The 72,089-nt window shown below is 37.1% G+C and overlaps 2 protein-coding genes and 1 long non-coding RNA gene across 18 annotated transcripts; 1 reads left to right on the forward strand and 2 right to left on the reverse strand.

Annotated features, from left to right (window-relative positions):
- Nucleotides 1-20,674: 20,674 nt before the first annotated feature.
- LOC147482371 (uncharacterized) lies at nucleotides 20,675-38,944 on the reverse strand. 16 transcript variants are annotated; one of them, XR_015204159.1, is made up of 11 exons: nucleotides 37,924-38,944; nucleotides 32,976-33,059; nucleotides 27,395-32,874; nucleotides 27,224-27,292; nucleotides 26,982-27,024; nucleotides 23,656-23,717; nucleotides 22,668-22,783; nucleotides 22,433-22,515; nucleotides 22,068-22,264; nucleotides 20,940-21,341; nucleotides 20,675-20,846 (listed from the first exon to the last, which is right to left on the reverse strand). It is a non-coding gene; the product is annotated as an uncharacterized LOC147482371 (long non-coding RNA). The 16 variants fall into 16 exon arrangements; XR_015204167.1 differs by lacking the exon at nucleotides 22,433-22,515 and having other exon boundaries at nucleotides 20,940-21,066; nucleotides 21,247-21,341; nucleotides 22,076-22,264; nucleotides 37,924-38,943; XR_015204164.1 differs by lacking the exon at nucleotides 22,433-22,515 and having other exon boundaries at nucleotides 20,940-21,070; nucleotides 21,247-21,341; nucleotides 22,076-22,264; nucleotides 37,924-38,943.
- Nucleotides 38,945-39,935: 991 nt separating this feature from the next.
- Nucleotides 39,936-44,419, reverse strand: U11/U12-31K (RNA recognition motif and CCHC-type zinc finger domains containing protein). Its single transcript, XM_086580631.1, has 2 exons — nucleotides 43,583-44,419; nucleotides 39,936-40,374 (listed from the first exon to the last, which is right to left on the reverse strand). Exon 1 carries the CDS (start codon nucleotides 44,382-44,384, stop codon nucleotides 43,614-43,616), a length of 771 nt encoding a protein of 256 aa, XP_086436757.1. The 5' UTR covers nucleotides 44,385-44,419; the 3' UTR covers nucleotides 39,936-40,374; nucleotides 43,583-43,613.
- A 10,166-nt stretch (nucleotides 44,420-54,585) lies between these two features.
- On the forward strand, nucleotides 54,586-55,932 carry LOC147482373 (zinc finger BED domain-containing protein RICESLEEPER 2-like). Its single transcript, XM_086579298.1, has 2 exons — nucleotides 54,586-55,161; nucleotides 55,834-55,932. The coding sequence occupies exons 1-2, from the start codon at nucleotides 54,586-54,588 to the stop codon at nucleotides 55,930-55,932; spliced, it is 675 nt and encodes a 224-aa protein (XP_086435424.1).
- The last annotated feature ends 16,157 nt before the right edge of the window (nucleotides 55,933-72,089 follow it).

A 72,089-nucleotide genomic window follows, 5' to 3' on the forward strand; every position in this document is an offset into this window, starting at 1 on the left:
GGTGATGTCCTTAGTGTATGAGTCAACATCAAATTCTGAAACACTAAAAGAAAGAAATTGGTGAACTTCATCGTTAAGAAATAGTTTGTTAAATACCTTTGTGCGAGACTATCAACCATGCTAATCTCACTATCAATGTTAGCATTTGGAATTTGTTTCATTAACTTGAAAACATTGACCTCGACAGAAAAAATTCTGAAAGACATGGTCGTGGAACCATCCCAGCAGTTTATGAGGGCATTTGTAGTTGCAAGGAAAGGACACCCTAAGATGATCGGAATGGAGTCACATGCAACTTCTGTATCCAAAATGACAAAATCGACGGGATAGTAAAAGTCTTGGACTTAAACGAGGACATTTTCCACAATGCCTTTGGGATACTTGATGGAGCGATCGGCTAACTGCAAAGTCATGTTGGTAGGTTTAAGCTCATGGAGACCTCAGTTATTTGAACAGGTAATATGGAAGTAAGTTCACACTTGTGTCTAGGTTTAGTAATGCAGTAGCAGTATATTTGTCTCCCAATATGCATGGAACGGTAGGTCTGCCTTGGTCTTTGTATTTTAATACCATTGTTTTCAGTGATAGAAGGGAACTGTTCGGTGAGAAACGCTTGTTGAGGAACATTTGTTCTCCTTTTGGTGGTGCACATATCTTTTAGAAACTTTGCATGTTTTGGCAATTGTTTGAGGGCCTCGAGAAATGGTAAGTTGATGGTCAAATTTTTGAATGTTTCTCGAATCTCATCAAAATTTTCATCAGGTTTGTTCTTTGCCAAACGTGCAGGAAACGATGCCTTTGGTCAAAATTTGGCATACGGATCAACTTGCTCATTTCCTGGTGTGGTGGATGATGACTTGGTTGGAAGTGGTGCTTCCCGTGTAGGTTCAACATCAGAAACAGGCACATTGGGAGAGCCAGCTGTATTTGGGTGATCATCTAGCATACGTATTTGATTATCTATGGTTTTGCCAGAACGAAGAGTAGTGATGGCATTCACCTCACCTTGGTTTGGATTACTTGTACCTAGTGCATTGTTTAGTTCAAAGGCAGTGTTTGTTGGCTTAGGGTTTGGAACTGCTTGTCCAGGAAACACGCCCTTTTGACTCTTATCCTGAGCTAAAAGTTGAAGAGATTGCTGGATACACGTCAGGATTTGAGATTGTTAATTCATGTATGCCAGGAAAGTTTCAGTCGTCTTATTAGTAGAAGGTTGCACAGGTGGTGCAACAGGAGCTAATTCACGGTTATTGTTAGTGGACTAAGGATGATATCCGTAACTTTGATTTACTAGAACAAGGTTGTCATTGTTTTGGTAGGTAAGATTTGAATTGCTTGGAACCTGATTGTGACCTTGTTAGTACTGCGGATTATTCCCTTGATAGTAGGGAATATAGTTGGTGGATGGTTGAACAGGCAGATTAGTGAAACTTGGCGGAGCCATCTGCTGTGTATTTGGTTGCCAAGCGAGATTCAGATGTTGTCTCCATGGTGCATTAGGGATGTTGAATGCACAAACTTTTTCAGATGTTTGGGCAGTGGAGTCATATAACAAGGGACAATATGTATCAGGATGGTCAGGACTTAGGCAAAGAAAACATGGGGAAGTGTTAACGTTCATGACCTGTTTTGGTTTTTGATCATTCACTTGAACTGCGAGAGCATCTACCTTCTTAGTTAGGGACTCAATCAAAGTTTTTAATTCTAGATCAGGTTTGAACTCAAACATAGATGTAACTTTAGAAGTAGTATCTTGAGATAATTTTGAAGTATAAGTGTTACCCTAGTGGGTACCTCTCGAAGCTTGTTTTTCAAAAAAATTGTATGCCTCAGTAGCCCCTTTGTCCATGAAATAACCGTCATTCATAATATCAAGCGTTTCTTTTTAATGATTGGAAAGACCATTAAAGAATGAACGGACGAGGACAGCGGTGTCAAGGTGATGATGGGGACATTCCAAAAGAAGATCGGTAAATCGACTCCAAGCTTCGGTAAACGATTTATGAGAATGTTGGCGAAAGATTTGGATTTTCTGAAGCATTTTAGTAGTTTTCTTCTGAGTGTAGACTTTGACCATGAAAGATTGCACAAGTTTGTTCCATGTGTTGATGGATTGTGGCGGTTGACTTGCTAGCCAAACTAAAGCTTTATTAGCTAAAGTGAAAGGAAACAACCTTAGTAAGACTTGTTTGTTGGAGACTGATGGATGTTAGAAAGTGGTGGCTACTTGCTGAATCTTACGAAGATGATTGTACGGTTTCTCATGGTCTAAACCATGATAAATAGGTAACAATCCGAATACGTTGGGCAGGATTCGAAAATCACCCGCAATATCTTCGAGTTTGATGCAGGAAGAAGGTCCTTCTTGTAAAGCAGTATTTAAGTCCGAAAGGGGCTTCTCAGCTGGTGGATTTGTTTTGTCGGCCATAACGAATGGAGTTAATGGTGACAAAGGAGTTTGATGATTTCTAGTAACAGATGAAGAACTTTGTGGAGGTGAGAACTTACGCAAACGCTTATCGTATTTTCACCTACGATAAGTATATTCAAATTATTTATTATTACCAGACCTTAATCTCATGCAAGCATCAAATTAAATATGATGCACAAGAAGAACTTATTTTTATATGAATTTTATCATTTTCGTAAAAATTAGAAGTGAACAACGTAGGCCTACGCTTTTGCTAATATAGTAGTGAAGCGAGGAATACGTGTGTAGAAACCAACAGCTAGGTCACATGAGAGAGGTTTTCCGTGCAAGCACGCTTATTAATTAGAGAACCTCAATCTTTCAAGTTTCCTAAACACTGTTGGAATATGATTATGATTTATGATTTTTTTTAATACAAATTATGCATAAGATAAAAGCACAAAATATTAATTATTATTATTATTATTAGTTTTTAATTTTTAATTTTTTTTTAATTTTTTTTTTTTTTTTTTTTTTTTTTTTAGTATAAGTTACTAAATATGCATATAAAATCTAATCATGCAAACATAGTTCATTCATACGTAGCTATAGACGTTAGTATGTGAAGAGATTTTACTCATTCGTATATATATATACTAATAGGCAAAACTGTATCATCGATATATATTCCTATATTAACAGGTAAATATACATCAGTAATACGTATATGGAGGCTAATAGACAAATATATATTACGTATACATATATCTGCGCTAATAGGCAGATTGAAACCACTCATACATATATATACACTAATAGGCAAAGATGGATCACATACATAAAAACTAAACAAGCAATATTAACTAATATACTACTCTAAACAACACATATTTTGCATAATAATTTGATTTTGTCAATACTTAATGGGATTGCAAATATCATATAGAGAGCAGCTTCACCCCGAAGGGCTTAGAAACAACTTACCCAACTCAGATTTTAACCCTCGTTGGAATATTCTCCTCTATTATGACAAAATCAAATTATTGAACAAAACAATGCACTCATATATAGATAGATGTTAAGTATGCAACAACGTCCGCTAATACGTATATATATCGTAAACATGCAAACAAATTCCACACATGTGTATATATAAGCTATCATGCAAATAAGAATATACAACGTGGTAATATTAAGAAACGGGAGTGTTAGGAGGTGAAACCTGGAAATGCCCGTGCTACGCTTATAAATAACATCTTCAACAGCCTTGAAGCACGTTCCTATGCTACTGGAACACGATACGAGTACTGTCCCAGGTCCGAGAATTGAATTGGATAGTTGATCAGCCCCAAAATGTGTATTTTATTACCTTTACAATACTTCAATTATGCCCTTATTATGCTTAATGAACAAACAACTTATAGCTTTTGCTATCGTTTGCAGGATACATACCATTTATGACGCATATTCCTAATACGTGCATTTTAGTGCAAAAAGGATTACTATTTACGCTGCTTGGGAAGATTCCAGCTTAGGAGCAAAAGTGTCGGAAAGTCAAAGTCAACTGTCAAAGACTCAAGGACTCAAAGCTGAAAGCTATGGACTCAGGGACTTAAAGCCAAAATCCAGAATTCTATTGCATGGGCTTAGGTCAAAAGCCCACAAGGTTGTTTATAGAAGGAAGGGCATAGATATAATTGGTGTCCTATATAAACCAAAATTGTAGAGAAAGAATATTACCCTATAGCTAATATTTGGTCATTAGGAGTAGATAAATGTTTTAATTTAATAGTGTACTTTGTTATTTCCTTATTTTCAATTTTTATGTTCTTCAAGCTTTAGTGTAAACCAAGTTCTTAATCTTTTCAATACAACTTTTCATTACATCTTTTCAATACAAGTTTTCATTATATCTTTCAATACAAGTTTTCATTACTTATCTCTCATTTGATTCAATCCCACAAACATAAGTCAAATGAGTATAACTTTGTGAGCAAGATAATCATCCAATCCATTTTCATATATGTTTCTCTATTAAATCCATAAGTGTTTAAGATTCCAAACTATTCTAGATAAGAACTAGTGTTTCCACCATTAAACTTAGGAACAAAAGAGTAAGAGAGACTAGAAAATAGTAGAGAGAGTTTTTTCCATCCATCAAACCATTTCTCCCACCAAAAGGATTTAAGATGAACAACACCCTCAACACCACTAATTCTGCTTAATTAAATAGCGTCGCCGTTATGGATTCAAATGGGAAAAGGAAGATGGAGAAAAACAACACTCATTGAACCCTTCTTCTCAATCTTAATCTTAATTTTTTTTAGTTTTTTTTCTTGATTTCATTACTGATGTTTCATTTTCGTATGTTTCCAGCACACTTCTGCACAAACGAAGCCCGAGACGAATCACTAGAACTTGCTGTCAAAAAATGAGCGCAAACGGAGAAAAAGAACTCGTGCCGCTCCTGTCACACGCGCGCCCGCACACGAAATGTGACCGCACATGTCAGACACGCACCTGTGAACCGTTCACCCGTGTCGGCATTTGACACGAGACCGCGCCTCCTTTTTCTCAGACGAAGATTCCGTTGGCTCAAAATCTTCGTGTGTAAGTCTACTTTAATTCCCCCTGGTCTTTTTAATTCAACTATTAGTAGATAAAAAGTAGATAAATTTGCAAAGTTTTGAGTTTTCAAAACTAAAAATTCAATTAAAAAAGTAATTTAAAAATTAAAAGTTTTTATTAATTAAAATTAGTAATCCATCAGCAAGGTTAAATATTAAAATTAGTTTATTAGTAGCATGTTTAGATTTTAGTTTTTATTAATTGTTGTTTATGCGTGATTAGATTAAGATAAAATCATATATTTAAGTCAAAATACAAAAAAATTAATTAGGGTAAATACAAAATAGTTTAAGTTTTAGAAGTTTAGTCTTTTGGTTTAAGTTTACTTACCAAGAGTTGGGGATTCATCCAACTTGGACCGGTTGGATGTGCAAGGCATGAAAGAGTAGTACCACGCTCGCACATCACAACCCAACTTGGGGTTTGAAGTTCCAATCTTTGACGAACACTTTCTAAACTTTTACGTATTTTGTTTAATTAATCATTAGTGAATAGTTAATTAGCTAAACGTAGTTAAATTTTCGTGTTTACCGCTTTCATAGTTTTAAGCCCACGAAGGCAAATTTGTTTTAGGCCCACGAAGGCAACAAATTGTAACTTATTGGCTTTGACAACATTTCAACCTGACTTGTGGGTCTTAGTTAGATTAAACTTGTAACCATAAGGAAAAGCTCGAATGGTGAGTTGATACGCAAGACACTAAACACTTCGTCAACCCAACCACGTCACCTTCACCCCAAGGGTCGTGTACGCACACCTTGGGCGGTAATTTCTAAACATCCTCACTACAAAGTGTAAGAGGATACTTGTGTGTAACTAAACCCGATCGAGCCTTAAAAGAACAAAAAGTGGGTTTAAGCCCTACTTTAGAACGGACGTTGGGTGAAATGTTTGTTACATCGACCAAACTAAAAAGATAAAATCAATCAAGCAGAGCCAATCTAGTTATGTCCATCAGGACAAACATCTAGCACGAACAAAGAGAGTAGTAAACTACCAGATTCTAGTGGACCAACCACCTTCCTCACTCCCCTCCCTCAGAAATACCGTGGGTGAGATTCTTGGTGGCGCACCATCTAGTGAAGTAGTGATCTTCTCCCTCGATGCGGGTAGTTTCCAAAACCCAGTTTCGCGCCCACTGTTAAATTCAAACAGGGCATAGTTTCTAATCTATAGACATTGCATGCAAACTTTTCAAAAACTTCAAAGCTACAAACTAATTTTGCTGTTTGAGCATCCAATACATTTGTGTGTGCATATAAGTAGATTCTAAATAGTATTGCAATCATGCATGAGACTACGCTCAGGCTATACAAAGTTTAGCGTGTTTAAAACTTACCCACGTAGGAGAGCACGTCGATCTCGACACACTCCTATTTCTCATCCCCCAACTACTAGGATGGCAGATGAAGTAGTTCAAGCTGAAGAGCCTTTCTCTAGTTTCTATACACCGTTACAAGATGGACCTCCATCTTGTATACGACTTACACAGCTCATTAGTGATTTTCGCATCCCACTGAACGTGTTCAATATTTTACCCATCTTTCACAGTCTCGAACACGAGTTACCATACGAACACCTATGCCGGATACATGAGGTCTGTAGTACGTTCAATCATTCGAGCGTTTCGATGTTCAGGTTAAAATGAGAGTGTTTACCTTCACTCTAGCTGGCAATAGCCACGTATGGCTTCTATCGTAGAAGCCCGATTCTTTCGATACATGGGAAAAGGTAGTGCTCTCCTTCATGAAGAAGTATTTTCCACCGAAGGAAATAGAGGAGATAGTAAACAAGATACAATTCTTCAGACAGAGTCCGATTGAGATATTTTCCGAAGCATGGGATAGATTCTCTAACCTGCTCCATTCATGTCCTCACCATAAACTAGAAAAATCCACTCTTGTCCAATGTTTTTTCAAAGGTCTTCTCTAAGAACACAAAGTCACACTGGATATCATGAGTAATGGAAACTTTTTAGATAAAGGTGCTACAGAAGTCTAACCTTTCTAGAAGACCAAGCATAAAAGAGTACTCATTGTGGCGACACAAACAATTCCAGAACATCCCAGCCTAGTATTTCCAAAGCCAATGGTATCTTTGAGGTAAAATCTAATCCATAGATGAAAACACTAATCGAAACCCTCACAAGAAAGATAGATGCCCTTGCAACCAAACAAAAAGGCCATACTCCCCCAACCAGTCATGAACATCGATATAGCACCACGCACTTTCTGTCTAGATCTAAATCACGTATCTACCCATTGTCCCTTGCTCAATAACATAGCATCACTTCAACCAGAAGAAGTATGTGCTTTCATCAATATACCAAATGCACCATGGAGGCAACACCCAAATTTTCAATGGAATACTAATCAACAAACTCAACCACCTCCAGGGTTCACAAATCATGTCAAACCACAAAATATATCCAATCAGTTTAGATAAGGACAAGGTACCTACAATAATCAGAATAGAGCAATGGTTCCATCCAACTTTAACCAGAACTATCAAAATCCACCAATCAACAACCAAAAAGACTTAGTTCTAGTTGCCCAACCTACTAATGTCCCATTAGACAAAACATCCGAGATGATGCTATCCTTGATGCATCAGCAATCTCAAATCTTAGTGTCCATACAACAATCTCTAAGCCCACCTAACCCAAGAGAAAGCCCAGAAAGGTGTGTTCCCAGGACAAGCAGTTCCTAATCCTAAACAAGCGAACTCAGCCTTGGAAGCTACAAGCGCCTAAATCCTCTGTTCCGTGATGTATTTACAATCCTTTCATTCCCTTACATATGTTTTTATGGAGTACATCAAAAAAGGTAACCAGACCACTCCACTTGGAGTGTGTGGTTGTAAGTGTCAGAGCCTTGAGTCCACGAATACTTGTATATTCCTTGTTAGCACTTTTACTCATAGTTGGAGTAGTGTACCTCTTTGGAGCAAGTATATAATTTTCTTTTTCTTTATTTTTCACTCTTTTTGTTAAGAATAGCTTTTCCTTGTTGTTTTTATAAAAGTTCTTGGTTTTTCCAGTTTTTATAATAGAGGATTCTCGACACAACACTAGTCATGTGTTTTTGTTTCAAAATGGGCAATGGATTCTACACGGACCAATCCCTAGAAAATTGCAATCTATGGGCGGTTTGAGATCAGTTTTGTTTATTAAGGGTTGTCTATATCACCACGCTATTCGCACGGGTCAAGACATTCCATGTCTTGCGCCCAACTCGTATAACTGAAGCTCTGTCTATCTGGATTGGGTTCAATCGAACCGACATGAAAGTTGCCTAAGACAATCTGTTATGGTATGTTTTTATCACTACTTTTGTAAGAGTCCTTTGTATATATCTCTACATAATTTTCAAAAACTTGAAGATATAAAAATTTAAAATCTTACGTCCCAGAGTAACCAAAATGAGACTGGATAAACGTATGATTTTATCTTCTTGAAAAAACCTTCTATCTTGTTAGAGATATCTTTTAAGAAAAACAAGAACCAAAAAAAAAAAAACTCGACGAGGCATCGAATTCTAAAATTAAAAAAAATGGTGTAACCCAAAGTGAAACCATGATTTGTTTAATTCTATCATGCACCTCTCTATTATTGTCTCGAAAATCTGACGTTAAAAGACTCATTTTGTACAAAAATTTCACATTCTTTTCTAAAAAGTATACAAAATTTCCAGTTGCCAAAATTTTTAAAAACTTCTTTTCTCCCCCTTCTACAAACCTTTCAAAATGTCTAACAACAGTTCTTCTCCACCGAGCAAGGTTCAATAGAGACATGTACCCACTGATTCTGAAGTTCTTGCTTCTCTTCCGATTGATATTAAACATTATATCTGGAAGAGAATTCACACCATCACACATGGTGCAGGAAAAAGTTCCTACGCACGCAGATGGTGTGCAGTCAGGGAGAATTGGTGTTTAAGATGTCAAACACCAGACTGCCTTGGGCTTCAGCCGATAAGCAAAGGCTCAGTATTTATAGTCTACATGTGTCTTACACCAAAGCACAGAGCCCAGCTTCATAGAGTAATCAAACCATCTGGTTGGGATTGACTCGAGTCTTGGGGATCTGACTAAAAACGACCCACATTTTTACAGTTTTTCAAAAATATAATCCAAAAAAATTAATTAGTCTTTAATTTCAATTTTGTATATTCTTTCCACCATCCGTTCCCTTTGCTCTCGTGACACTCTTTTTTATTCATTCCGCTATTCGTGTTTTGTTTTCAAGTTGGCATACTATATTCTTTTTAGAGCTCATTCGTGTATACAGCTTATGTCATCTTCACGCTTTAAGGCGCATCTATCATCTTGTGTGTCATACAACCTTGGATCAAAGCATGTGATATACCGTTAGATAGGATTCTTTGCGTTGATCATTTAGACAGTTAATTTGTCAGAATCAGACCGGTAACGAAGTGGGGATTTGCATTTTACGAGTTATGAGATGGAACGGGACCTTTTCGGTATTCCTGCATTTCATATAGGCTTGGGTCAAAAATTTCAAAACCTAAAAACCCAACAACCGATGGTCGTACACTGGTTTAAAATCCAACCACGCGACCGCCCGATGTACCGTCTTCTCCACAAAAAACCCTAGCTCACAAAATCAAAGTCGACACGCGCCCGCGCCTACCCAAACCCGCGACGCCTCATTTTTCTCCAAATCCAAAACAGTTCTTGCTGCCACTCGAAAACCTTCATCCCACCTCATATCCACTTTCAATTTAACCAAAACACCCTCTCATGGCTGCCAATCGAAAGATTGTACCTGAAATGAATTTTTCAAATCTATTTGATTCGGGGGTTTTTGATGTTTTCTTCAAGGGACAAATCCTTAGAAGAGGTTGGAGGCCACTCATACTAGAACCCACTGCCCATTACTCCCTTTCTCTTATTCAAGCTTTCTATCGCGGCTTAGCTCGCAATAACGAAGACTTGGTTACCATTTCGTTTAGGGGTCGCTCTCATATGTTCACTAGGCAGGCAGTTGGGTCTGTTTTGGGCATCGAAGCACGACACGAGGTACCTGAGAGTCAGCAGTTCCATGGCACAGTGTTCGATTTGATGTATGCAACTGTGTGGCGAGTACGTCAATGGTTCCACCTGTGCGAGGCAGACTTCTTTGAGGAAGAACTAGTTGGTAGTGGCAACGTGGATTGCACACAACCTTGTGGGGACGACGAAACCTTCGAATATAAGTAAGTCGATCCTTCACATTCTTTGGATTTTACATACTCGGAATAATGGGTTATGTATTTCTTCTTTCCTGTGGAACCAACTTTCTCAATCTAGACGGAGTACTGCTCCCCTTCCTACCCTTGTAACTAAGCTCATACTTAGTTGGGGAGTAGCAGTTCCGAGTGACTTTGTGGTAGTAAAGTCCACCACATTCACTCCTGTCTATCTGCATTGCGTTCAACACGACTAGTCCCCAATCGCTATACAAGAGATCAAGCACGGTCTCGATGATGACGAAACTCCACCTCCACCTCCTGTCGACTACTTTGCTCTAGGAGCTCTGTCTCAGTTCAAGCGTCCCTTGGATGATTTGCGCTTCATGCATGAAGGTCAACGTCAACTACATTAGCAGTTGAGTTCAATTCAGCACGAGCAACACACCTTTCAGGCCAGCACTCTCCAGATGCTTCAGGAGCTACGCGACGAGTTAGTTCCACAGGCTTCTACGCTGAGAGAGCCCAGTGAGAGATAAGAGACATGAGTAGCTCGAGTTCGTATCGACGTCGTTAGTACCCCGCCCGGAATCTGATTAGGTAACTCCCTAGTGTCCGCATAGTTATATGTAATTTTTTTTCACTTTCTGCACTTCTAGTTTTTCTTCGTATTATCTGTTATGTTTGTCTGTGGAATGTATAAGGATTTGTGGTATATGAGAAGAAGAAAATACAAATACATCATGCCCAAATTTTCTTATTTTCTAAACTATGCATGTTTTTACAAATAAAATTCAAAAAAGCCAAAAATTCATGTTAGAATAATTACGTTTTTTACCTTTTAGATAAACCATGTATTTCTCGTTCTATTTCTATCAACCCACGCTCCAAACTTGTTTGGGGGTGGTATATTTTCATAATGAAGAACAGAGTACAGGTTACTGCCGTTTTTGCTCATGTTCCTATGATAATCTCTTTCATTTTCTTCATACTTTGAGGACAAAGCATATTTCTGTTTGGGGTGGTATAGTAACATTCTGCAAAAACTAGGCATTTATTATATAGTATTTCTTATATTAGATAGAATTTCCATATTTCTTTTTTTCTTAAAATATTTTGAAAAGACCAAAAATATTTTTCTATTTAGTACCAAAAGTCTTGTTTTCCTTTTTCTATGATGAATAAATGGTTTAGAAGTCTCATTATAGCAATAGAGTAAATATTCGTTCTTCGAACTTAGACTAATATACATACAATAGTTTCTGCACATTTTCATGAATGGCATGCATCAGCATTTGATTATATATAGCAGTGAGTTTCCGAGACCAATGTTAGAACAGTTAAGTTCCATATCCTGTGAGAATCTAGCCAAAAACCTCATATGAATGATTATTGAGTGATGACATAAGGATGTCTGGATAGAAAGATAACACGTCCACTTGCTTAATCACCACACCACATCCTAGAAGAGAATTTAAGTCTTTTTTGGATTGATATAGCCAAATAAACGTTAAAAACCCAAAAAGAAAATTTGTCTTCTAGTTACCCCCCTTGAGCCTTCACTAATTTCTAAAAGCCTTTTTATTTCTTCGCCATCAATCCCTAAACCAGTTACTACACATACAATAAAAAGTGTACCCAGCTGACGAGTTGAGAATTGTATGAACAATAAAAAGAGAAGAGAAGGCCTTGTACAAAAACAGAATAGTTAGAAGCTTCAAAAGAAACACAAAGAAAGAAAAGAAAGAAAATATTCAAAGATCGAAATCTCCCAAAAGTTCAAAATCAAAAGGAGTCGATTTCAAAAGACACAAAAGCAAAGTTAGAACTCCCAAAATTCAAAATCATATGGAGTCACAAAGCCAAAGGGCTAACGAATGAATCACAAATTCGGAAGCAAAAGGAACAAAACGAGGTTCTTCTTTAGTTACAAATATATTGAAAACCCAATTTCTCAACTTATCAGAGTTTGTTTTCCCTTCCTTTTATTTCTAAACCACTACCTTAGCTCCATAATTCCTAATAAAATACCTCTAGCTCAACTAGAAATAGGATGGTGTGATAGTAAGTGGATATTGTGATCAATCGACCTCGATTTCCTTGGACGTCATTCGAGTATGTGAGGAATATAAAGTGCCCTTTGCACTTGAGAAAACGAAACTTGAATGAATCTATAAGAGAGTTATGATTGCAACACACCCCTGTGAGATCCCAACTTAAGGACTCTCTCCAAAAGTTTTGGAAACGACTCTGCTTTTGCATTTCACCGCTCATGTTTTGCATGTTTATCTTTAGATGATTAAACTATTGTATATATATTATTCTGAGTTCAAAGGTGCTTTTCTTTATTCCCCCGCTAATGAGATGTATAAACCTCTTAGAATAAATAAGGAAACGAGACCCTGTGTACTAAATAGAGGAAGTTTGTGAGTACCTTATCTGGAAAACTCTCATGAGGTTTAAGTTCGTCCACTAAGGAAGTCCTAGTGGTTTAAGGCCTTGTTGCATATGGTCAATGTAATCGCACTCCGCGAAACGAGACTAGTATAATAAATCACACATTTGTGATCTTAGTTTTTTCCCTCTCATCTTTGCTTGAGGACAAGCAAAATATTGTTTGGAAGTAGCTGATCAGCCCCCAAATGTGCGTTTTATTATCTTTACAATACTTCAATTATGCCCTTCTTATGCTTAATAAACAGACAACTTATAGCTTTTGCTACTGATTGCAGGATACAGGCCATTTAGGATGCATATTCCTAATACGTGCATTTTAGCTCAAAAAGGATTGTTATTTATGCTGCTTGGGAAGATTCCAGCTTAGGAGCAAAAATGTCAGAAAGTCAAAGTCAACTGTCAAGACTCAAGGACTCAAAGCTGAAAGCTATGGACTCAAGGATTTAAAGCCAAAATCAAGAATTCTATTGCATGGGCTTAGGTCAAAAGCCCACAAGGTTGTTTCTAGAAAGAAGGGCATATATGTAATTGGTGTCCTATATAAACCAAAGTCGTAGAGAAAGAACATTACCCTAGAGCTAATCTTTGGTCATTAGGAATAGATAAAATGTTTTAATTTAATAGTGTAATTTGTTATTTCCTTGTTTTCCATTTTTATGTTTTTCAAGCTTTAGTGTAAACCAAGTTCTTAATCTTTTCAATACAAGTTTTCATTACATCTTTCAATACAAGTTTTCATTACTTATCTCTCATTTGATTCAATCCCACAAACACAAGTCAAACTCATTTGACAAGTTCAAATAAGTATAACTTTGTGAGCAAGATAATCATCCAATCCATTTTCATATATGTTTCTCTATTAAATTTATAAGTGTTTAAGATTCCAAACTATTCTAGATAAGAACTACTGTTTCCACCATTAAACTCTGGAACAAAAAAGTAAGAGAGGCTAGAAAATAGTAGAGATAGTTTTTTCCATCCATCAAACCATTCCTCCCACCAAAAGGATCTAAGATGAACAACACCCTCAACACCACTAATTCTACTCAATCAAAAGTCCCCAAAAAAATTCAACCTGTTCAATATTTCATGGAGCACAGGGCATGCTTGGTACTTTTGGTATTAGGGCAGAAATTATTATTATTATTATTATTATTATTATTATTTTATGGGTAGACTTGTTACTGCATCACAAGCGCGAGGCGCGCTCTGAAATAGGCCAACTAAGGCGTGGTGCGCACTCTACACTATTTGCATTTAGCTGGAATTTTTCCAGTGATTTCCCAGTGGTTCAAGTAGATGGCTTTTCAACTCGTATGCAACCTAGAAGTGAGAAAAAAAAATTACAGTACTGAATCAGTAAGAAAACACGAAGAAATTTCGATCGAAAAACAAAGCAAAAAATGAAAGAGATGAAAGGGTAGGACGGAGTTGGGTGTTCCCGTGGAGATATTCCAGCTTGTATCACAGCTCCCTTGATTCTTTAGGATGGCATTGGCGCCAATTGATAATCACCCTTTTGCACGTGTAAAAATCTATGACTCTCACACGCACTCGAGTACAGTTGATCAAATACCTAACTCACGTGTATGTTGTAATAATACACTTCGAGTAAGGGAATCGTTCCACCTAAAGTCTAGAGGATTTGTTTGTAGATACTTCACTAGAATTTCTACCTAGGGAATTCATGAGAAGGATGTGTGGTTGATTAATTAAACTACTCTACGGTGTTTGGCATTCAAATTACAAAAACCTTTGAAAGTTTTAACCGATTTTCTTATGATCCTTAGATTCTACAAATTACAACAACTTAACTTCATTGTAAAAAAAATAATAACAAATAAAATTTATATTTATTACTTAGAAAGGATTTTAAATTAACTACATAGATTTGAAAACATTATAAGAAACTTGACTTAACAAAACCAAATATTACAAAACATGGAAACCTTCTACTCCGAACTAAACTTAACTAATGGAACAAAAGTTATTTCTTGCTCATGAAGACATCTTTTTATAGAAAATGAGAGTGCTCATTTTCTTTACATCCACGTGAATTCTAACATCCAACTGCATCCATAAATGAAAAATCTTGATTTTTTTTTCTAATCAAGACATTAAGCCACCTAATTAAGCCACCAATCAGGACTTTTGTGTCAAAATCAAATAAATTTGTTTGCCACCTAATCATGCCACCAATTAGGATTTTTTTTTCACTTAATTAAGCCACCTAATCGTGCCACCAATTAGAACTTTTGTGCTAAAGTTATGCACAAAAGTATTTCATGGTTTTATTGCAGCTTGATTTGTGTAGAAGCTTGACGTGTGAGCTTGGTTGCCAAATTCTGTGGGTCTGCACAGTAGGTCTCTCATGCCTCGACCAATGGCGGGTCCAAAAAGTTGACTTTTTACAAAGTCACGCCTATGTGTAGAGCTCGCCACACTGATCTTTCTGATGGTTCATTTTCGACCATTGGAATCCAAGTTCAGCAAATACGGTCTTCGAAAGTTTGATGATTTTCTGGCGCTTTGATCCTGTTCTGACTTTGAACTGTCCTGTTTGATTCCCTGGGCATTAGTCGGGATTCATTGAGCTTCACGTGGGCTAAATCAAAATACTTCATGGAGACACACTATTTCGTGCTTAAATATTGGCTTTTATCCTCATTTTCACGTTGATTGCTCAATCCTGTAAAAGCACGAAAATATCATTAATTTATTATTATTAAACACATAATTAACCAAAATGTTATGTCTCTATGGGGTTTTATATTGCAGTTTTTGGTGCTTATCAGGTATGATCTTCTTCCTCTATTGTTTTTTTATTTCGATTTAATTTCAGTTTCTTAGGATATTTAGAAGCCCAATTTTTTCGCCCAATATATTTTGTATGAATTTAGTTTGTTTCTATATGTTTTAATTTACGACAATGTAGATTGATTGTTTTTATTGATTGATTATTTTGCCCGCTTAATTTATATCCGACCAATTGAGCATTTGCTTTAGACTTTAGTTAATTCATCTAACCCATGCTGTTTGAGATTCAGATAGTTGGTATAAAGAACCAATTAGTTAGAAGTTATTGTTGTATGGTTTTCATGTAGATTTCACCACCCCTTATTAAACTATGTTTGGTTTGAGGTTGGTGAAATTAGTTTAACGGCATATATGTTATATTAGTTTGAGTGCAAGGACTTCTTGTTTACTTCTCTTATATGATTTACTTGGTTCTCTTACTCGCAATTGGGAATGTCTATAATAGTAGGGAACCAGATTAAATATTTGGCATCTGTTATAGCTTTAGTTTAAATATTGCATACTTGTTTAGAATTATGAGAACCCTTTACCAGTGATTGCCTAGCCTGCTGCCCTGATTTCGAGCGTAATCTTATCATAGTTAGAGTTAGTGTTGGGTCAGGACAAACTACATAAAAAAGATAGTAATTTGCGTCTATTTTCTTATTAATCATGTTTCATTATTGCATTTGGACATCAGAGTTAGAAGCTATGCTTGGTAGAAAATGGGCTAGTCAAACTGTTTTTTTTTAATAGTGAATTATGGTGTATCGTGTGGAAGTCGCATTGATATTAAAAGATGAATACTATATTGATATTTTTCTAAGATCAAGTGATCTATGTCTACTTAATTGTCAGCGCATCATTAGTAATTTGTTCTAAGAGTATCTACTTATAAAATTTTATAATATTCCTTTAATTGTTGCATTGATTAGGTGATGATGCCTACCTTTAATGAAGATGATGAGTGGGTTAGAAATGTTCGTCTTGATGCATGCACTGACGAGGAAAGTAATTGTTCTGACACTAAAACAATATTTGTGTGGAGTCAATCATTGTAAACTTAGAAGACATACATATATACATCGGATGGCGAAAGTGAAGGAGAAGATGAATATTTTAAAGAAGGGGATAAAAATGAAAGAGAAGAGGTAGGTGGATGTGATAAAGAGGATATGAATTCTTTTAATCAGCCCGATGCAAGGGAAAATGGAGAAGGTACAGGTTGTGAATACGAGAATGCAATCATATTCTCTATGCGTTTTAAAACTAGTGGCGAGGCTTATGACTTCTACAATGAGTATGCCAAATTTGTTGGATTTAGTGTTCGCAGGGGTATCCGTAGAATTAATAAAGATATTGAGTGCGAATATTTATGTGCTCGTGTCAAGGTAAGAGAGATAAGAAATATTTTGTCCTAACCCCACGCAAAAACAAAAACCACGGAGGGAGACTCGATGTGGATGCTTTGCTCATTTTGAAGTGATTTTAGATGTTAAATCAAAATGTGGGTTGTTCGTGGTTTTTTTGGAGAACTCACTCATCCGCTTGTGTCCTATCCAAGCTCAATGTTTGGCCGATCACATAGAAATGTGGGTAATCAGGATGCAGTGAGCTACGAATCAAAGAAATGTGGGCATAAGAACATGTCAAGTGATGGATTTTTTTTTGTGACTAAGGCTGGCACTTTTTGGAAAGTTGGATATATAAGAAAAAACCTTATAATCGGATCGATAGAATGAGGAGAATTCAGTATTTTAATGGGGATGCCAGCACACTTCTTACCAGCATGAAGAACAAGTCGAAGATTGATTCATCATTTTTCTACGATCACGAGATAAATGTGCATGGTCAGTTGGTTAGATTGTTTTGGCCTGATTTGACGTGTCGCTCAGATTATTATTGCTTTGGCATTGTGTCATTGTTGGATTTGACATACTGGACAAATCATTACAAAATGCCAATTGTTATGTTTGCTGGAGTGAATAACCATATGCAAACTATAGTTTTTGGTTTTGCATCAGTTATGACAAGTGAGTTAAAGGAGTCTTACATCTGGGCTTTAAAGTGCTTTCTACAAGCTATGGGCAGTAAGCCACCAAAGTTGGTCATAATTGATGGTGACCACACAATTCACAAGGCTATCAAAGTTTGCTTACCTAGTGCCAAACATCGCTTATGTGCGTGACATATTCTCAAAAATTCTATTAGCAATTAATGTCCGTGTCTTTGGGTTTCAAAAAGAATTTTGTTCGCTCATGTTCATCAAATGTTATCAAGAAGTGTTTGAGCAAAAATGGAAGGATTTGTTAGAAGCACACAATGTCAATGACCACGAGTGGGTGAAGAAGATATATAGGAAAAAGATGAGGTGGGCAGAGGCATATCTCCATGACACGTTCTTTGGTGGTTGTAGAACCAACCAACGTTATGAAAGCATTAACTCTGTTATACGGCGCCACGTGAAGCCCGGTATGAGAATGGTTGAACTCTATAATAAATTGGAATTGGCACTTTAAAAGATTCGTCACCATGAGCTCGAAGAGGAAGTGAATACTTTGACAACCAAGCCAGTAATTAAGACCCACTTGATTGGGTATTTAAATCAGGTAGAATCACTCTACACATGGGCGGCTTTTTGATATGTTTAATAAGCAATTGCAGCAAGAGGCGATGTACATTGTAGATTCAAAAATGGATCTAGGTGACAATATTCTTTCCTACACTTTGCATCATCATTTGAGTACGGGCCGCAAGTCCATTGTGCATTACAATGTTGTTGATCAAAGTGCCAAATGTTCTTGTGGACTATTTGAATCTTGGGGGTTTCCTTGCAGACACATCATCTCTGTTTTCAAAAATGAAGATGTCCGCAAAATGCCCTCTAGTTGCATATTAAGGAGGTGAACGCAACATGTGAATCGGCTATTCCAGTTGTTCTTCCTAATATTGTGCACAGGGAAGCTGCTTATGCTATGCGCTACAGTGAGCTTATGGGGATTTGCAAGAACATATGTATGGGGCTGCTGAATTTGAAAGAGATTTCCTATCTGCTTATATTATGTCAAAGGAGACCCCATTAAGTGGTGAAAGAAACACTCAAGTTCCCATTAAGGAGCCATTAGATACTCGGGGGATACCACCCAGTTTGAGCTGATTCAGGATCCACCCCATGTAGCACCCAAGGGTCGACAGAATAAAAGACTTAAAGCCCACAATGAGACAACAAAGAACACTTGTGGTCTTTGTGGTGTTAAAGGGCATACAAGGCTCACATGCCCAGATGTTGGAGGTAAACATCGTATTAAGTTTTTCAATACTAGTATTGATATATTCAAGAACTCTAGCAGTAAATGTGTTGCACTCATAGTAATTCTTGATTTTATTAACTACAATTTTATTTGTGTGTTTGTACAGGTCCAAGTACAAACTTAGACCATTTGGGGAAATGTGCTTGATCGGCCGATTTGAGTGAAGAAGAGGAGATACATTCCACGAGTGGTAAGTACTGCTTTTTGCTCAATTTTGGTTTCCACTCCTTGATATAGTTTTCAAATTTTGTTCTAATATAGGCGCATGTGGTTTTGTTGCTACAGAGAATTCGGATAAAAGGAAAGGATGAGCTCGAATCAACAGGTGTGGAAATTGTCGTGGACCAGGGAATACGAAGCCTATGTGTCCATGGCCTAAACCTCAATCACAAGGTTGTGCCCATGCTCTTTCTTTCTACTATTCTAGTGTCACATTTCTCCCATGACACTTTTCATATTTCAAATTATGAAACTTAGCATCAACACAAGAACCCACACCCACAGTATTGTGTTTAATTTGTAGGCATTGCAGCAAAAATCATTTTGGTATTCAATTTTTGTCTATTTATTTATGGTTCTCGTTATATGGATCATGCAGTTAAACGGTTGAAGCTATATCTTGGTTAGTACCAATTTGTTGCAAATAGCTTTGAAAAGTAGGTACTGTATGGAGTGTTATATAGAAGGAACATGCACTGAGGTGGTTACAGCATATTGAGTACATAGTTATATTTGGAAGGTTGTAATATCCTGAACTATGTATATACTTCTTTGATATTAGTATTTTCAAAACCTTAGTATTTTATTATCTAATTTATTGCATGAATTCTTTTCAAACAACTTTTTCTAAAGTTCCAACAGCTCCACCTTCTTAGGTAATTGCATTTATATTTATATTCTACCCTGTAGGATCCATGAAATCTGTTTTTTTTATCTGTTGTCTTGTGTTTGTTAAAATCTTTGTTAAACATTGGAGTACATAAAAATGTTGATGATGTATCGTAATTGTTTATCAATTGCTTTTTGGCACGTAAACATAATATGATGTATAAGACTTGCGCATTATTCAATATTTGTGAGTGTATGCATTTCACATTTACTAGGTTTAAAAGGTTGTTGTGTGGATGTTAAACGCAAAGGCAGTACCAAGGTGGTGCCTCTGATCCCAAGATTGTGGGTGCAAGGTGTATTTCGAGATTGTGGGCACAATGTATCATAATTTCAGTTCGGTTAAGAAATTCAGATTCAATTTTGCCAGACGCCACCTTAGATATACCCCCAGCAGCTGATAGCCAAACGAGTGCAAACCGCATCATGCTTTTACGAAGCAACAATAAAATAGAAACTAACCACTACACCATAACAGTCTATTTGTGACGGATACCATCCGTTACAAAAAAAAATATTAATAACTATTGTTAGAAAATTTACTAACGGTTATAAAGTATTACTGAAATTAACAGATACGTATCCGTTAGAATGTATTAGTAGCAGTTACCAAAAAAAATGTATCCTCCATTAGTAACGGATATAAGTGTCACTATAATTTATAATAAGGGATTTTGTCCATTAGTGTTAGATTGTTTCTGACTATTACATATCTGTTACTAATGATTTATTGTTTTAAAAAAAACATACATTTCCTATCAGTATTTTGCCGGCACACCACCTATTGTACCTAAACCTTCACATTCACTCCACAATGTGTCACCAAATTCTTCTATTTATCCATTAATCTATCAATCTCTACCCCCAACACCATTTCCAACATACACAAATACATTACACGCCAAGATGCTAATAACCGGCATAATATTTATAAAAAAAAAAAAGCAAGAATAAAACATACTAGATCATATCTATCTTAATTAATACATTTGAACTACTAAGAATTGGCAATTTCTATTGAAGAAGTTCATAAACTAACTTCATAAAATACAAGATGACAACATAAATTTAATGGTAGATTTACATACTAATTAGCCACCAATTACAAATGAATCATACATTGGAATATAAGAATCACCACTCATGTTGTAGTTCCACATCTACTTCCTATAAAAGAAACAAAAACCAAAATATTACACTACAAAAAAAACAAAAAGGCCTTGATATTGGAAGATTAAGATCAGGTTTAAACACTCTTACTCTATTAATCCTCTTTTGTTGACTACATAAGGATAAAGTGCAACTCCAACTATATTCCAATTAATATCACTTGATGCTCTTCGATTTTGTCCCGTTTCTAGCCCGGTCTTTCTACGCATTCGCAAACCTCCCTCATAGCATACAAAATATCAAAAACCCATGTTCTTAATTAGGCTTACAACTAAAATTAATATAATCAAGACCAAGTCTCAAAATTAGATAAAACTTTTCTACCCCGAGTCATAAATTTACTAACAAGAGACTACAAAGATTTTAATCACAAAGCAAGTACTATGGAAATTAATACCAATCTATTTGAGTTCTTGTTGATTCAGCAAATACATAGTGAAGTGTATGTGTTGCAAAGATCAGGATCTCTTGTTCCATCGTCACACTTCATGACTATCACTTGATGGAAACAACAGTTAAAAGAACACAAACTCCAAGACTATAATAAGAAAATAAAATAGCGATAATGATTACCATGCCAAACAAAACGAATAGGCAGGAAACATGTAACACTTCCAAATCCAACTCATATCTCGAGGACTTACTCATATCCAAATCCAACTCATATCCCGCTAATAAACTTGTGCGTTGATTACTAACTAAGAAACTAGCTTTTAAAGTTCCTATGGTTCCAAACAATAATTCTAGAATGGTACAAAATACCCAAGCTTCATACTTCATACAATTTCAAGTCTTAGGATGTTATAGGCCATCTGTTGGACTGCTGCAGGCCGCCCCAGGCCAGTTTTAGGCTCTGACAGGTCACTGCAGGCCATTCTTTTTTGGCTTCTTTGACATGCCATTCACTAAGTATGCATATTACTTCCTTCAGAAACCAAAAATCAGCACCACACCATCCACACAATTATCCTCTATTTCTACCTACACATCAATCAAGCATATACAAGTACTCACAAACCACCACAACCCTTATCTCATCTAAAGATTCCTGATTCACTTCAACTCAATATCATAAAGGAACATGTCAGAAATTCTCTGATTGGGAAGTTCAAATATCCCAACTGATTTGATTGAAACTAAGCAAAAAAGTATAAAGAACTAAGTATATATTGAGTTTTCAATGACACAAAGAAGAACTAAAGTCAAGAGAGTTCTTACCTACTCACCAATTGATGATAGATATTTCAAGAATGTTGCTGGAAATTTCTGCCCAACCAACACTGCAAAAACCTCATCAATATGACCAGGTCCTACATACTTCTGCAACTACCAAAACAGTGTGACAGACTGTTCTCAATGGATATCAGGTAATGAATGCTTTGGAACACCTCTCCCCAATATTTTTCCTTCATTACCTAAACATTGGAAGAGTGATGTATAAGAATTAGAAGCCAAGCTAGGCTAAACACATGAACCAACAACCAACAATGTGCCAAGTGATAGAATTTTACATAAACACACTACTGGCTACATGAAGAAGAAAAATAATTATTAATAAAAGGAATGACAGCTTTTTTTAGAACCTAATTTACTTCCAAGGCAAGAGTTTCTATATGGGGAGAGCTCTTTAACAAGTTCTGAATAGAACTGCTGCAACAACTGAAACCTAAACGGACGCAACACGAGCTTGACTGGCAACTTACAAGTAGTCTTCTATGAATGCTCAATGTACGAAACAAAAAACTAATAGATAAGGCTTCTCATATTTTAATTGAGTGAGATATTTGTACAAAGTGTATCTTATAAAGCCAATAATACCTCAGTAAGCACTACAATCACCAGTAAATGTTGAAAGCCTATCAAAAAGATGATCAATGATAATGTAGCTAAACCCAAATAAAGCCTCAGCATATTCACCGGCGCCTCAGATCTCGCTAAGAAGAACAAAAAGAAACGTATAGAAACTTGTCAGGGGAAAAAAAATCACTGTTCACCGAAAACATTATTTCCACACAAAAAACTTATATGTTGCGAGTCTTAGTAAGTTTGTGCATTTTCTAGACACGTTGGTGGCTCACGGCACACCAAACGATCAACTAACTTTTAACCATTAAAATAAATAAAACACGCATGAAATAAGTAGGCTATAGACTGGTGGTGTAAGTTCCTACCTTCACACGCTTCCTTATAGTCACGTGTTCCTAAAGAACTATAACCAACGTCGACTCCTATAGATACCACATATATACGTGTAAGCTCATTATCATAATTCATAATTCGTAGAAAATTAATGAACTAATAAGTTCTTCTAACTGGAGTCTGTATAACTCGATAAGAACTCGTGTTTTTATCACTAAAACACGTGTAACTAGCTTACAAGGTATGGCTTTAGGTGTATTTTTATAAAGTCCACACTGCAAGCCACTCTAGGCTACTGCATGACACACTACATGTCACTACAGGACACTGACAGGCCGCTGCATACCATGGCCATCACCAAGCCACTGAAACTCGGCACATATATTTTTTTTCTAAACTCCAATATGTAACTACGTAACCTGTACTTAAGCACGCTTAATGCATCTAATGATAATAGGCAGCAACAACAATTATTCATTCACGGTATAGCTAACGTCAAATTTTGTGTTTCTGCATTACTGCGGTTTCGCGGATTAACTCGTCAGACAAGGTGTATCTTAATTCCATAACAACCTTGTTAATTAGACGGTCAGTCATCTTTGTTAATTTGATGTGTACATAACTGGTAGAAACTAAGAAAAAGAGACAAGAAAGAGCAATCACTCACCCGAAACAGTGACAACTTATTTCACACTATGTCTCCTCTTGGTTCAACAAGTTCTCCTTTCTCTGAAATTCAAACTTCATCATCTCAACAACAACAACTTGCTGATTTTTAAACCCCACAACTAATTCCATATATATTAATTTGAAGCCTTAACTAAAAAATTCAATAATTGGGAAGGAAACAACTTCATGAGTACTTGAAATTCTAATAAAACTTAAGAAATTAGAAGTAAAAATTTACCTGTTTGAACAAGGTGTAAACAACCCAACTACTCACAACAATCTCTCTCTAGGTTTAATCTAATCACCACCATGTACGCACAACATCAGTACGTGCAAACCCATCAACCCATTATTGAAACCCCAACTTAAGTCTTCTTTTAATTGTTTATTCAAACCTTCAATTTAATATGAAGCAAGACTATAAGGTTTCATACGGAGATGTAAATGAGGATTAAAGGAAATAGCACACATTCCTTTATTTTGTCTTTTTATAACTTCCTAATTTTTCTTGTATATATCCTACTTACTGACTATCCTACTTACTGACTTGGTTCGGTTTTTAGCACCCCTTTGTTAGTAATACCAATGTTAAGGCGTTGTTAACCCATTTCTACTTTCAACCATCTTTACCCTTACCCTTATCCACCATATACTAATATACTCAGTGTTTTGTTAAGATGCTATCATAACTAGTTAAGCTTGTATGCTCCCCACATTCACTAATTGGGTAATCTTTGCATACATAATATCGATGGATTCATATCAACAAAACGAGTCCAATAAAAATCTAATATAATAATAGAAATCTTCATAATTATTACCATCCTATTTTGGCCCTGATAAAACATTCCTAATGAACCAATGATATGCAATTTAAAATTTTCGCACATGGGTTGCTAAACTAACTTAGGCTTCTAAATCGGTGTTAAATTTATTTAAACCTCGTAAGGCTAAAACCGTTAACCCGACAGACCAAGTACATAAGTGTCTCTAGATCTCGAGTAGTCGAGTGTAATTTACTAAGCTATCGTTAACAAGAATTCCTGACTTTACACAATCTAAGAGGGTACAACTCAATCAAGAGCAATGTAATAAGCATAGATCACCAACAACAATTGGATCCAATTATACATAATTGAGTCCCTAAGTTATTCAATTGAACTAAGTGAGTACTACCATTAATCACAATCTTATCAAACCATAAAGGGATGCAACACAAAGCACCAAAACACTTCAACTTCACCAACATAACAAAGTAAGCCCAGCATCACCCCATCACATCAAACAACCCACAAACCAAAAACATAAAGAAATACCCAATTTTATCCTAAAGATTAACAATATGAGAAATTCTAGCAATTCCATAGCCATAGAATTCAATTATTATACATAAGAGGTGCTTACCACGAACTAGAAATCAAACTCACAAAGAATAAGCAATTAAAGAGCTAGAATCCAATATTCATATGCAAATAAAATTGAAATTCAACTGACTGCAGCAGCAAACAAAACCAATTAAATTAAAATTAGAAGCTCCCATTTGGGTGGTTCATTCCAGCTTTTCTCTCCCCTTCTTTTATTGCTGCCTGTCCCCCCTTTTTTCAAGCCTCTTTCTCCCACTTCACTAAGAGTGGCAACCCATCACCTGTCTTTCGGCCAACACTACTTTGGTGCAAGGTTGAGGTTCAATAAAGAGAGATACCCTCTTAGGTAAGTATGTAACCAATGGGTTGCTCTTTTAAGTCCAGCACTTAATTCCAACAAGCAGGAGGTGTAAGATATTCCAAACTTATTAACTTTGCACATGGCCCATGCACATGTTCTCTGGCGGCTACCCAATTCATGTTACCTATACACTAAATTAGGTAAACAAATAAAAATCCCAGGGGCTATGATGCACAGATACTCCTAAATTGTCATTGCACCCGTATCGGTCGGGTACGATACCGATACGGGTACTGGATACTTCTAGGATACTTGTTCCTTACCCAAAAAAAATAGAATCCCAATAAATTTTGAGAGAGAGGCTGGCGAAGGAGATTTAGCCAAATTCTTTCACTTGAATGACCAAAATTTTCAAATCTCTCTTCTTTCTCGAAAGAAATTGAACTTCTGTAAATGGATTCCAGCTGGAATCCCTGAAATAGACCTGATTTGATAGTTCCGCTCCATTGAAAATGTAAACTGTTTCTTGAGGCTTCAAGCTATATTGACTTTGGCATGTCTTATAATAGTTTTTCACAAGTTCCTGACTTACTTTACTCAAAGAACTACTATATTTTAAAATATTCCTAATAATTAGCCGTACCCATAGGCCGTATCCGTGTCCTAATGTTTCAAAAAAACTGTATCATACCGTGTACCGGTGTCCCCATATCGGTACCCGTATCCGTATCCGTGCATTATAGCCCAGGGTCATATAGATTCTAGTGAACTATAACTAATCCATATGATAAAACACAATTATATTAATGTATATACCACTAGTTGCATACATATTGTCAGTAAAATCGACACTTTCTTAAATCTTCAGTATATATATTTATTCACATAAAGCTTTTGAGATAAAGAAATTAACCAAAAACTCTACTCGTGTATGCAGCATGTACAATTGAATAACTGAAACACTACTACACTTAATTTTCCAAAAACACCCTTCAGTGAATTCTATATTATAGCAAAAATTGAGGATGATTGTGATATCATTATAATATACTACAAATTCCTCAATATTGTTCTATCACAAACAAGAAAGAAAAGAAAAGAAAAGAAATGAAACAACAATAAGAGATAGCTAGTAAGTTTATGGGTGTCAAAATCAGACAACACTCACAAATCTGGATGCAAGTAAGCTAACTGAAGCTTGAAGTTATGGTTGAGGCACAAGCAATTACTAATTGCTAACAAGGATTTGATTTTTTAATGTGAAACCAATGCTCAGTCCAAGACATTGCATTACATTAAACTACAAGAATATTTTTTTTTCGCTTCTATCATCTATTCCAATACTATTTAAAAGACATAAAAAGAAAAACTCGCTGACTATAAAACCTGGCAAGAAACTGAACTTGATAACACCATATGTAAAGTTATAAAGATACAATATTTTACAAAATAATCCAAAGTCTAACCAAACCCATAAGCTAAAACCTTAATGTCAAAAACTTGTTACAAAGAAGCGACAACAACAACTAATGACAGCAAGCACCTTAAAAAACTTAAAATAATGAGCCCCAAATCACGAATTCGATAGAGAACGATTAAAAGTAAACAATTTGGTTCAAAACTAAAGCATTAGTAACAACCAATAAGAGAAATTGATACCTTATGAACATAGAACTGGAAAATCTCTCAGTTTGTGTGATATCTGGATTGGAACATTACAAACAGAGATAGAAAAATCAATCTTAAACGAAATTCCATCAAAATATCATTTTTTTTTTTATCATTTTAAAAAACAATCTAGTACTGGATGCTCTAAAATCAACATAATAAACAACAATCAACCAAACTTAAACATGTTCAACAGGAAATGAAAACCCAGACCATGACCAACAATTACTTACCTCGGTTAAAGAGAATCCTCTGTTCAGTAGATCAACAATTTTGCCTAAAATGAAATCTTGAAACCCTAACTATACAAAACCAAAGTTAGAATCAAAACCCTAAAAAATTATTTGTAGAAAGAGGAAGGTGAGATGAAGAACAAGAAACAATAAGTGAAGAGGACAACTAACCTAGTGAGGAAGAACTCTACGGCAGCAGTGCAACACCACTCGTCCAAGCTCACTGTTTTCTCCCATGTGATTTTTTATTTTTCTTGTTTTTTACTTCTTAGTTTCTAACATATTCCTAACCGTCACTAAATATCTACATAAATGTTACGGAATAATAGAACTATTTAAGCAACGGTTGATAATATTCCCAATGGATAATAGATGTGATTAACTTTCTAACGGATGAAGTGTTACTAATGATAAATCCTAATTGTGGCCAATTCACCCAAATGGTGTAGTGAACCACAAAAGATCCGTCAAGATACATGCCATTCTTCTTCCATATATGCATAGCTAGATAAATGATTAAATCTGGATCGCCAGTGCTAATTAATTGGATTCTAAATTTCCTGTTTTCAACTGAAAGCACCCCCAATTAATGGGGAGGCAGCTCTAGGCCTCCAACATGATCTGCATGCTACCAATATGTACCGGCAATATTCCACAATTACTTCTAGGCTTGACAATGAATTTCTATAATCAAACGAAAACACAATACAAACTCATAACACTTAAACACTTGAATCACAAGGTGAAAACACAGTACAAACTCAGTACACTTAAACACTTGAATCACAAGGTAAAATATTAGAGATTGTTGCATCTCTTTGAAAAGAAACAGACTATTCACCTCAGTACCTCACACAACTAGAACTGTTTTTTCAAGCATTACCTCTTTATTCCATTTTACTAAAGAAAATTACAATACTGAAAGACCATTAAAGACGACTATCTGTCCAAACACCTACTCGAAATAAAGACAACATGAATTAGCTAGAAACTATCCTACATGAACGAAATAAGTTTTAAGAAACCAAAACAAGTCAAGTAAAACTGCTCCTATCCAGTCCATCAAAGTTCACCACTGCCACGTTTTTTTCCTCGAGATTTGGAAGTACCAACAATCTTCTGGTATGCAACAAAGCGTGATTGAAGATATATTTCCCAAATGATCGTAGTAGGATAATGATACACAAACCAAAGCTTTGCTATTTCTAGCATCGGATAGTTTGTTTTGAGCTTCAGCTTTAGCATTTTGTTCTCGACAAGCACAATACTTATAACTTTAGGTCCATTTTCAGGGAGAGCTGATCTCAGTGGAAGAAAAGTGGCGGATTTTGCCTTTGAGAAAAACACAACCATAGCATGATACTTCGAAGCTGCAAGATAACCAGATTGAGGCATCTCCATACATTCATCCTTGCCAAAAATTTTAAGATTCTTCTCACAATTTTCAAACCCACGAACACCGAACATCTTTACATACTCATTTTTAAAGCAACTCAACTCTACCAACAGATCTGCTTGTACTTTTATCCAATTTTCCTTACGATAACCCAATGCTAAAGCCAAAGCCATAAAACCACCGGTTCCATCTCCCATTGGTGCTTCAATATCCAAAGTGTATGGCATTACAACTTCTGGAACTTCATCCATATAGTTCATGAAGCAATGAGTATATTTAGGTACTTCAACATCCCCAAGATACTCTACTTGTTTAGCACGTAAAAACATCTCACTATTCAACTATTTTATATTTCATTAATTCCTACTTAATCATAAAAACCTTTGCGCAAATTTACCTTATCTTTTCATTGTCTCCTTCATCAAACCAAGAGTGATGGGTGAAGCATCTCTAGCAAGTTGTTGCATAGGCATAGGGCTTTAGTTTGGTTCCACCATGTCGTCCGTGAGATCTGTAATATTTGTATCGTCAGCAAATTTCTTTCTTGCTTTAAGCACTTGAATTCTTTTCTCAATATTGTTGATATGGGACACTGCCAATAAAAACCTAATCAATGTATGCTTTTATTGCATACAAATTCATCTTCAAACTAGCCACCTCCTCCTCTAGTCGATCCATTGGAACCTGGAAATTTAAAAGAAAGAAAAAAAAAAACAGTTTGACTCGCACTTAAGGAGTACAAAACAAAGGCAGAGTATGTTACCAACATACAATTTTTTGGTAGCATTTCATATACTACACTTTTGCTACCCTGTAGAAAAACAGAACATGCTAGTGCCAACTATCATAAACACAATGATGAAAACTGAAGCATAGGTTTTTATGCAAGTAAGGTCATACATCAATTAAGTACTTTCAATGTTCAATTTCTAATGTACAACAATTTTGATGTAGTAGAACATATAACATAGAAAATAAGCAAAATAATGGATTACCTTCTACTGTTTTGAGAGCTGAAAAAGAAACAAAGTCAGGAACAACTACAGAACTCGAAGTTGATGGTTGATGCCTCCAGTTGATGGTTTTGTTTCTATTCATAAAAAAACCATTCTTTAATTACATGCTTAAGTAATACAACAACCAAATATAATGAAAGAGGTTTGGCTGTTGAATTACTTAAGCATGTAATTAAAAAATGGTTTTTTATGAATAGAAACAAAACCATCAACTGGAGGCATCAACCATCAACTTCGAGTTCTGTAGTTGTTCCCGACTTTTTTTTTTTTTTTCAGCTCTCAAAACATTAAAAGGTAATCCATTGTTTTGCTTATTTTCTATGTTCTATGTTCTACTACATTGAAATTGTTGGACGTCAGAAATTGAACATTGAAAGTACTTAATTGATGTATGACCTTACTTGCATAAAAACCTCTGCTTCAGTCTTCGTCATTATGTTTATAATAGTTGGTACTAGAAAGTTCTGTTTTTCTACAGTAATGAGTAAACAGGGTACCAAAAGTTTAGTATATGAAATGTTACCAAATATTTGTGTGTTGATAAGTTGGCAACATACTCTGCCTTTGTTTTGTACTCCTTGGTTGCAAGTCAAACTGTTTCTTTATTTTTTTTGTTTTTTCTTTTAAATTTCCAGATTCCAATGGATCGACTAGAGGAGGAGGTGGCTAGTCTGAAGATGAATTTGTATGCAATAAAAGCATACATTGATGAGGTTTTTATTGGCATAGTGTCCCATATCAACAATATTGAGAAAAGAATTCAGGTGCTTAAATCAATAAAGAAATTTGCTGACGATGCAAATATTACAGATCTCACGGACGATATGGTGAAACCAAACCAAAGCCCTATGCCTATGCAACAACTTGCTAGAGATGCTTCACTCATCACTCTTGGTCTGATGAAGGAGACAATGGTTTTTATGATTAAGTAGGAATTAATGAAATAAAAAATAGTTGAATAGTGAGATGTTTTTACGTGCTAAACAAGTAGAGTATCTCGGGGATGTTGAAGTACCTTCCTATACTCATTGCTTCATGCACTATATGGATAAAATTCCAGAAGTTGTAAGGTTATACACTTTGGATATTGAAGCACCTGGGAGATGGAACCATTAGTTTTATGGCTTAAGCTTTAGCATAGGGTTATCGTAAGGAAAATTAGATAAAAGTACAAGCAGATCTGTTGGTAGAGTTGAGTTGCTTTAAAAATGAGTATGTAAAGATGTTCAATGTTCGTGGGTTTGAAAATTGTGAGAAGAATTTTAAAAAATCTGGTAAGGATGAATGCATGGAGTTGCCTCAATCTGGTTATCTTGTAGCTTCGAAGTATCATGATATCGTTGTCTTTTTCTCAAAGGCAAAATCCGCCACTTTTCTTCCATTGAGATCAGCTCTCCCTGAAAATGGACCTAAAGTTATAAGTATTGGCTTGTCGAGAACAAAATGCTAAATCTCAAGCTCAAAACAAACTATCCGATGCCAGATATAGCAAAACTTTGGTTTGTGTATCATTATCCTACTACGATTGTTTGGGAAACATATCTTCAATCACGCTTTGTAGCATACCAGAAGATTGTTGGTACTTCCAAATCTCGAAGAAAAAAATGTGGTAGTGGCAGACTTTGATGGACTGGATAGGAGCAGTTTTACTTTCCTTGTTTTGGTTTCTTACAACTTATTTCGTTCATGTAGAGTAGTTTCTAGCTAATTCATGTTGTCTTTATTTCGAGTAGGTGTTTGGATGGATAGTCGTCTTTAATGGTATTTCAGTACTGTAATTTTCTTTAGTAAAATGGAATAAAGAGGTAATGCTTGAAAAAATAGTTCTAGTTGTGTGAGGTACTGAGGTGAACAGTCTATTTCTCTTCAAAGAGATGCGACAGTCTCTAATATTTCACCTTGTGATTCAAGTGTTTAAGTATTTTGAGTTTGTACTGAGTTTTCACCTTGTGATTCAAGTGTTTAAGTGTTATGAGTTTATACTGTGTTTTCGTTTGATTATAGAAATTCATTGTCAAGCCTAAAAGTAATTGTGGAATATTGCCGGTACATATTGGTAGCATGTAGATCATGCTGGAGGCCTGGAGCTGCCTCCTCATTAATTGGGGGTACTTTCAGTTGAAAACAGGAAATTTAGAATCCAATTAACATTGGCGATCTAGATTTACTCATTTGTCTAGCTAAGCATATATGGAAGAAGAATGGCGTGTATCTTGACAGATCTTTTGTAGTTAGTTTCTATTTTATTGTTGCTTCGTAAAAGCATGATGCAGTTAATTTGCACTCGTTTGGCTATCAGCTGTTGCGTATATCTAAGTTGGCGTTTGGCAAAATCTGAATTTCTGAATTGAACTGAAATTCTGATACATTGTGCCCACAATCTTGGGCTCAGAGGCACCACCTTGGTACTATGCCCTTGCGTTTAACATCCACACAACCTTTCACAATCAACCTTTTAAACCTAGTAAATGTGAAATGCATACACTCACAAATTTTGAATAATGTGCAAGTCCCACATATCACATTATGTTTACGTGCCAAAAAGCAATTTATAAACAATTACGATACATCATCAACATTTTTATGTACTCCAATGTTTAACAAAGATTTCAACAAACACGAGACAACAGATAAAAAAAAACAAAATTCATGGATCATACAGGGCAGAATATAAATATAAATGCAATTACCTGAGAAGGTGGAGCTGTTGGAACCTTAGAAGAAGAAGTTGTTTGAAAAGAATTCATGCAATAAATTAGATAATAAAATACTAAGGTTTTGAAAATACTAATATCAAAGAAGTATATATATAGTTCAGGATATTACAACCTTCCAAATATAACTACTCAATATGTTTTAACCACCTCAGTGCATGTTCCTTCTATATAACACTCCATACAGTACCTACTTTTCAAAATTATTTGCAACAAATTGGTACTAACCAAGATATAGCTTCAACCGTTTAACTACATGATCCATATAACGAGAACCATAAATAAATAGGCAAAAATTGAATACAAAATGATTTTTGCTGCAATGCCTACAAATTAGCACAATATTATGGGTGTGGGTTCTTGTGTTGATGCTAAGTTTCAGAATTTGAAATATGAAGATTGTGTCATGGGAGAAATGTGACACTAGAATAGTAGAAAGAAAGAGCATGGGCACAACCTTGTGATTGAGGTTTAGGCCATGGACACTTAGGCTTCGTATGCCGTAGTTCACAGCAGTTTCCACACCTGTTGATTGGAGCAACAAAACCACATGCACCTATATTAGAACAAAATTTGAGAACTATATTAAGGACTAGAAACCAAAATTGAGCAAAAGGCAGTACTACCACTCGTGTAATGTATCTCCTCTTCTTCACTCAAATCGGCCAGTCGAGCACATTTCCCCAAATGGTCTAAGTTTGTACTTGGACCTATACAAACACACAAATAAAATTGTAGTTAATAAAATCAAGAATTACTATGAGTGCAATACATTTATAGCTAGAGTTCTTGAATATATCAATACTAGTATTGAAAAACTTAAAGCGATGTTTACCCCCAACTTCTAGGCATGTGAGCCTTATATGCCTTTAACACCACAAAGGCCACAAGTGTTCTTTGTTGTCTCATTGTGGGCTTTAAGTCTTTTATTCTGTCGACCCGTGGGTGCTACATGGGGTGGATCCTGAATAAGCTCAAATTGGATGGTATCCCCCGGAGTATCCAATGGCTCCTGAATGGGAACTTGAGTGTTTCGTTCACCACTTAATGGGGTCTCCTTCGACATAATATAAGCAGATAGGAAATCTTTAAATTCTCCACTAGCTCCTTTAGATTCGGCAGCCCCCATACATTTGCAAATCCCCATAAGCTCACTGTAGTGCATAGCACAAGCAGCTTCCCTGTGCACAATATTAGGAAGAACAACTAGGATAGCTGATTTCGCATGTTGCATCCACCTCCTTAATATGCAACTAGAGGGTATTTTGCGGACATCTTCATTTTTGAAAACAAAGATGATGTGTCTACATGGAAAACCCCAAGATTCAAATAGTCCACTAGAACATATGGCGCTTTGATCAACAACATTGTAATGCACAATGGACTTGCGGCCCCTACTCAAATGACGATGTAAAGTATAGGAAAGAATATTGTCACCTAGATCCCTTTTCGAATCTACAATGTACATCACCTCCTGCGGCAATTGCTTATTAAAAATATCAAAAGCCGCCTGTGAGTAGATTGATTCTACCTGATTTAAATACCCAATCAAGTGGGTCTCAATTACTGGCTTGGTTGTTAAAGTAATCACTTCCTCTTCGTGCTCACGGTGACGAATCTTTTCAAGTGCCAATTTCAATTTATTATAGAGCTCAACCATTCTAATACGGGCCTTCACATGACGCCGTATAATAGAGTTTATGCTTTCATAATGTTGGTTGGTTCTACAACCACCAAAGAATGTGCCATGGAGATATGCCTCTGCCCACCTCATCTTTTTCCTTTATATCTTCTTCACCTACTCGTGGTCATTGACTTTGTGTGCTTCTAACAAATCCTTCCATTTTTGCTCAAACACTTCTTGAGAACACTTCATGAACATGAGCGAACAAAAGTGTTTTTGAAGCCCAGAGACACAGACATTGCTAATGGAACTTCTGAGAATGTGCCACGCACATAAGCGATGTTTGGCACTAGGTAAGCAAACTTTGATAGCCTTGCGAATTGCGTGGTCACCATTAATTATGACCAATTTTGGTGGCTTATTGCCCATAGCTTGTAGAAAGCACTTTAAAGCCCAGATGTAAGACTCCTTTAACTCACTCGTCATAACTGCAAAACCAAAAACTATAGTTTGTCTATGGTTATTCACTCCAACAAACACAACAGCTGGCATTTTGTAATGATTTGTCCGGTATGTCAAATCAAACGCCAAAGCAACAGTAATCTGAGCGACACGTCAAATCAGCCCAAAACAATCTAACCAACTGACCATGCACATTTACCTCGTGATCGTAGAAAAATGATGGATCAATCTTCGACTTGTTCTTCATGTTGGTAAGAAGTGTGTTGGCATCCCCATTCATATACTGAATTTTCAATCTATCGATCCAATTATAAAGGTCTTTTATATCCAACTTCCCAAAAAGCGCCAACCTTACTCACAAAAAAAATCCATTACTTGACATGTTCTTATGCTCACATTTCTTAGACTTGTAGCTAATGCTGCATCCTCAATACCCACATTTCTATGTGATCGGCCACACATTGAGCTTGGATAGGACGCAAGCGGATGAGTGTGTTCTCTAAAAAAACCACTAACAACCCACATTTTGGATTTAACATCTAAAATCATTTCAAAATGAGCAATGCACCCACATGAGTCTCCCTCCGTGGTTTGCGTGGGGTGACGACAAAATATTTCTTGTCTCTCTTACCTTCACAGGAGCACAGAAATATTCGCTTACACTCAACATCTTTATTAAATCTACGGATACCCCTACGAACACTAAATCTAACAAATTTGGCGTACTCATTGTAGAAGTCATAAGCCTCGCCACTAGTTTTAAAACACATAGAGAACATAATTGCATTCTCGTCTTCACAATCTAAACCTTCTCCATTTTCCCTTGCACCGGACTAATTAAAAGAATTTATATCCTCTTTATCACATCCTTCTACCTCTTCTCTTTCATTTTTATCCCCTTCTTCAAAAGATTCATCTTCTCCTTCACTTTCGCCATTCGATGTATGTATGTCTTCTAAGTTTATAATGACTGACTCCACACAAATATCTGTTTTAGTGTCAGAACAATTACTTTCCTCGTCAGGGCATGCATCAAGACGAACATTTCTAACCCACTCATCATCTTCATTAAAGGTAGGCATCATCACCTAATCAATGCAACAACTAAAGGAATATTATTAAATTCTACAAGTAGATACTCTCAGAACAAATTACTAATGATGCTCTGACAAGTAAGTAGACATAGATCACCTGATCTTAGAAAAATATCAATATAGTATTCATCTTTTAATATCAATGCGACTTCCACACGATACACCATAATTCACTATTGAAAAAAAAACAATTTGACCAACCCATTTTCGACCAAGCATAGCTTCTAACTCTGATGTCCAAATGCAATGAAACATAATTCATAAGAAAATAGACACAAATTAATATCTTTTTTATGTAGTTTGTCCCAACCCAACGCTAACTCTAACTATGATAAGATTGCGCTCAAAATCAGGACAGCAGTGCAATCACTGGTCAAGTGTTCTCATAATTCTAAACAAGTATGTAATATTTAAACTAAGGCTGTAACATATGCCAAATATTTAATCTGGTTCCCTACTACTATAGACCTTCCCAATTGCAAGGAGTAAGAGAACCAAGTAAATCATATAAGAGAAGTAAACAAGAAGTCCTTAAACTCAAACTAATATAACATATATGCCGTTAAACTAATTTCAGCAACCTCAAACCAAACATAGTTTAATAAGAGGTGGTGAACTCTACATGAAAACCATATAACAATAACTTCTAACTAATTGGTTCTTTATACCAACTATCTGAATCTCAAACAGCATGGGTTAGATGAATTAACTAAATTCCCAAGCAAATGCTCAATTGGCTATAAATTAAGCACGCAAAACAATCAATCAGTAAAAACAATCAATCTAAATTGTCGTAAAACATATAGAAACAAAGTAAATTCATACAAAATATATTGGGCGAAAAATTTGGGATTCTAAAAATCCTAAGAAACTGAAATTAAATCGAAATAAAAAAAAAAATAGAGGAAGAAAACCATACCCAAGCACTTGAAAAGATAAAAAATTGAAAAAGAGAGAGAATGAGTGGAGTGCGGCAAAGATTCTGAGCTCCCAAATGTGCATATTTATCCGAGTTCGAATTTGTTCACCAGCATATTTGGCTGGTGAAATCTACCAGCGGTACAAAGAGCCAACGTGTATAAATAAAAACAAAACAATATATTCAAAAAACCGAAAAAGAAAATAACGATTCTTGCAAAGATTTTCTCCCAAAACATGCGTACTCTTTCTCTCCAACTTCCTTCTCTCCCTCCATCCCTCGTCTTCTCTACTCTTTTATCTTTTTTTTCATATAATTTTTTTTAGTAAATCCTACTTAGGTATGATACCAAAAAAATACTTTTCTTCTTGTATTATCAAATTACAGTAGTTATAATTAGTTTTATTTTCATTTTTTTTATTTGGTTTAATTGAACACTTGAATGGCTTGGAAACGAGATACGATAAGCATTTATATCCGTGTGGCATATTGAAATTTTTTGAGTACTATTGCCATAGCACACAATCACTTCAAAACTTCATTTAACATTTCTTCTTCTCTGTATTTTTTTTAAAAAAATTTGAAGTCTTGTTATAATGACACTTTGAAGTTGTTGACTCCGAATACAATGCTCATGACATCTCTTTGGTCTAATAAGTATTTTGCCCTCAAAATATGCATACTCTCTATTTTGTTTATATGAGGAAGGATAGAACGAGTTGAGAAGGACGAGGGATAGAGGAAGAAGAAACTCGTTGGAGGGAAGTGGAGAGAGAAGTAGCATGTTTTGGGGAGAAAATCTTGGCATCCTTTTTGGTTTTCTGGATATATTCTTTATTTAGTTTCTCTAAAGCAAATATGCTGGTGAACAAATTCGGGCTCTATTTATCCACTGAAGAAAGCCTCGACTATTTGAAAGAATACTTCAGTGACTATGCATCTGCGCAAGTTTCTTTTTAGTATCTTAAAATTTTTTGTTATTGTTTAACTATACTAATCTTTCCGTTGGTGTACATTTTAGGAGGAATCAAGAACTCATTGAAGAAACTCCAGCATCAGGGTCCAAAGAAGTCTATTTTCCTACTGAGTTCTCGCAAAGCTTTACTACTCAATGCGTTGGCTGTTTCTGGAAATTTGTGTTCCTTGCTAACTTTGTAGCATATATACCAAGGGGCTATAAAGAGAATACTATCTCTGACTCTCAGACAATATAACTATGTTTCTGAACCTTATCTTTGAAGGTCGATGCTCGGCACAATTGCTATGACTCCTACATATTGTTGTTCGCTTATAACTAAAATAACCTTAACACAGGGTAATCAAATTGAAGGGAAAATCTAAGCACGCCAACATGAAAACAGAGAAAAAAAAAGACCAAAGAATGGGAGAGTATCACCCTACTACAAAACGATTGGCGTATCAACGAAGAGAAAACAATGAAAATCAACAAAGAAAAAAAAAAGACTTTACTATACCTTGTTGAACTTGTTGCAAAAGAGAATATGTTTGAGGTAGACGATGAAGCTTGGAGAGTGGAGTTGTTAAATAGATTTGAGCCGTAACAAACCCAACTATTCTCGCCGACTAACTTTGCGAGAATTCCCCCAAAATCTTATTATTCTCTTTTCTCCTACAGCCCACCGCTCAGTTATCGGGCCTATGGGACAGAATTTAAGGGTACGTTTGGCAACCCTGGGAATTCTTTCACGGAGATTCAATTTTTGCGGGATTTTTTCATGTTTGTTTACTTTGACTAGTGTCGTCCAATGGCTGATGCATTAGTTTTTCCGTTTAAGTTTATCGGGTTAAAGTTAAGTTCCTACAGTAATGGACACAAATTTATGTTCCGTTGCTCTTTGTTATTATCATCTATTATGACAGAACGTTTCCTTTGAGCATATCCACAGAACAATACTTTATTTGTTTTAGTGGAAAGTCTATGCATGGCACAAGCGGATTAGTAATCATTGCAACAAGTTTGTTGCACTTTCTGCCAGAGGTGACATAGAGAAAGAGCAGGCAGAAGCTATAGTTAACCTAGTACCAAATATCAGATACTTGGACCTACATAAAACGGCATCTTGCGTACACATCTGATTTTGATATTGAAAGGTTGCAAGGACCTAGTCTTCCTGGACGTTGGTGAATGTGAAGGGTTTGCCTCTGATGATGGAGAAATACTAAAGATGGCTTCTCATATCAAAACCTTCATCACAGTTGGTTCACTGGAATCTGACGATGATTGATCTGAAGACAATGTTGATGATGACGATGATGTTGTGGATGCCTGAGATTATTTTGGCTGAAATTTCCTGGTACACACTTAGAGCAAGGACAATGTGAAATGGTAGATTTTGTGGTTTTGTTTATAATTAAAAACTAGCAGGCAAGTGTAGTTTTGATGTTTAAATGTTTAATGCTACAGTTTTGCTTCCTTGTTATTTTATCCAATCAGGTTTGTTTCAAACTGAATACGTCATTTATCCTTCAAGTGTTGAACTGAGTCAGTAGTTAAGTAATAACAAGTCAAATATATAGGGACAGACTTATAATAGGGCGATCATTGTGTAATCAAGTTCATAGATCACCTGCTAATTTATTTTATTATCAGTTATCTTGTTTCCTAGTTTTTTTTTACCGCTTTTACAAGATGAAGAAAAAGAAATGATTCATTTCCATTCCTGTAGTGATTGTAATCCTAGTTTTAGCTAGCCTTTGTTCATGTAATGGTATCCATCACTACTCTTCAATCTTTCTTAGTCTTGTTCTCTTTCTAGGAGAATTTGGTCGCTCTCAAACTTACTTCTTGTCTTTTGAAGGGGTTTTGTTGAGGCCCTCCTATATATGGTATTTGAGTTATCATTATTACTTGTGACTTATATTCTTGTAAGAACTAAGTACAAATGTATTGTCCAGGACTCCACGGGTTGTATCATTTCGAAGTGAATATACTGTATCGTTCACAAGAATTAAGTTCACTGGGATTTACTTATTGGCAACCTTCCCGAATCCCACATAATCTGAAGACTTCAAGCATATTGTTATGAGTTAGATACTTCAACACATGGACCTGATGTTGTTCCTTGTTTGCCAAAATATGAGTCGCTGTGTGACTGTTAAGGATCTCAGTTTAGGTAATCATCAGAGGATGGAAGTTATTGTTTACTTCCTGATGTTGTTCCTTGTTTGCCAGGGCTCACCTCCTACACCTAGTTATCGCCTGCACCTTTAAACTGATGAATGATTTAGATGATTAGCACTCTCGGACCACTTAAGTTTGACCCCTGCACAGGTCGTATCACTAAGTATTTTCTAATGGTAGCAAGTAGTAGCACCGAGATTTGTTCACTTTCAATAAGAGCTTTTGTGAGCTTAAGGGCTACTGGTGCCTTTTTCGTTACATGTAGTTTTCTTTCTCTGATGTGAGGTTCTCACATCACATCCTCTTCATGTGTTGTGGATGGACTAAATTTCCTACAAGCATGCAAGACCAACAAACTTTTTTTTTTCCAGTAATCAATCGGTAATCAATCGGTCGTTCATCATTAAAGTGAAAATATCGGAACAATAGCAAACACTGGAGTACTGGACCATACAAGGATGGAACTCCCCATTAAAAGAAGTTGACTAGTTTACATTCAGACGCAAAAGCTTTATGAGAAAAGTCTTATACTTGGTACTCTATCAGAGCATGTTGCAAGTCCAATTCTTCTTCTTCATCATACTTGAGCTTCTTCATCAGCTTTGAGTTGTTCCCGAGCACCACTGCTTTGTTCAGCTGCAATATTTCCAAAAATGCTACTGCTATCTGCTCCTAAGGACTGTGCTTCAAAATGGCTTTGTACTCGGATCTTTCTGTACACAGCTTCAAGATGGTTCCTTAAGGTCCTTTGCAAACCGCAGCTGCTTGTTCCCTTCCTGGGTCCCTGTCATAGACACCACCAAAGATAATTTTAGACCAACAAACATTAACATGTAACACCAACTTCATTTTTCTTTTCTTCTGTAGATAACTTTAGGTAACTTGAATTTCGTTGATCAAAGAACAGTACAACATGCGGTTCACAGACTGGAAACGATACCCAAATGCTAATTGCTCCAGTAGAAAAATACTAGGGAAATCAAGACAATCCACAATCATTACATACACACTCTTGAGCTTTAGCCGTCTAAAAGTAGGATTCCCAGATCCCCAACCAAAGAGAAGCTCCTTAACATCAAGGATGATCCTTTTAAGTCATCCTCGTGCTGAAGAGCTCTTTTATTCTCGACCCTCCACAAACCCCACATAATTTCCTTTCAAATGTCACAAGCTAATTTGCCTTGGTCGTTGGATGGATGACTAAGTAATGTGATGCAGGTACATATTTATCTTGGGAAGCAAAAGCTACAGATTTATCCCCCTTCCCCACCCCTCACCACAAACACACAAAAAGGTACAGATTTATCTTGGGAAGCAAAAGCTTCAACTATGAGAAGCATAGACATACACAAGAGTGCGACTAATTCGCCTTCAGCAGTTCATGTACTATCTTTCCTTCACATCTACCTCAGACTCTTCAAATGGAATGATACACACCCTGACATCCAGAATCCTTATTGAAGCAGTTGGCAAAAGTAAGAACCATGACACACTCAAACAAAGACAATGCAACGTGAATCTCAAATTATAGAAAAAATAATCAAAAAATCAAGACATTTGACAACAAAACTTATGAATCATATACCAGTCTCACTAAAAATTATAGTAACAAGCAGAACTAAAATATCACAAATTTACGAAGTACCCAAACCAGAACAACCCTCATTTGTATTTAAGTAAGCCCTCAGAAATGAATACCTTAACCTATCAAAATTTTCCAATTTTAAAAACTAATCATCTTCCTACGTAATTTTCTTTCTTTACTCTTTCTTATTTTTGTAAAACTAGAACACCGAAAGTCCTTGGCCCATATTTTGCCAAAACCAAGCTCTGCCAACAATGCAGGGAACTTCTGCACCACTATACCAGATCTTAAGAGTCACCACCTAAAACAAGATCATAGCCCTCAACTCCTTAACAGCCAAACAGCTATTTCATTTGTTATTGTTGTTCCCCCCCCCCTCTTTTTTATTCTTTTTTTGTTTGGTGTGTTTATGTAAGCTCTCGTTTTTTATTTTTTACATAAAAAACAAGCATGGAAGCCTCAAAGGCCCCTCATGACAAAGGTCTCTCAGCAGAAATTAAAAATTTCACGCGACACTGGGCGATTGAGGGACAGTGTCCTGCGAGTTAGACATTTCAAGGAAGCTATTGTCAACTTTTGTCTGTTATGCGATACTGATGGTGAGTCTGAAAATCATACCTTGCCTTTTGTCCTTTCTCTTCATGGGTCTGGAATTCTTATTCTTTTATTGATTTATTGGGGAACTATTAGAAGTGCCCCTACTCGGTAAAAGAGTTACTAGTCTCATGGAACTCGAGGGTTCATCCAGATAGGGGATGTGGACATGTTGTACCTAGACCACGATCCTTTTGAAGTCATATGGGGTTTGGGATTAGAGAGGAATAGGAACACTTTCAAAAAGAGGCGGCATTGATGTGGGAGGTTATTAGTTATTACTTAAATTTCATTAATTAAATAGAAAACTACACCAATGGTAGAGAAAGTGGAAAAAGAGACCCACCAACCTCTTGCCAGGCAGAGTAAGACGACCCACATATACATTAATTTACAACACTCTCCTCAAATACTAATTTACTAGATATTCAAAGTCTTGAAACTTTAGCCATCTAAAAGTTAAATAAAGAGAAGCCCTCTTAACATCAAGGATGTTCTTTTGCAAGTCCCTCTCCTTGTGTTGTATACTTATATTCCTCTCCATCCATAAACCCCACAATTGCCTTTGGAATGTGGCTCGCAAGCCAATTTTCCTTAGCCATTTAGTGGATGGATAAAAAAACTACTCCCCCAAGCTTCTATGATGCTATGTGGTTGTTTAGGGGTTTCCAAAGTTTCCCAAAGGAAAGTGTACCTTTTGACAAAGCGGCATCTAATTCACTAAGAGAGAAAAAGGTGAGGGAGAAATGCACCATTACAACGGGAGGAAGCAGAGTATACAAAGAAACAAAAGAAAAATGCACTAAGTTGTGCTAGAGATAACTATTCCCCTATTTAACACAAGATTTCCCAAACAGTATTCACTCCACTCTGAATCCTCGAAATCCTACTTTTGTATTGCGACTGGTAGACCCAATAGATGGAAATACCATTAGCTAACCCCTCTTCCATAGTTTTTGGTAATAGCCCATAAAAGATGCTCTACCTCACCATATCTCCATCGCCATTTTGTCATTACTCCTTAGTATGAAAAATATACTAGGAAGAGATCCATTGTTCTGTGCCAATTAAACCTTAATTACAACCCATCCTCAACCAAGCTTCAATACCTATAACGAGAATGTTCAGGTAGATAACCAGTTCATACTTTGTTGTAGTCACTAATCACCTTATGGCATAAAAGATGCTCAACTTCACCATAACTCCATAACCACTGTTCCATTAAAAGAAAAAAAAAAAAAAAAAAAGATACCGACCTCACTTCCATAATTTGTGGTAATCACGAAAGATTTTATCTGCTACTTTCCCTGTCCTCACCCCCACCCCAAAAAACAAAAAACGTATACAGCTATCTCAAGAAGCAAGAACTTCAACTATGAGAACCAAAGCAATACATGTGAGTGTGAGAATTCATCTACCCCACAAAAACTTTTCTTCACATCTCATCTACCTTAGAACCTTCGAAAAGAACAATACACACACACAAACATCCTTAACTCTTATTCGAAGCACTTAGCCCAAATATGCACCCAGGCCATACTCAAAGTCTCAAACAAAGACATTGAAATGAATCTCACAATATTAGAAAATAAATATAAAATTAAAGACATTTGACAACAATATTCGCTATCAGACTTATTATGAAGATCCAATTTTTCAGTCATCATTTATGGTTCTAAAGGTCCTAAACGCATTTTCTACTCTCACTAATAAGTACACCAAAATAAAGATTTAATATATAACAAATTCACAAAGCAGCTAAACCAGAACAATATTTCATTCAAATGTAAGTAAACAATAAGAAAATGAATACCTTAACGCATCGACATCTTCCAATTTAAAGACTACTCATCTTCACCACTTTCATCACTAAAATAAACAATCTTCTTCTTCTTCACTTTGTTTTCCTTATTCTTCAATACCCTCTCACTTTCTATCATCATCCCTTCATCAACCCCTCTTGTATCAACAATAGAACTCCATCTCTCATCATCAAAAAGCCCCTCATCCCCATCCCCACCCTCAAATCCTTCCTCATCCTCCTCCTCCGCACCACGCAATCGCCCAACGCCACTTCCTTCACCCCCATTTCCACCACTTCTCCGAACCCTTTTCGGCACGGGTCTCTCCCTAGGCCCAAGCATATTCCTAGGACACTCATAACTCAAATGCCCATCTTCCCCACACTCATAACATTTACTCTTATCTTTATAAACCTTCCTTCTAATAAACTCCGCTGCCCGACCGTTATCCGTAGCTATCGACACTCTCAAACTCCTCTTATTCAATACCTTCCCTTCCATTCCTTTCACAGCTTTCACTGCATCTTCTTTAGACACATAAAGAACAAAAGCCACCCCACGACTACGTCTCGTTTTACGGTCTTTAAGTATAGTTACTTTGGCTACTTTTCCAAACGTGGAGAAGATTGTGAATAAGTCTGAGTTTGTTAATGTGTAGTCTAGATTGCTTACGTACACTGTTGACTTTGATGGGGCTAGTTTTCCACTGCCAAGGTTGGATTTTGAGGATGAGGATGTTGGGTTTATGGAGGGGTAGCGATGGTATAATGTTTCGTCTTCTTCTTCACTGTCGTACTTCTCAGGCTTCACCATTTTTTTTTCTCCCTCTGTTTTTTTGGGGTGATGCATAAATAGTTTGGCTTTTATTTATTTTACGGCCCTTTTAAAGCTACCCTATTTTGTAATGCGTCCTTAAAGTCTCTAAATCAGCCTCACCCAAAGATTTTACCAACTTTGTTAATTGGCACTACTTCTGCATTTGAATATCATATTAGAAACTTTGTTTCCATTTGCTAGAACAATTAATGCCACATTTAATTATCAAGGAGTAACTCTAGTCTCTAGATGACAAATCACCTGAAGAAGTAACTGAGAGGACACCTTTTTTTAATCACTCACAAGGACTGGCTAACTGAAAGGTCAAGTATACCCTTGACGCGAAATTAAAAACGGCTTGGGTAGATGAAATGTCAAGTATACTCCTAGTACGAAATAATAAACGGCCCGGCCCAACCGGAATGACCCGGTGTATATAGTATGAACTATGATTGTTTATACCTATTTGGGATATGAACAATCATTGTTCATACATTAACATATTATTCATACATTAACATGAGCTATGAACACTCTATGAACACTCATTGTTCATATAAACAATCATTGTTGATTGTTTATACATATTTGGGGTATGAGCAATCACTGTTCATACCTCAACATAATGTATCATCAGTAAAAACACATATTGGAGTATGAACAATCATTGTTTATACCTTAACATGAGCTATGAACAATTATTGTTCATATCTATTTGATTGTTCATACCTCAACATAATGTATGATCAATAAGAACATTTATTGGAGTATGAACAATCATTGTTCATACCTATTTGGGGTATAAACAATCATTATCCATACATCAATATGAGTTATGGACAATTATTGTTCATACCCATTTTGGGTATGAACAATCAATGTTCATATCTAATTAAACATCATATGAACAATTATTGTTCATACTTATTTTAGATATGAACATTGATTGTTCATGCCTATTTGGGATAATTGTTCATACATCAACATGAGCTATGAACAATCATTGTTCATACCTATTTGGGGTATGAATAATCATTGTTTATACATCAACATGAGCTATGAAAAATCAATATTCATATAAACAATTATTGTGCATACCTATTTGGGGTATGAACAATTAATGTTCATACCTAAACATAATGTATGATCAATAAGAACACTTATTGGAGTATGAACAATCATTATTCATACCTATTTGGAGTATGAACAATCATTATTCATATATGAAAAATAATTATTGTTCATACTTATTTGGGATATGAACAATCAATATTTGTTTCGACCCCCACATACGTGGCAAACGTCCATTATTAGGGGTCTCCATTTTATTCGTTTAATCAACAGGGCTAAAACCCAATTTGCAATACCATGGATCAATGTACAGGCCCATTAACTCATGTGTCTAAGGCTGAACCTTAGCCACATGGCTTGCCACTAATGTACGTTAATTTATGTCCAGATTTGTTTCTTATCAAAGGGATAATTATCAGTTGAGAGTTATATTCTATCACAATTACTCAAGCTACAAGATTACTTGAGCTACAAGGACTCTCCACTCTACCTATATAAATACCAAACTATTTTTCATAAGGAACTACGTTGAAACTTGATCCCTATAGAATAGATCTTGGGTACGTAGGCAGCCATTATCTTGGTTCAGTTTCATCTCCCCCAACATCAAATTCCTCTGTTTCTTAGTGCGTTCTTTACCATTGCTCTCGTTGTGTTGAACTAGTTTATTGCAGAAACATAATTGGCGCAGTCTGTGGGGTTTTTAGAATTCATTATCACGTGAAACAATCAAGATGGTAAGCACAAGAAGCATACCAAATAGTCAACATATTTCTCCTGCTAATAGGAATCGCAATCCTCGAAATTCAAATCGGCCAATGCAAGAACCGTTGAACAATCGAGTTGCTCCTAGTGGTAGGATCAATTCTCAACATCCAACTGTAGCAGCGCCACCGCCACCGCAAAAGGCAGTACAAGCGCCGCCACCACCACTAACAGTCTTGCAACAAGAAAACCGACAAGTTAGTAATCCTCCATGCGGTCCGCCGTCTGTCCATGTTGATCTTTCAGTTGACATGGATATGGACGTGGACATTACTCTCACACCAACTAACGGAAAATGTGATAGTAACAACCAATAATACGGTTGAGCGTGAGTTACGACGAGTCAAAATTTAAAATATGAACTTGAGAAGGAAGCTGGCAAAGAGGCAAAGGCTGGTGGACGATGCTGCAAATTCAACAACATCAAGGCGACCATGAAGGGACGCAGGCCATTCCAATGTATGGGACCGTCTTGAAAATCCACTTCATCGTCCTCAGCAACATGTTATTTCTCAAGCACAATCAACCAGTGCACGCTCTAAGAGTAATGACCCTATTACCCGTACTTATGGGGAGAATCGGATTGGCAGGGATAACTACTGCCCTAGACATGTTCGATCTCAAAGGGAAGATTTACCTATGAGAAGCAATTTCAGGGAAGACCGCCATCCGAGATATGTCCGACATGACTGGGAAGGCGGGCATCCCAGACAAGAGCAACAAAACATGGAGAATCGGTAAATTATACCGACCACCCGGCCAAGGGTGACTACCGGCCTAGATAGGCTGGTTACAGGGATAGACAAAGACAATCACCGGTCGGAGTTGATCGTATGTACCGCCAAAGATCTCTAACTCCAATAATAGATAATGGAAGGTATCCTTATCCACATGGGTACGACCGAGGGGCATCCAGTTGTTCGAGCCAATACTTTAAATCTAACAGAATAATAGTTGAAAGAGTTGATTGCAAAAGAACTTAACGATAGAGAGTCAAGGGATGTAAGAATGAAAAACTTGATAGTCAATGATGGCGTACTTGATAAGTTTTTGCTCGACATTCAGGAAGCTTACCACCATCCCGACTTCAAACAACCCGATTTTGAACTTCATGATGAGTCGGAAGGAGATCCTGGCTTGCATGTTCTATCATTCAAAATAAGTTGGTGTTATGGGGTGGAGATGGTCCGCTCATGTGTAAGCTCTTTCCATTAACTCTAAAAGGAGAAGCATTACGCTGGTTTAGTGAGTTGCCTTCAAGATCAATTCACCAATACAATGAACTAGAAAATCAGTTTGTTAATCATTTTCGCCACAATTGCAAGACGCCAAAGGATGTCGACTCACTATTCTGAACATCAAGCAACAATGTGACAAAAAGTTATGTACTTTTGTTACTGGGTTCCGAAAGGCAGCAGGAGATGTTCTAGAAGTTTCTGATAGGATGCTTCTTTTCGCCTTTAAAGAAGCATTATATTATGAAAGAGACAGAAATTTGAATTTCATTGTAAGGAATCTTTACCACTCTCTAATTAAAGATATCCCTAAAACTCGGTATGATCTGTATGTTAGGGCTGAACAACATATATGTATCGAGGAGAACCTATCGGCGAAAGCAGCAAGAGACAAAGATATTCGGAGTAAATATTTTTCTCGACAAAGAAGAATTCTAAGCCGGGCAAGGATACCAAATCAATAACATAACGATGGAAAGAATGACAATCAGAAGCAAGTCAATTTCAATCGTGATGGAAAGACTCTACCTGAGCTAAAACTGACCCCGCTCAATGCCAAGTACTCTGTTATATATGAGAAGTTGAAAAGTGGGAATCTTCTTTCCCCACCTTATCTATTTTCAGAAGATACCAAAGGTACAAGGGACAAATCCTTGAGGTGTAAATTCCATAATGACTATGGCCATGAGACAGAACTTTGTTGCTCTCTCCGGGGTCGAATTCAGAAATTAGTAGAGAAAGGACTTTTAAACGAATATCTTACTAAAAACTCTCAACAGGCAGTTGCTGCAACTTATGAGCATTCATTCAGGACTATGTGAACACCACTCCCAGGGGCGAAGTCTCGCTCACATAGCAATGACCCAATGGTATTGGTGGTCGTACATGCCAAAGGATGTTAAGCGTTTGTCCAAGAAGTGTATTCCTTGTCAAAAATATGATATGTGATATGGGTCAAACTTTCCATGATGAAGCGTCATCCAATCCATAAACCTTGGTCATTTGCAAAATGGGGCCTTGACATTGTTGGTTTATTTCCGACAGCCCCGGCAGTGTTCGTTCTTGCTCGTTGCAACAAATTATTTTACTAAGGGAGAGAACAAAATAGACAAGTTGAACGAAAAATTGGACAAAAATTTGTTCGTCTGTTTCCAATTCAATAGTTTATTTTCCTTTATTATCTTTGCACTTTTCAAGATTTGGTGCTCAATAAAGTCTTTCTTTCACTTCAGTTCTAATGGTATCATTTTGTTTCCATTGCAATATTATTATCGCTACGACAAAATCTGACGAAGTTACCACGTTTAGCTTCGTCAATCTAAGTTTGAACGCTTTTACGCTCGCTTAGTTCGTTACTATCGCTACAAAAAAACCTGACGAAGTTACCACATTTAGCTTCGTCAATCTAAGTTTGAACGTTTTTACTCTCTCTTAGTTCATTACTATCGCTACGACAAAATCTGACGAAGTTACCGCGTTTAGCTTCGTCAGTCTAAGTTTGAACGCTTTTACGCTCGCTTAGTTCGTTACTATCGCCATTAAAAAACCTCGACGGTTACCACGCTTAGCCGTCGGTCCTAAGTTTGAACGCTTTTACGCCGCTTTTAGTTCGTTATTATCGCTACAAACAAAATCGACGGTTACCGCGTTTAGCTTCGTCAGTCTAAGTTTGAACGCTTTTATGCTCGCTTAGTTCGTTACTATCGCTACGACAAAATCTGGCGAAGTTACCACATGTAGCTTCGTCAGTCTAAATTTGAACGCTTTTTACGCTCGCTTCGTCTGTTACTATCGCTACGACAAAATCTAACGAACTTACCACGTTTAGCTTCGTCAGTCTAAGTTTGAACATTTTTACGCTCGCTTAGTCCGTTACTATCACTACGACAATATCCGACTAAGTCACCGCGTTTCGTTTTGTCAGTCGAAGTTTGAACGTTTGCTTAGTCTAATTTTGCCGAGTTAAGTTAGTATTAGGGGAGTTTTTCTCTACATGGGGGCGTCTCGTTCTATTTCATTTCAACTACATAAATCAACAACATTGTCAGTTTTCTGCAAGTATGTTATCTGTCACAACAACAATATTCAATAGGAAACCCATACTTTATTTTTATTTTTCATCAAAAGAAGTTTTAGCTCTATGGTATTACATTCACACAATTACCTAATTAATTGTCTCTGTCAATTGTCTTACGGTTGCTCGATTAAATCTTCATTTTCTTCTTCGAAATCTGCATTCGTTTCGCTTAGCACTTTCGGTTAACTATCTTCCGCATTCATTATTTTTTATAAGGCATTGCGCCGCTCTTTCTCAATGAAACTTTCTGTCAGCTCCATTATTTTATTTTTTTCTAAGGCATTGTGCAGATATTTCTAAGAGACACTTTTCGTCGATTTTTCTGAGCGAAAATTTTCTCCGACTTATTTATTTCTTCTACGGCATTGCGGCGCGATCACCCTAAGCAAAACCTTTCTTCAGCTTCTTTATTTTTTCTAAGGCATTGAGATCTTTTCAATCGAAATTTTTTGTCAATATCTTTTGCTCGTAATTCCTCCGTTTCAACCTGCGACAAAAATACAAATCTTTTTATCAGTCTTTCAAACTTAACCAAAGTTTTAAAATAACTAATAAAACATACTAACATACCTGTTTAATGCTGTTGACAATCATTGACTCCGCTTAAAGTATTTTTCGAGTTCATCCACGGTGAACAACACTTTTTCTTTAGTCATTGCTTTTCGAATAGTCACCCCGACACTCTATCATTCTTTCCTTTACAATCCGGTTTTTTTTATTTTTCTCGCTCGCGCGCAAGCCCCTTTTTTCTAAGGCATTGTGCCTATCTTTCTACGAGAAATTTTTCGAGCAAATTTTTTTTGACAACTTCATTATTTTTTCTAAGGCATTCTGCCGATCTTTCTACGAGAAATTTTCCGAGCGACGATTTTTGAGAGTTTCATTATTTTTTCGAAGGCATTGTGCCGATCATTCTACAAGAAATTTTCTGAGCAACATTTTTTGACAGTTTCGTTATTTTTTATAAGGTATTGAGCCGATTTTTCCGAGCGAGTTGTAAATTTCCGACATCTTCATTCTTTTTTCTAAGGCATTGAGCCGATCTTTCCAAGTTAAACTTTCTGACAGCGCCATTATTTTCTTTAAGGCATTGAGCTGATCTTTCTCAATGAAATTTCTTTTAGCTTCTTTCATTCTTCTACGACATTAATTGACACATTGTTGCGCACAACTTTTCTCCGTCGACTCTTTGTGCATATATTTTGCTCGAACTACCGCCGTTTCTCCGTGCAGCAAAAATATGCATTACGTTAACTTTCTGAGTGAAAACTTTCTTCAGCTTCTTTATTTTTTCTACGGCATTGTGATCTTTCCACTCGAAACTTTTCGTCAATATCTTTTGCTGGTAATTCCGACGTTTCAACCTGTGACGAAAATATAAATATTTTCATTAGTCTTTTAGACTTAACCAAAATTTGAAGCTAACTGATAAAAAAATACTAACATACTTGTTTCATGTTGTAAAAATTTTAACACCGCTTTGTCATATTCTCCGAACTTTTCTTCGTCTTCTTCGGCAGCCCAAAATAACTCAATAATTGCGCAATTTCTTTGCTCAACGGAATTGCACTCCCGCAACTTAATTGTGAGTAATCCATTACTACTTAATCTTCTTCGACTTTCGTTTCAAATTCATACACTTCGTCCATCTCAAATATCTTGAGTACTAATATTTTCTGTAGTTCTTTAAGTGACCGTCGCCACGGCTTCGTGTATTCGTTGTATTTGTCACCTGCTTTCCACCTCACCAAGTCTACGATCGTCATCAAGTTTTCTTTTTCTTGATTATCTTTCGCCCGTATAATACGGTCGTTTCTACCGGTTTCACTGGGCCAAATTAAAGAAGCGCAGGTATGGTGCCCCTCGCAGTGCACGGTATCATGTTTTGTTGGAATCAGTTCGAATAAAGGCGCCATCATCGCCCACCACAGTAGCTCATGAAGGACTTCGCTCCGAACACCAACAATTTTCTTTTTTGTCATCTCCACATATTCATGTAGAGGAATTCCTTAAGAAGAAAATAATTAGTGAGGATGGGTGGAGCAGCAGTGACGAGTGAATGGCACTAAAGACCACAAAACCCGAAAAACCCAATCGTGTTTTTCGTTGTTACGATTGGTACTATTGTTGCTGGTCACATTAAAATGGAACTCTTCGCCAATATTGCTCCCAAAACCGCTGAAAATTTCAGGCAGTTCTGTACTGGTGAACACAGAAAAGGGGTGACACCAGTTGGGTTTCTTCAGTTGGGATGAAGAAGATGAGAAGAAGAGTTACCTGAAAACCAGAGGACCGTAAAAATAAACAAACACAATACTAACCTTTTTTCGTCTTCAAAACCAACGACGGCACAGTACGGAAACTCGATGATCCCTGTCACAATGGCGTAGTAGTTTTGGTAAAATGGTGGTATTTATTGGTTTTGGTAGGGGTGCAGATGGATAGCCGAATATCCGAATCCAATTCGTATTCGTATTCGAAATATAGGATATTATCCGAAATTTTCGGATATCGGATTCGGATTCAGATAAATTTTCACATCCGAACAGATTTCGATACAGATTCTGGTACTATCCGTCAGATAATATCCGAATATGATTTAATTAATATAAATATATTATTATATTAAAACTATAAAATATAAATACAAATTTAATTTAGTTTAGGGTTTTTTTTCTTTCTCAAACCTAATCTCAACGCCGCAACCCACAACCCGCAACCCTCACTCCTCTTCTCAAATCTCAAATTCTCAACGCACCACCAGCCACCACCGCTCCTCTTCTTCTTCCTCAAAGCACCACCACCACGCAAAGGTATGTCAAATTCTCAAATCTTCTTTCTTTTTAAAACAACATTCGTCTGTGTCTTTGCTACACTCGTGTACACGTGGTTATTCATCGTCAAGTACCACCTCTCAAAGACTCAAAGTGTAACAAATAATATAAAAACGATTCATCACTTGTCAGGTTTTGAATTCTAAAAAGGCGTCTGGCTCTTAAGCTTGTCTAAGCATGCTTAGTGAATAGAAGATGTAAATGAACTATTGGGGAATGAGTGGTTAGAATCTAAGTTGAATGCTTAAAAAACAAGGTTTTAATTATCAACTAATAAAAAACAACCTTCTAACTTCTAAGTTTGAATGCTGATACTGTATCATCTCTATTGTTCCTTTAAAAGCTTCATGAATCTTTTGCGTTAATATCATCTCTACTAAAATGAAGAAAAGTTTAAAGTTACCCTTCTATTTATGAAGTTTGACAAGTTGTTCTGTCACTCTCTGTTTTGTTGTTTTTGGTGTTTTGAGGTGTTGACGTGTTGTGAATGAAGTGGTGTGTTTTGAATCCAAGTGTTAGATTTGTTGTTGGGTTTTGAAGTGGTGTTTATTTTTTGAAGTGTTCGAAGTGTTCAGAAGTTCAAACGGCCACATGAATTCAAATCAAACGCTTACTTTATCACTTTGAGTGTGTAATATGGTTGGTTTAGTTGGACGTTGGAATTTTTGTTTATTTTTTCCTAATTTTTAACTGAGCAGTGAAGTAGTGAATGCCACAGTATCATTTGGAGTCACGAAAATTGGATAAATTTTTTGAATTTTTTGAATTTTTGAATTTTGAAGAATCTAGAAGTGTTGTCTGTCAGTCTGTGTCTTTAATATTGACTCTATTTATTGTATTATGTAGGTGGAAATGGCTACCCCAACCCCAAGCAGTGCTGTATCAGCTCCTTCACCTAGTGGTAGTGTGAGCCATACGCCTATCAACGAGCCTATGCCTATTGATGCCGCTACTGCTGCTGCTAGTATATCGTCGGATGAAGAAATAGCTCCTGCTGAAAGTGCTGATCCATTGAAAGGTAAACGTTCAAAAGTGTGGCTAGAGTTTGAAATTAAAAAATTAGGAGATGGAACCTCTAAAGCTTATTGTAAACATTGCAAAAAGAGTTTTGATCCTAGTAGTAAGTTGGGTACTACACATTTGAGAAATCATTTGAAAGCTTGCAAGATAAAGAAACATTCTACTACGGGTCAAAAGCTTCCAAAATTAGCAAGTTGGAAATATGACGCACGTACAAGTAAACTTGATTTTGCACGCATGGTTGCTAAGCAGATTGCCCTTTTCTTATGGCTGAGCATGAATACTTTAGAGTTTTCATAAATGGTATTTGTCCTATGTTCAAATGGGTCTCAAGAACCACTGTTCGAGAGGATGTCATTCAACTTTACAATGATTTAAGAACTGAGTTACAAGATTTTTTTGATAGGCTGCCTTCAAAAGTTAGTTTTACAACTGATATGTGGACCCCTGACTATCAAAATATTGGTTATTGTTGTGTTACTTGTCATTATATTGAGGATGAGTGGGTGTTGCGAAAAAAAATCATTGCTTATCTTACTGTCCCTACGCCACATAGTGGTGTTGTTCTTAGTGAGGTTATCAAGGCTCAAGCGTTGGCATGGAATGTTGATAGAAAGTTATTTGTCATAACCGTTGATAATGCTTCTAACAATAATACTATGGTAGTGGAGCTCAAGGATTGGCTTAAGAGGAAAGGGGTTTTATGTCTTGATGGTAGTTTGTTTCATATAATATGTAGTGCCCATATTTTAAATCTTATTGTGCAAGATGGATTGAATGTAATTGCTCCTTTTATTGTTAAGATTCGAGAGAGTGCTAGGTATGGCAAGAATTCTCAGAGTAGGCATGAAAAGTTTTTGAATGCATTAACTCAGACAAGGTTAACTGGGAAAGGGGTTTCTATGGATGTTCCTACAAGATGGAACTCTACTTATGACATGCTCTGTAGTGCCATCCGAGTGCGTAGAGCCTTCGAGCGCTTGGCAGAGTTAGCTTCCGACTATAAGCATTTACCTTCTCCTGAAGAGTGGGAAATGGGAACTAAAATTTGTGAGTGTTTGAAAGTTGTCAATGATGTTACACTTCATTTCTCCGGTGTCCAATACCCAACTGCAAATTTGCATTTTAAATATGTTTGTGATATTCATCATGATATTCTTGAGTGGTTAGATTCTGATTTTTATTATATCCGTGATATGGCAAAGGCTATGAAAGAAAATTTTGATAAATATTGGAGTGAATGTAATTTATTGATGAGTTTTGGTGTTATACTTGATCCTTGCTATAAGATGGAGTTTATTGAGTATGTCTTTACTATGATTTATGGTAAGGAGTTTATACAAGAAAAAGATGTGAAAAATTCTTTGAATGAGTTGTACACCATGTATGCAATGTCCGATTCTTCTATGGTTGATGTCGGATCATCTTCTAGTCTGTTGAATTCATTTTCTGGTGACCAAGGGAGTTCTAAGATGGATGAAGGTTTCCAAAATTTCACGAAACAACGTTCGAAAAGTTCAAAAGTTTCGAAAACAGAGTTGGAGAAGTATCTAGAAGAAGATTTATTCCCATTTGATGCTAATGGAAAAGGTTGTGACATATTGGTTTGGTGGAAAAACAATGGTCCGAAGTTTCCTATATTAGCAAGGATGGCACGTGACATTCTAGCAGTTCCTGTGTCGAGTGTTGCTTCAGAATCTGCATTTAGTTCCGGTGGTAGAATAATTATCGACTCTCGTTCATCATTGGGTGTTGATTCTATGGAGGCGTTGGTATGTATGAAGGATTGGTTGCCTAAACTTAATGGTAACTTCCTTCTCTTGAACTTTATTTAAGAATATATATATATTCAAGAATTACATCATGTCTAACTTTCTTTATATCTTAATTCATTTATGCATTAGTGCCGATTGTTGTTGGCTTGGATGCTTGGCTTGTGATAGAACAACTTTTAGTCTCGACACTATGAAACAAGGTAAGAATAAGACTAGTAAGGTTAATTTATATCTTGTCTACCCTTTTAAGTAATTAGTGATACATATGTTTCTTTATGTTTTCATGAAGTATTTAATTATTTATTTTCAAATATAATCTCTAAATGAGTTGGTTGTGATTTTACCTCTATGCAGGTGTTAATGAGTTAATTGATTGGAACCGTTTTGGTTGCGAAAAGTGTTGTATGGGCAAGGGCCAAATTTCTATGTTTATGTAATAGAGATGATCTCTAGTTTGTAATAGATTTCTATGTTTGTAATAGGTTATGAGTGTATTTTCTTAAGTTAGAAGTATTTTCTTAATTAAGAGGTTGAACTGTTGAAGTTTGTTTAACAGGTTGATTTTGTGAATGAACTTAATGAAGCATGAACTGATGAACTACTATGTTAATGTTAATTTAGTGTTTAATAAGTTGATTTTGATGAATAAGGTGCTGCATCTTTTAACAGGTTAATTTAGAACATGATTTGGACTGTAGTATTGTACCAGGTGATAAGGTCCATGAAATCATGAAAGCCCATCACGAAATCATGAAAGCCCATGTTTAGTGATCGGATCGGATATTATCCGATATCCGAATCGGATATCGGATTCGGATATTATTTTATACATCCGGTCCGATTCGGATTCGGATTCGGATGTGAGTGATAAATTTCGGATTCGGATTCGGATGTAGGCATATCCGAATCCGAAACTATCCGTCTGCAGCCCTAGGTTTTGGTTAGTGTTTTTATCACGTTCATTCTGTTTATCTAGTCTTTCCCTTTCCCGATCTTGCGCTGGTCCGGTATCTCAGTCCTAATATAATTCTACCATCCAAACCGACTTAAGGTGGGAGACTCGATTATAATCCTTATCCAATCCCGATTTATTTTTGGAGTCCTAGTTTTCTATGATGTTTTCAGGTATGCACATCTTCTAGTTATGTAAGGATACCAGGAATTGCTCACATGCAAACATAATTATTAGTTGCATGGATATACTTTTCACTTCCTCATTCTGTTTCGTACTACCTGATATGTATTAATGTTTTATTCCCTACAATTCCATATGTGCAATTTTCGCACTCCACGTCAATTTTTGCTATTCATCAGTTTATATTTCTTTATGCCCACCTCTCACGTTACCCGTATTAATATTTCGGAACAAATTTTTGACTCTTGTACATTTTTCAAATTCCAATTATTAGTGTTTAACTTCCTTTTATTACTATTATTATTATACTGCCCCTACGTTAAGTTTAATTTCAACGGTCTAATCCTAGTATCGCTATTCCGCTGGCACGCCGTCAAAATCAACTTTCATATTGTTGCGTAATGCGTTCGGTACATTTTCGACAATCAATTTCTTTTGAAATTTTTTCTGTGCATCTTTAATTTTTTCAGTGTATTTTTCAGCCATTTTTTAACTATATTGCGTCCTGTATACGTTAGTTTGATATTCTTTCGTTTCCGATAGTTCACGACTTTTTCCCGATTGTCCATTTTCCTATCATTTACGTTCACGCGACACTTTGTTATACATTCCACTTACTCTTTTCTTATTCCATTTTTTCCTTGCTTTTTCTTCTCTTCTTTGCCATGTGAACTTTGTTCGCATGACAAAGAGGGGGCGGTGTTTCGACCCCCATATACGTGGCAAACGTCCATTATTAGGGGTCTCCATTTTATTCGTTTAATCAACAGGGATAAAGCCCAATTTGCAATACCATGGATCAATGTACAGGCCCATTAACTCATGTGTCTAAGGCTGAGGCTTCCCACTAATATACATTAATTTATGTCCAGATTCGTTTCTTATCAAAGGGATAATTATTAGTTGAGAGTTATATTTTATCACAATTACTCAAGCTACAAGATTACTTGAGCTACAAGGACTCTCTACTCTACCTTAGGGGTGTAATACGGGGCGGGCCGGGTCAACTGCGGGTCAAATAGTGATGGGCTGGGTCAGGGCGGGTCTAGGGGATACAAATCCAGTGGTTCCCGACGGGGCGGGGTGGGGAGGGTTGAAGTGTCATGTCTTAGTACCATCACCCGGCCTGTTGGGTCATCTTACGGGGCGGGTCATCCGGGTCGGGTGGAAATTATCATTTTAACCCAATTTCATCCAAATTTTTTTTTTTTCTAATTCTGCAAGTAATATATTTCTAATCCACCACATAGAGAACAAAATGGAATCAATCAATAAAAAATAAAAAAACTTGAACTTGAACCCAAAACCATATCTGTAAATTTGAAATTTTTTTCTCGTGATTTACCATTTGTAAATTGATTGTTTTCTATAGCACGATAAAATGAAGATGGGAGCGAGGATCTATGGTACAAAACAATAAAATATAAACTAAAAAAATTCGAAATTAATACAAGAATGAATGATTCATTTTCTCCAAAATTCGAAAGTTGAATTTGAACTTTTGATATTTGCCCAATGTTCAAACTTGAATATTTGAAATTGATATTGAACTCATAAGTTTATGTTCATATCTTTCAACTTCTTACAAAAGTTAACAGAAAATATAAACAACATACAAAAATATTAGAGTTAGAGTCTTGAAATTGTGCGGGTCAACGGCTTTTGACATTGTATGGGTCGGGCGGCTTGACGGATCGGGTTTGAGCATAGAACCTACACCCATAGCCTGACCGCGTAAAAACGGTGGCGGGACGGGGCGGGTTTGTTTTCGGGTCGGTAGCGGGTTTAGGTGGCGGGTGAAAACTGGGTACCCTACCGGATGATGGGTCAACGGTTTTTTTTACACTCCTACTCTACCTATATAAATATCAAACTATTTTTCATAAGGGACTACGTTGAAACTTGATCCCTAGAGAATAGATCTTAGGTAAGTAGGTAGCCATTATCTTGGTTCAGTTTCATCTCCCCCAACATCAAATTCCTCTGTTTTTTAGTGCGATCTTTACTATTGCTCTCGTTGTGTTGAAGCAGTTTACTGCCGAAACAATGTTCATACCTCAATATAATGTATGATCAATAAGAACACTTACTGGAGTATGAACAATCAACAATCATTGTCCATACCTATTTCGAGTACGAACAATAATCGTTCTTATTGTTAATACCTATTTGGGGTATGAACAATCAATATTCATATCTAAACATAATGTATAATCAGTAAGAACACATATTGGAGTATGAACAATCACTGTTTATATCTCAACAAAAGCTATGAACAATCGTTGTTCATACATCAATATATTATATAAGGTACGTTTACCTATTTGGGTATGAGCAATCATTATTCATATATCAATATAAGGTATGAACACTCATTATTCATAGTAAAACGACATAAATGGTAAAATCGGAAAATATCTATTTCAAATCCGGGCCATTTGTCCTTGAGAGTTATTTTCACTAAAAAAATTAGTTTTCATGGTTATTTTCACCCGATATTTGTCTTTGTGAGTGATTATAAAAAAAACTCTATCCTCTAGAGTTGTTTTGAATCGAAATTGGGCCTTGCCTTGTTTAATTATTGCTAACAAATACGAATTAATTATGTCAATAGCTATCTATTGTAGAGGTCGTAGTATGGATCTTAAGCTAACAACACTAGTTTAGCCAAATTTTAAGATAAGAGCATTAGCCAATTGTAGTCTTATCAAGTGAGCAGAGCTTTCAGTGAGGGGTGGGTGGATATGGTACATGGCTCAAAATATAGTTTGGTAGGTTTCTGTCTGTCTGTCCTCAATCTTTCACCTTCCCTCTCTTTCTTCCTCTCGCTCCTTCACTCTCCGCCACTTTCCCTTTCCCTCTCCCTTTTTCACTCTCCACTCACGCCCCCACTGCAATGTAGTATACTAGTATATATTTGGAACAATATATGACAAAGTGGTTGCGCTGTAAAGAATGACAAGAGGAGGAAATGTTCTATATGTTTTCATTAAGGACGGTTCTCTATAAATAGAGTGGTGCGTACAAAACAAGGGATCTAGTTTCCTATCTTACTTAGGAGTATATACATGTTGCCTAATTTATACAAGTATATACATGTTTCATGACTTAGAAGATGTTAAATATCTTTAGCATATATCCATATCTTCACACTCCCCCTCAAATTGGTGAGTGTATATCGAGTACACCCAACTTACCTATGAGAAAGTGGAATTGACGATGCCCCAAAGCCTTAGTGAAAAGATCTGCCAATTGGTGTGTAGTTGGGATGTATGATGTTTGTAGAGTCCCACCGTGGATTTTATCCCAAACAAAGTGGTCGTCTATCTTGATATGTTTGGTTCTTTCGTGGAACACAGGGTTTGCTGCAATGTGTACGACTGCTTGGTTATCACAATAGAGTAGTGATGGTTGTGATAGATTAACATCCAGGTCCCGAAGTAAGAAGCAAAGCCAAGTGACTTCGCATGAAGTGAATGCCATAGCTCTATATTCGGCTTCGGCAGATGAGCGAGAGATAGTCACTTGTTTCTTGGTCTTCCAAGAAATGGGAGAAGTACCAAGAAAAGTGCAATAACCTATTGTGGAGCGGCGTGTATCGGGACAACTAGCCCAATCAGAATCACAATAAGCTTGGAGTTGCAAGCTGCTATTAGAGGGTAAAAAAAATGCCTTGACCAGAAGATCATTTAAGATAGCGAAGAACCCGTAGAGCTTCCTCATAATGCGGTTTTCTTGGGTTGCTCATGAACTGGCTTAGCAAGTTCACTGAAAAACCAATATCTGGTTTTGTGATGGTGAGGTAAATAAGACATCCAACTAATTAATCGCTGGTATTTATTTGTCGAATCAGAGAGGAAAAAATGTCAAGTGTATATTTTCTTTGTGATAAACATATACTTGTATTTGACTGAGCAACTTCGATGCCTAAAAAATATTTCAAGTAGCCAAGATCTTTGATGTGAAATCGATGTTGAAGGAAAGACTTGAGTTTTGCAATAGCATGATCATTGTTCCCAGTAACAATGATATCATCAACATAAACAAGGACGACAGTGAATCCATGAGAAGATCTCTGTGTGAACAAGGAATAGTCACCCTTAGATTGTTGGAAACCAACTTCTTTAAGAGCACTTGCAAAATTTCGCAAACCACTAACAAGAAGCTTGTTTGAGGCCATATAGTGACTTTTGAAGACCACACACTCGCTGCTCCCCTGTCGAGAGAACCTAGGTGGAATTTTCATGTATACTTTTTCATGTAAGTCACCGTGCAAGAATGCATTTTGGACGTCAAGTTGATACAAAGGCCAATTGCGTATAGAAGCAACAACAATAAGGCATTGAACAATAACTAATTTTGCAACAAGAGCGAAAGTCTCATGATATTCCAATCCTGCAATCTGTTTATATCCTTTGGCTACAAGACAAGCTTTGTATTGCTCAATGGAGCCATTAGAATGATATTTGACTCTGAATAGCCACGAACATGCAGTCAATAGACTTTTGACCCTTTGGTAAGGATGCTAAGGTCCACGTCTGATTTTTTTCAAGAGCCTCAAACTCAGATTTCATTGCATCATGCCAATTTTTATTTTGCATAGCTTGTGAAAATGAAGTAGGTTTGGGAATCGAAGATACAGCTGAAACAAAATTCTGGTGGGTGAGAGATTATTTGTCATATGAAATAAAATTTGATAAAGGATGACGAGTACCTCGAGTTGGACTGGAGACGGCGAAGGACAGCTAGACGACGTGGCTATGGAAGGAGGCAACTTAGTGACATAAATGTCAAGGTAACTAGGTGGTTTACGTACTCTTTTAGTAGGAAGATGAGGATTGGTTTGTGCAACTTCAACATGGGTTGGATCGAGACCAGTCTCAGGAAGAGGAGGATCAGTTTGTTCAACTTCAACATGGGTTGGATCGAGATAAGCCTCATGGGTGAATAAGTCATGTATAGTAGGAGAAATGTCATTGGTAGTTGTCTGTTGCAAAGGGGCTTCAGGGACTGGTAGTGGTAGTGACGTTGACAACTCAATGTCTGTTGGCTTGGTGTTGGATTCAGCAAATGGGAATATTTGTTCATGAAATTTCACATCCCAACTTGTGGATATAATCTTGGTGTCTAAATCATAGACACGGTATCCCTTCTGTCCAAGTGGATATCTAACGAAAACACAAGGTCTTGCATGAGGACCAAATTTGTTTTGATTGTGAGTGAGAGTTGAAGCATAACATAAACAGCCAAAAACACAAAGGTGATTATATGGGGTTTCTCTTGAAAAAATTGCTCATAAGGAGTTTTATTTCCTAATAATGGTGAAGGAATTCGATTGATGAGATAAACAACGGTTAAAATACACTCTTCCCAAAAAGATAGCGGGAGATGTGTCTGAAAGCGCAATGCTCGTGCAACCTCAAGTATGTGGCGTTGTTTTCGTTCAACAATGCCATTTTGCTGGGGAGTCCCTACACAACTGGTTTGATGAACAACTCCATTTTGTTGGAAAAACAACTTTAAGGCATGAGATTCAGTTCCATTATCAGATTGCAATGCATTGATTTTGCAATGGAATTGGGTTTGAATTAAAGCAAAGAATTGTTGAAGTAGTGTTTTTGCTTTTGATTTGTAACGCATTAGATAAACCCATGTAGAGCGTGAAAAATCATCTACAATAGTGAGAAAATATTGTGCTCCAATGTGGGATGATATAGAATATCCACCCTAAATATCAGAGTGTATGAGCTCAAAGGGTGCATTGGTTGTTATAAGACTCAATGGAAAAGCTAACCTTGTTTGTTTTGCAAGTGGACATACATTGGAGTGATAAGGAGATGAGCTAGAAATTTCATTATTATTTTGTGAGACTCATAGAAATATGGCCTAAACGCCAATGTCATACATTATTAGAAGATGCTAAATTTATTTGAGGGAAATTATTCTAAACCAATGGAGTTTGGAAGTGGTAGAGGCCATTGCGTTGTTTAGTTGTCCCAATCGCCATCTTCGAGCGTAGGTCCTGAAAAAAACATGAATCGTGATAAAAAAGAATACTAAACAATGGTTGGATGAGGTAAGTTTGCTAACTGAAATGAGATTAAAGCCAAAACTGGGAATACATAAGACATTATGTAAGTGAATTCAGGTTGTGAGATGCACAGTTCCTATGTGAGTTACTGATGTTAGGGTTCCATTTGGTAACTTCACATATGAAATAGAAGAATTAGTAATGAAAGTGTGATATATATATCAGGAAGGATCAAATATCATGTGATTTGTGGCACCAGTATCAACTATCCAAGACTGTTTGGAAACAAAGCGTTGATTACCTGCTAAGTTCATATATGGTTGGGTACTACCTTCTTTCTTCAACATGTTCAACAATTGTTGGTATTGTTCTGCAGTAAACGATGGAATGTTCACGGTAGCATCATTGGGAATAGTCTTGTTGCCTTTGGAGTTGGTTCCAGATTGGTATAATCAGTGACCAGGTGGATAGCCATGTAATACATAACATTTGTCAATGGTGTGACCAACCCATCCGCAATGTTCACAAGTAGGACGAAGGCGTCGACAACTCGTGGCATATTACGCTGATTATGGATATTGGAAGATGTTGCTAAGACAGCAGCTTCGGTTAATGATGGGGATTGATTGACCACAGATCGTTGCTTTTTCTTCTTGAAGAATCAAGGAATATGCCTTGTTGATAGTTGGAAGTGGATCCATGAGGAGAATCTGTCCTCGAATAGCGCTGAATGATTCTTGGAGTCCCATTAAGAAATCAATGAGATAGAACTGTAGCTGGAATTGTTGTATGGCCTTGGAAGAGCCACAAGAACAGTCAGGAATGACAAGTAATGATGACAATTCATCCCAAAAACATTTCAATTTGGTGAAGTAAGCAGCAATAGAAAGATTGTTCTGTGTACACAGTGCAATGTCTCTACGCAATTGATAAATGCGAAGAACATTACTCTGGACGAAACGGTCTTGGAGATCTGTCCAGATTTCTCGAGCAGTAGAGACGTAGATAACGCTATCAGCAATGTCGTGAGATATGGCGTTAAGAAGCCAATATTTGACATGTCGTCACATCGCGTCCATAATGGAAGATCATCAGTTTCTGGAGTAGCCACCAACTTATCAACGAAACAAATTTTGTTTTTTGCATTTAGAGCCGTGTGCATAGCCCTACTCCATGAAGCATAGTTATCGCCTGTGAGAGGCTGCGTGACAAGGGCCAATCCGGGGTTGTCAAAGTGGTGGAGATAGAAAGGATTGGAAGCATTATTGACAGCTTTCTCTTGTGTTGTTTCTAGATTGTTAGCGTTAGCCATGGAAAAAGAATAGCAGCGGATTGAAAGAAATTCAAACTAATACCATGTAAAGAATGACAAGAGGAGGAAATGCTCTGTGTTTTCATTAAGGATGGTCTATATAAATAGAGTGGTGCGTACAAGTTAAGGGATATAATTTCCGAGACCAGCTATGCGATAACCGGGTACTGAGATTAAATCTCAGTAACTGTGTTAATCCACCATACGCTTGTCCATCCATTTAACAGACGCTAACTCGCCATTTTCTATTTCACAAACAAAAAAAACGAAATATAAACGGAATCTTCCCAAAACAAGGTCATCTTCCTCCCAAGTCCCAAACTCAAAATAATGTAACCTTTTTTCCTCTTCAGATCCAAAATCAACCCTATGAAGAGGACAAAAGAACTACTAGACCAAAACCACTCCCTAAACTAAAAGCAACTTAAACGGCAGCAATTGAACATCCTAAGACAATATTTGGTGAGTATCGAATATACAAACCAAGACAATATCTCTTTACTCATCAAAATTTGTATTGAGCTCATATTTGACATTCATGGTTTCCAACCATCAAATTCTTAGACTCATATAACAACATGAAAGTCGGATGCAATCAAAACTTATAAAGAAATGGCAATCGATCTTAAATTAAAGCTTGAAATTTTAGAGTCAAATTCAACTTTCTTGAAAAGAGAGGTTGGTCATGGGGACAGTGTTAGAAGCGATAGGTTGTGAGATAACATAGGTTGCTGTTTTGATCTGGTGCTCCAATTCTTACCAAAAATAGAGAAAAAACTGATCTTTCGTAGGTTTCTTATCTAGTTTTGCTGGTTTTGCATTCTACTAATAGTAAAATCCTCCATTGCTAAACAGTGGTAGTTTATTAGTGGAAGATATTAGTTTATAGCCTCAAAGGTAAAATCCTCCGCTATTTATAGTGTGAGTTCGCTGAGGCAATATAAAGTGTTGGTTCTTCTTTCTCCTTGGGCAGCTTAAGCTAAGCTTGTTCTCATGGCTTCTGCGAGCAGTGCAAATGGGCAAGCTGTTCCTCAAACCACGCCCTGGAGGTCCCTGTTTGGTCGGTCTGGGTCATCTGAATCCACAGTAGCTTTTAAGTCCTTCTCCCCGATCTATGTTGATGGAGTGGCTGAGTTTCCGTCGGATTTATTGGAGCAAGGTATAAAGGAGTGGGATGAGTATTTGGTTGGTTATTTTCTGGATAAAAGACTGTCATTTCCGATGGTAAAGGAAGTGTTGCAGAGAAAGTGGAAATTGAAGGGGTCCTTTGATATCACCACAGATAAAGAGCTTTTCTATATGAGTTTTACGAGCTCAGAGGATCGCCAAATGATCTTAGATGAAGGTCCTATTTTTATTGTGGGCAGAGTGTTTGTAGTAAAGCCATGGACAGTGGAGGTTGATAATTACAAGAACAAGGTGGCCTCCATACCTCTATGGGTAAAGCTGATGGATGTTCCGAAAGAAATGTGGACTTTCGATGGACTTTCGTACCTCGCAAGCTTAGTGGGTGGCACACCTATGTTTATGGATGATGCAACAACTAAAAGGAAAAGACTATCTTTTGCTAGATTCTGTATTGAGTTCCTAGTGAACTATGATTACAAGGAAGTAATAACAGTGAAAGTAGAGAACCGAGAGGTTGTTATACCTCTGGAATATCCATGGAAACCGAAGTCTTGTACAACCTGTAATAAATTTGGGCACTCAGCAGACCAATGCTCTGGTAGACCAACTAGGATATGGAGACAAAGGGCAGTTTCGCGTAATGTTGGAGAAACCATAAGAGCCGCCAGAACAAGAGGAGTTACTAACAGCCAAGAGGGGATTGTTATCGAAACTAACCAAGAGATCCAAGAAGGAGCAGGATCGCAAACAGCTGCTGTGGTGATTTCGAATTCAAGTAGCAATGAGGAACTTGGGCAGCACGCTGCTATGGTCAAGCGAAGAGTGGATATTCAGGCTGTTGGACCAATGTTAGAGGTAGATGTGGGGGACCTAACTGCAGGTGTAAATGCGGCTATCAGTAGACAAAATGAAGGTGCTAACTGTCGAACCCAAAGAGGCGCATCTCCACAGGGTGAAACAAGGCATGATAACCAATTGATGGTTGTAGGAGTTTCTGATTGCAATGGTAGTGTTGATGAGTTACAAGAGGTAGAGCTTAGCTGCGAGGTGGTGAGGGTACAGAGTGGGGATGAAGATAGGTCGTTACATCACTTGCTACCAGATAACACTCTAGCTTGCTCAACAGTTTCTTAGTGAAGGGGGTATGTTTGAATGCCTTGCAGCAGGCGAAGACCTTGAGGACGACATTTTTTATGCAGAACCGGAGCTTTTTGGTGATAGGACTCCTCCACTTATACCAGCTACTCTGTCAGTACAAACTCGAAGCCAAAAGAAGAATAGAAACTAGAATCAACACCAAACACAGGCAGTTTCTAGTAATAGAGGAAAAGAGAGAGGCCGAGGGCATGGAAAGAGAAAGGCTCACTGATCCTCATTATGATAAGAGTGTGTAGCTGGAATGTGTGAGGGTTAAATGACCACACAAAAGCTAGACAACTTAATTTGTTTAGTAAAAAAAAGAACATTAGTTGTATGGGAATTTTGGAAACAAAGGTGAAAAGAGAGAAATTCCTCGCTATATCTGGAATAGTTTGTCCCTCGTGGGAAAGAATGCATAACTATGCAAGCGATGATAGTGGTAGAGTTTGGATTGTATAGAATCCGGAAATTATGGAGATTACGAAAGAGCTGGAGACGGCGCAATTTATTCACTGTAAGGTGTCTATCTTACAATATGATTTCTAGATTACCTTGACAGTTATATATGCTAGTAATAACAATGCAGAGAGACTGATTCTCTGGGAGGAGCTGAAGTTACTCAGTTATGGCATTCAAGGTCCATGGTGTGTTATAGGTGACCTGAACAATGTACTCTTCTCGCACGAAAGAATTGGGGATGTGGCAGTCCACCAGAGGGAAACAACTCCACTAGCAAACTGCTTAAATGCTTCTGGGCTTTTTGATCATACCGCAACAGGATGCTTCTATACTTGGAACAATGGGGGTGAGGTTGTTAGAAATGGTCAAAGCTAGATCGGTGTCCGTGAATTCTTCCGGCGTCCCCACGGTTAGCTACTGGCGTGGAATTTCTAACTTCGGGGAGTTTTCGACCCAACCCCAATAGTTATGTCTTTTCTGAATAAAATAAGAAGTCGACCACCGTTTCGGTTTTGCAATTTTTGGCGACTTCATGAGGATTTTGCTCCTACCCTTGCTCAATGTTGGAACATTCAAGACCATGGTAACCCACCGTACATGCTATCATGCAAACTGAAAGCGTTAAAGGCTGTTCTTAAGGGCTAGGCTCGCTCCTTTTGTTATGATGCCCACAGGCTAGTGGAGGAAACAAGAGAAGAGCTGAGACAACTTCAAGTGAGACTACAGGTGAACCCTCTAGATTCTTCTCTATGCTGTCAAGAGAGTGCCACAAGGCGCAAACTTTGTCTTTTGATCAAGATGGAGGAGGCGGACCTTTTTCAGAAGACTAATATTGAGTGGCTTTGTTTCGGGGAAAAATGCAATGCTTTTTTCTTTAATGCTATAAAGGAGAAGAAGTCTAGGAGCGTGGTATGGTGTATAAAAGACAAGGAGGGATATCTCAGAGAGGGCCAGATGGAGGTGAAATATGATTTTATTGAGTACTACAAGGACCTTCTGGGTGTCACCTCACCTGCTACTTGTGATCGTGCAGTCTTTAATGATCTTAGTATCGCTGAAGTGGATAATTGCACAAGTTTACAGCTGGCTTCCCCTATAATGGATGCAGAGATAAAAGAAGCTCTTTTTGATATGAATGATAATAAAGCTCTGGGCCCTGATGGGTTTAACTCTTTCTTTTTCAAGAAGTGTTGGGATGTTGTTGGCAATGACGTAATAAGAGCCATCCAGCACATTTTCAAACATAAGCAGATGCCGAGAGGTATAAATTCCACAATCCTCAGTCTTCTTCCGAAGAATAGAATGTCTTCTTGTGTTGATTCTTTTAGACCTATTGCATGTTGCAATATTATTTATAAATGTGTATCTAAAGTTCTCACAAACAGAATGAAATTATGTATTTCTCCTTTGATTTCTTGTGCACAATCGGCTTTTGTTCCTGGGAGGACTATACAGGATAACTTGTTGCTTGCTCATGAACTTTTGCGAGGTTATGGCCGAAAGAGAGGACCAAAAAGGTGTGCAATAAAGCTGGACATCAAGAAGGCCTACGACTCTATAAGCTGGAATTCCCTCTTGGTGATCCTACAGAGATTTAAGTTCCCCCCGTTGTTTGTTGAATGGCTGAAGATGTGCTTCTCGTCCCCATTTTACTCCGTTCTAGTTAATGGGACACCTGAAGGATATTTTGAAGGAAAGCGAGGGCTAAGGCAAGGCGACCCGGTCTCTCCGTATCTTTTTGTTCTTGTGATGGAGGTGTTAAGTGCTATGCTGCAACAAGGGCTTAGGTCTAAGTCTATCCATGCTCACTCCAAGTGTAAAAAGATTGGTATCTCGCATCTTTGTTTTGCCGATGATGTAATGCTTTTCTGTAAAGGTGATATGGAGTCTCTTCCGGCGATAAAAGATATTTTGGCGCGATTTTCCAATGCAACAGGGCTACAGCTTCGATGAATGCAAAACTACCCTCCTCACGGGTAGCATGTCTGAGGAAGGAGGGCTACAACTTGCAGATGTTCTAGGAATCTCCTTGGTTACTCCTCCAGTCTCCTACCTAGGCGTACCTCTCATGGCAGCCAGATTGGGTATTAAGGAATGCCTCCCACTCATTGAGAAAATAACGGGGAGAATTTCAAATTGGAAAAATGCATCTCTTAGCCGAGCAGGAAGGGTGTAGCTTGTTCAGTCGGTCCTATCCTCCTTCCAAACGTATTGGGCGAAAACCTTTGTTTTGCCGAAAACGGTGCTGGACAAGGTGGCAAAGCTATGTAACAGGTTTATATGGGCTGGACCTTCCATGGAGAGAAAGATGCATCATGCGAGTCATGAAACTATGAGAGTGGCTAAAAGTCAAGGTGGGCTTGGGCTGCTCGATCCTAGAACTTGGAATAAAGCGGCGTACTGTGGGCTTGTTGTCAAGATTGCTCAGAAATATGATTGCTTGTGGGTGAAATGGACATGGAAGCATCAAATAAAAGGGGGACATTTCTGGACTATGAAAGAACCCAAGGACTGTTCCTGGGTGTGGAGAGGCATCCTTAGGCACAGGGAGGCTACCTGGAAGAGTGTGAGATATAGTATTGCTGATGGTTGGAAAACGAGCTTCTGGCATGATCTGTGGTGTTCTGGTCCTTTGATCTTCAACGCCTGCTAGAAACCGCTAGCGACTTCTATTCCTGATGATGCTTGTGTTGGATCGATTATTGAAAACGGGAGTTGGTCAAATGTCATTTGTCAATTACCAAGCTGCGAACTGAAAAAGTGTATCATGGAAACGGAGGTAAACAACTTCTTGACAGAGGATCGAGTCATCTGGACACCAACAAGCACTGGTCGCTTCTCCCTTGCATCGGCGTATCTCTCGCTCAAGAAAATTCGAGGAAAAGTAAAATGGTTCAAGCTTGTTTGGGGTAAGTTATTGGTGCCCAAACACTCTTTTACTGTATGGTAGCTCTTCTCTGGATCCTTGCCCACCCAAAATCGACTTATGTTTAAGAAAGTCATAAATGTATCCAAATTTTGTCTATGCACCGTCACGCGGAATGTTCTTCGCATCTTTTTTTATCGCGCATACTCAACGCAAGTTTGGCGAGGATAAAGCTAGCTATGGGCTTGTCCGGCAGGTGCAAAAATATCACATGAAAAGTGGTACTTCTTAATGAGACTATGCAGAGCTTAACTCAATGCAAAATGAAATTCTGCGGGCATTCACTTGTGCAACGATCCATCCACGATATGGAATGAGCCGAACCGCGTAAAGAAAGGCGGGAAAAGACTACCGAGTATCTTGAGTATGCAGATTCTGAATGATATGAAAGTGTATCTTGGAAAAACACTGCAGTCTATTAAGGAGAGTCATGCGATGCGGGTGTTGTTGCAAAGACTAGGTATAGAAAGAAACTACAAGCCAGTTGAGGAACAGTGGGTGCGCTGGTCAAAGCCAAATGATCGTACCGGTCTTTGAATCGATGGGTTCAATGAAACTTCGGCAAGGCAGGGGTATGGTGGGCTAATGAGAAACTTCGATGGCGGGGGTCCTCTTTTGGGTTTCCTGGATCGTCAAAATCTCCCTCAGTGCTTCGTCAGGAACTGCTAGGAGTCATGAAAGGCCTACAAGGAGCTGCCCAGCTGGGCGTAAAGAGACTGGATGTACAATCTAACTCCATGAGTGTTGTACGTATTCTGAACTTGAAGGAGGAGCCACCTTGGACGGAGAGGAATAGCATAGCACAGATAAAGCGCATTATTGTTGAGTTTGAATTTGTGGACTTTGAACATGTTTACTGAGAAAGGGAACCAAAGCAAATTATTTATCTAAGCTTAGTGATTCTATAGATGATAGTGTTTTGTATTTCATTCCCCCTTTAGACCAAAGACTGCATGTTTTGGTCAAAGAGGATGAAGAGGGTAAGTTGAACTTGAGATCATGATCAAATAAAGGTTGGGGAAACCTTAACCCCTAGCTTTTTCCAAAAAAAAAAAAAAAGGCTTGAAATTTATGGGTGTCTTACTTTCCAATAATGTGTGTGAATTTCATTTGCTCTCAATCACTTATTACCTTATATTGCTTTATCTAAAAAACCCATTTTGTTAGAGGAGGAAGATGACGATGTTTTAGGTTCGTTTTGGAGAGAGACATTTGGTTATGTTTTTGTTTAGTTCGTGAGAATGCTGAATGTAGCATATTTATTTATTAATTTTTTAATTATTAAGTAAACAAAGAGAGAAAGAAATAGAAAACGAGGAGTAACGTCTATTAAATGGATGGGTGGATTAATACGGTTACTGAGATTTGATTTCAGTACCTGGTTATTGCCTAGCTGGACTCCTAGTTTCCTATCTTATTTAGGAGTTAGGAGTTAGGAGTATATACATGTTGCCTAATTTAAGGATATACATATTTCCTAACTTAGAAGATTCTAAATATCTTTAGGTAAAAGAGGGGAGTGTAGATATGGTTCGAAATGTGAGGGTAAAAGAGTCTTATCCACTTCTCTTATTCTTTGCCCAAACTCCCTCCTTCCATCTCCGCTCCCTACCCACTGCTAGCAGTTATACAAGTATAATTCTCCTAAAATATGTTGCAATTGAGTGAGGGGGCATGTAATTTGTAGTAGTAGGACATATACATTTCTGGTTTTGTTTGGCATCTCTTGTTGGCGAAGATAAGTAGAATTTCTTCTGGTATTCTCTCTCCTCTTTCTTCATTCTTTCGTTTCAAAACCACTATCACTAGAAACCACCCATCTCCTGACTCCCTTCATTTATTAGAGAATTTGGTTAAAGATCGTTGTAAAACAGGAACACTTGAGCTTAACGAGGCATTGGGTTTCTTTAATGAGTTGATTCGGTATCGACCCTTGCTGCTTCCGTTCACCTTTTTACTCAATTACTAGGAAACACTATTCTACTATTTTGTCCATGTACAATGCAATGGATGTAGTCACTTATGGAGTTGTCATCAATTGGTTCTGCAAGTCATTAAATTCTGATGCTGATGCTGCCTTTAAATTGATGAGCTCAATGGAAAACGAAAAACTTAAGCCGAGCATCCGCATATACAGTATGATCATTGACTGTCTTTGCAAGCTAAATCGGGTGAATGACGCTGTCACTCTCTTTCAAGAAATGATTGGTCAAGGAGTTGTCCCAAATGCCATTACTTTCAACTATTTAATTTCATGGACTATGCAGCATTCGTCAACTGAAAGAAGCCATGAGTTTTTTTGAAGATATGTCCAAAAGGAGCATCTTACCAGATGTAGTAACTTTCAACATTCTGGTTGATGCTCTTTCCAATGAGGGTAGGATCAGTGAAGCACTTCAGGTGTTAGAATTGATGCTTCAAAAAGGTATACCGCCTAATGTCATCACGTATACCTCTTTGATTTGTGGCCTATGCATCTCCAGTAATTGGAACAAGGCAACTGAATTGTTGCATGATATGATCAGTCGAGGAGTCCGGCCAAATGTGCAAACATATAGTATTTTCATTGATACTTATTGCAAAGAAGGGAAAGTTAGTGATGCACATCAACTATTAGAGGAGATGATCCAAAGAAATATGGCACCTAACAATACCACATACAACTCTTTGATGGATGGGTATTGTTTACAAGGTCGAATGGAAGAGGTTGTGAATGTTTTTCTTTTAATGGTTGACGCTGGTATGGAACTTAACATTGTTAGTTGTAATACTTTGATTAATGGTTATTGCAAGG

The sequence above is a fragment of the Coptis chinensis genome, chromosome 8, assembly GCF_015680905.1.
Source record: "Coptis chinensis isolate HL-2020 chromosome 8, ASM1568090v1, whole genome shotgun sequence".
NCBI classification, from domain to species: Eukaryota; Viridiplantae; Streptophyta; class Magnoliopsida; order Ranunculales; family Ranunculaceae; genus Coptis; species Coptis chinensis.

What these genes read in the sequence shown, in the direction of transcription:
- U11/U12-31K (XM_086580631.1), bottom strand. Translation starts at nt 44,384, where the DNA reads ATGGTGAAGCCTGAGAAGTACGACAGTGAAGAAGAAGACGAAACATTA.
- LOC147482373 (XM_086579298.1), top strand. Translation starts at nt 54,586, where the DNA reads ATGGCAAAGGCTATGAAAGAAAATTTTGATAAATATTGGAGTGAATGT. An exon ending in TTGATTCTATGGAGGCGTTG is followed by an intron (nt 55,162 to 55,833) that starts GTATGTATGAAG and finishes ATCTTTTAACAG; the next exon opens with GTTAATTTAGAACATGATTT.